The sequence below is a fragment of the Mchenga conophoros genome, linkage group LG3, assembly GCF_057382185.1.
Source record: "Mchenga conophoros isolate Kocher_MC1m ecotype Shallow Benthic linkage group LG3, M_conophoros_male_GT1.1, whole genome shotgun sequence".
In the NCBI taxonomy this organism is placed as follows: Eukaryota; Metazoa; Chordata; class Actinopteri; order Cichliformes; family Cichlidae; genus Mchenga; species Mchenga conophoros.
In genome coordinates, this window is record NC_140528.1 from 9,860,097 (window position 1) to 9,932,185 (window position 72,089).

Consider the following 72,089-nt stretch of genomic DNA (forward strand, 5'->3'; position numbering starts at 1 on the left):
GTTCACTAACCAGGCTCAGGGGAATAACTGGGATATTTCCCCAACAGAGACGTCCTGCTGGGATCGTTTTCCTGCTCTACACTCTGGTGTTTCTGCTCAAAAAAACAACAAAATGAATTTCCATGAGCCTACAGATCGTGGACTTCTTTGAGAAACTTAAAGAAGACGCTTTTCTTTCCTTAGATTGAACTTAAACAAAGGATTTGAGGAGCAGAAAAGTTTTTAAAGAGAAATTAAACATATTAATAAATATTCTGTTTATTTTACGTTATTTAGGTGTTTAGGTTATTTTTCTGTTTTCTGTCACACGTCTGCTCTCGAGTCGTTATCAACAGTGTATCAATGCATTCCTGTGGGTGGAGACAGAAACACACACCCAAAAAGAGCTCAGAGCAAGAATAAAAGAGGAGGAGACAGGATCAGAGTGGGACAGTGGAGCTTGTTGTTGGTGTCTCTGTGTGAAGAAACTGTAAGTTTGCTTTGTTTCCTCCTTTAACAGTTTGTTTGTTTCTGTGATGTTTGGACCTGATGTCCTCCATCACACCGACACTCTCTCTCCCCTCTGTTCCATATGTGACAGAGGGGAGAGAGTCTCTCACTCAGAGAACCAAGGTTACAATGTAACCACACGTTCAGCTCTTGTGTTTGAATCCTCATGATTATAGATTATTGATCGGCTGGAATCAAACAGTTTGAAGAACATTTATTCGTGTGGCAGTTTCAGCTGCTGCTCACAAATCTGATAACAGGAACAAGTTAGTTCCACGAGGAAGACGTTCGTCTGGGCGCGTTGGCCTCGTCGGTCATGTGACCGTGTTACTGTTCGGGCTCAAACTGATACGAGTGGTTTAGCAGGTGTGACAGGACGATGCTGCACAGCCTCATTGTTCAGGTGTGAGTCAGACTCTGAGTCTTTATACAGTCCTGTTTAACAACATGTTGTTCCTGTTGATGTGTCACAGAGATCAGCTGTGCTAAACTCTGCTGCGTGCAGCTACTAGTTTCTCTAGTTTGGTGATGGAAACGTCGATGAGACTGTTTCCATCACCAAACATCACGAGGAACACCTCTGAGTCTGATTCTGACTCTGTGCATAAAACCACAAATATCCCTTCATGTCTGTTCATCTGATTCTGTAATGTGAGAAACTTTGATGTCTGAATTTTGTTCTATCATTAAAGGATGTTGGCTGCTGTGTTTGCACATGCTCAGTGTGACAGGATGTTGGCTGCTCTATTTGCACATGCTCAGTGTGACAGGATGTTGGCTGCTGTGTTTGCACATGCTCAGTGTGACAGGATGTTGGCTGCTCTATTTGCACATGCTCAGTGTGACAGGATGTTGGCTGCTCTGTTTGCACATGCTCAGTGTGACAGGATGTTGGCTGCTCTATTTGCACATGCTCAGTGTGACAGGATGGTGGCTGCTGTGTTTGCACATGCTCAGTGTGACAGGATGGTGGCTGCTGTGCTTGCACATGCTCAGTTTGACAGGATGTTGGCTGCTGTGTTTGCACATGCTCAGTGTGACAGGTTGTTGGCTGCTGTGTTTGCACATGCTCAGTGTGACAGGATGTTGGCTGCTGTGTTTGCACATGCTCAGTGTGACAGGATGTTGGCTGCTGTGTTTGCACATGCTCAGTGTGACAGGATGTTGGCTGCTGTGTTTGCACATGCTCAGTGTGACAGGATAGTGGCTGCTGTGTTTGCACATGCTCAGTGTGACAGGATGGTGGCTGCTGTGCTTGCACATGCTCAGTTTGACAGGATGTTGGCTGCTCTGTTTGCACATGCTCAGTGTGACAGGATGTTGGCTGCTCTGTTTGCACATGCTCAGTGTGACAGGATGTTGGCTGCTGTGTTTGCACATGCTCAGTGTGACAGGTTGTTGGCTGCTGTGTTTGCACATGCTCAGTGTGACAGGATGTTGGCTGCTGTGTTTGCACATGCTCAGTGTGACAGGATGTTGGCTGCTGTGAAAGCTGAATGCTCTGTGGTTAGAAGTGATGTCACACATTAGGATAACTGTGCTCGCTCTCTGTCAGAGTAACAGAGAGCGAGCAATTTGACCACATGACCCTCAGTACACAGCATGATGTGCGCTGTAAACAGGAAGTAGAGGAGCAGGACTGAGGTAAACCTCTGAGGGATCAAACTGAGACTGAGCTCCAGATGTTTCCACATGTTTCTGCTCTGCGTGTGTTTGATGATTATTTCAGGTATAGATGATGGAATATGGCCAGTCTGATGTGAGCCTGCTTCTCTGACAGCGCCTCTCTGTGCTGCCCCCTGCTGGCTCTGATCATTACTGACTGAGTCCTTGCTGCCACTTTATTAGGTACAGCTTGCTAACACAGGCTCAGACCTGCTTTGCCTTCAGAGCTGCATTAAATCTTCATGGCTCAGATTCAGCGAAGTGCTGGAAACATCCCTCAGAGTCATGTGATCAGTGACGTCTGCTTTCAGCACTGACAGATAGACAGGATATATAATAATAATAATCAAATGCTGATTTTTTTTCAGCCCTTTGTCTGAATGCTAATCCAGCTGTGTGTGTTTGTAATGACAGTAAATAAATGTCAGACTTACAGCTCCTGCTTTACTGCATTAAAGTGATCAGATGAGTTCAGCACTTTGACATGGATGGTAGTGAAAGCAGGAAATGACAAATGTAGCACAGCAGCAGCGTTTAACAGAAACTCTGGGATGAACATCATTCATAGAACAGCTTCCAGCTTCTTTTGCTCGGCTACAGTTTGGATGGATTTGCATTTAAAGATGCAACAAGACTAAAATGGTTAGGGTCAGGAGGTCAAAGGTCAGAGCTCCTGTGGGTCTGAGGGCGGCCTCACGCTGGAGAAGGATGAAGGAGTCTGACCTGAGCCAGTGTTTGACATGAACACATCAGCACTGCTGTCAGTGAGCCTAACGACAGCCGTTAGCATCATTTCAGTGTTTCAGTCATAAAAACACTTCCTGTCTCTGTGGTGGTTACAGTGACATCATGCAGTTTGTGCTTTGACCTCCAGAGGGCGACAAATCAGCACAGACAGAGAGCTCCATTCAAACTTTGCTGCCATCAGGAATAATTCTTCAAATATAATCATCAGTGTTTGAGCAGTTATGATATCAGGGACAATCTAGACATGTGTGACAATACTGAACATGTCACATGACACACCTCAAACATCATGTGATCCACTCTCAGTCTGCACTTTCATTCATGACTTCAACAGGTTGAAATGAGCTTTGAAGAAACATTCAGTGAAATAAATCTTTCATGGATTCATGTGAGCAGCAGATGAACTTTGTACCAACAACATCTTCAATAACAGAGTCTGAATGAAGCTCAGGTGTTGATGCTGCTCACTGATTGGACGCTTGCTTTCAGCTCTGCTCTCAGTCTTTACTGCACAGGTGAAGGTAGAAAGTGTGACTGGATCTATAGACTGGAAACAGAGAAACATGCTGAACATTTGAAGCTTTGCAGCAGAAATGTTCATGTTACAAATACAGCAGAGCTGATCTGGGATCAGTGTGTTCACACCTGCAGCTACAACAAGGTTTCATGTCTCCACACGTCAGCATGTGAACTTTACTCTGACTCAGTCTGAGCAGTCAGACGGCATATTTTTAAAGTTAACACATCAGCACACACAGAGCTGAGCCCCTCCCACCTGTGTTGAGTTTCAGGTGGAGCCCCGCCTCCTTCCAGGAAGCAGCTCACCTGTGTGTCCGTGTTTAGTGTCCAGGGCCCTATTTCAGGAAGCCGGTTTAGAAAACTCAGAGTGAAAAACGACACTCACGGTTGAGTAACCCCGAACTGTCCAACTCGGAATATTCCGTTTCAGAAAGGCTGATAACAATTAGTTCAGTCAACGCGGAGTTGCTTTAACCCCAAGTGAAGCGCGCGGACGAGGATACATAAAGCCCTGATAAGCGGAGCACAGATTAAGCGAGTCACCATGGAGACGGAGGGAAAGAAGGCGCGGTCAATGCATCTTACAGCGCTTGAGGCCGAAATTCTGATGGCAGCATATGCCGATAACATGCAAATTCCGCGGAAAAAAGTAACACAGCCTCAGCTGCAAAAGCATGCATGGCAAAACATAGCCGACAGAGTCAATGCGTGAGTGTTAATATAAACATTGATCTAGGGATTTCCACCCATTTAACACGTTATTTTATCATATGTTATTTTATTTGTTATGTTATACATTTTATTTTGTGATGTGATGTGAGCGCAGGTGCAACCCAACAGGCCCCAAACGTGCCTGGCAGCAAGTAAAAATGAAATATAAAAATATAGTCCAAACAGGTAAGGTGTAATTGTATTATGAGCCATAGTGCTTGGTCTGTTTGTCCGATGTAAATCAATTGCAGTTAGAGGCTACATTAATTTCCCCTCTGTAAGCACTTATTGAAATTATCTGAGCACATTACAAGTACATATTTGCTTACTCTGTATGCTCAAATGTGGCCCGTTATAGCCAACAGAAAAAAAGCGGAGGCCCGAAAAACAGGTGGGGGTCCTCCACCACCACCACTCACAGAGGCTGAGCAGTTGGCCCTCAGCCAAAACAGTGGGCGCCCTGTGGCCGAAGGCATCTCTGCGGGGACATCCTCTGAGTCAATAACCCCACAAGACACAAGTGCCTACATAGGGGGTAAATTCAAAATAATACATGATGTGCATACATCCTTTCTTCACAGTCACCTTTGCAGTGCGACACATTCATTTGATAAACTCTTTACCATAATGAATTATTTTGTAGTGAAGTTATTTTCCTACTGATTTTGCCTTCCCTCAGTCTTGGTTGTCTTTGAGAGCATAATGACAATGAAGTGTAAGGTGCTTGGTATGTTTGTTAATTGCCATTTGGTCCCTTGTAAGTTATAAGTGACCTGTATAAACCTCATATTCTATCAGTTGATGGTGATGGTGTACTGCATCTGGTGCAGCCTCCTGTTGAGCCAGACCAACATGCAGTTGTGAGTAATACTCCACAGATTATATGAGTTTACAGTAGAACAGCAATGTTGTTTATTTCTTTACTACAGGAAAATAATGAAGAAACATTGACAGCTGTTACAGAGGAGGAAGCAACAGAGACACTTTATGAGGTTTACATCTTTTAATACTTTGTGTACAGGAAACACAGGTGACCAATAAAGCCAGTTGAACAAAAAATCTGTTTATTCTTCTTTCAACATGTTGAGGTGATGGGTCAAAAGAAATGATTGTGACATATGGTGTCTCTGACTGCGCTTCCATCTTGTATGTCCGTGGGAGGGTCAGGATGTTCATGGTTTGGATCACTGCTGATGTTTGGTTCAGAAGGACAGTGTTCTCCTCTAATTGTGGCAATGTTGTGAAGAATCACACATGCCACAATAATGTCACATGCCCTTTCTGGGGTGACCCTGAGTCTTTGCAGGCACTGGAACCGGGCCTTAAGCATTCCGATAGTCATTTCAACTCTGGCTCTTGTCCTGCAATTAGCCAGATTATATCGCTGCTGTGGGCCCGGTTCAGGGTCAGAGTAAGGGGTAAGCAAATAGGGTAAACATGGATACCCCCTATCACCAAGCAAGTAGCCAGTGAACTCTCCTAAGACAGAAGGGTACACTTCAGTTCAAATGTCCCTGAAGCAATTGGTCTTTATATATTTTAAAGTATTCTCAACTCACCATGTCCAAATTTTGTGCTCAGTGTACATTCACGGAATATTTGTGAGTCATGGACAGAGCCTGGCCACTTGGCTTCCACATTTGTGATAATGTTGGCAGCATCACATATGATCTCCACAGTGCAGAGAACACAAATTAGCATCCATTACTATAATGAAATAATTTGTTAGTTTGAAATGCTACAGGGAACTATGTACCTGTACATTAATGCTGTGGAAAGACTTCCTGTTCACATAGTCTCCTTCATTTACTAAAGGAGCAATGACTGGAATGTGAGTGCCATCTATACACGCCTGGGAATCCTGAAAATAAATGTAAAATTTAAGTAGTAGTCCAAGTATCACCACATCATAAATTAAGTTTTGGTCATCCTGATACCTGCAATTTTGTGGCATCCCTCTTTGATAAATCTTGTGGGTCTGTGACCGGGGAACACCACAAACGAGTACAGGAGACGTTTCAGTGCAACTGTAACATTCCTGACTGCCCGACAGACGGTAGCCTTGGAAACGTGCTCAGCGTCACCAATATTATACAGAAAGCTCCCGTTTGCAAGAAACCGAAGTGCAATACAAATAATATGTACAGAACTGAGAGAATGTCCGCGATGTGTCACATGCGTAATATATGGCCTGAGGATGTTATCCAAATAACTTATAGATTGTGCTGAGAAACGGTAACGTTCGCACAGAAAATCATCAGGAAATGATAAAATGTCCAAACGCGCTCTAATCACTCTCTCCCGGCGGAGAGCTCTGCGGAGAATTTGGGCTTCACGATCTACTGGCTCTTCAAGGAAGGGACACGCCATGTCCGACACTTCCTACTGTCAGGTTTCCGACAAAGGGGCGGAGACAGTCAGGGTTAGTTGTAGTAAACCTGCTAGGGGGCAGGTTAGCTTCACGGCGTGTGTCGTCATAGTGACTCACTCAGGCTGCAGCTGAACTCGCTTTGTGAAACCGAAAACCCAGAGTTTTCGTTAACTCAGGGTATACTTACTCAGTTTTTCCACTAAACCGGCTTCCTGAAACAGGGCCCAGGGGCCCGTTCTTCGTACGTCGCTTACTACATCCAAGATCAAATGACACATCCAAGATCAAATCATCGCGCTAACCGTGAGCTCGCTAATCCGGTTCCCCGAACACACCTGCTGTTGACGATTACTACAGCTGGACGCAGGAATGTGACATCACTGGGTGTCGTAAAAGGGGCTACGCATCGATAGTAGAAACATTGATCGGCAACCCGCTGATTGGTCGGCGAAAATGTCCAAGGGGCGTGCTCGGTATTTTCCGGCAGCAGAGCAAGAACTCATGAGTGAGGGATTTCAGGAGTTTCAGAGTTTAATTAAAACGCAAGAGAACACTGCAAAGGCTGCAAAAGCAAGGAGAGAGGGCTGGCAGAAAGTTGCTGACAAATCAAACTCGTAGGTAATTTAATAATAATAATAATAATGGATTGGGTTTATATAGCGCTTTCCAAGGCACCCAAAGCGCTTTACGATACCACTATTCATTCACTCCCACATTCACACACTGGTGGAGGCAGCTACGGTTGTAGCCAGGCTGCCATATCGCGCCATCGGCCCCTCTGGCCAACACCAGTAGGCGGTAGGGTAGATCTATCATATGACACTATATTGTCCAATATCATATGGCATTATATTATATTATAATATGTTATATTATATCCCCTTTCACATTAGGGCCACAACAGGACCCACAAGAACATGGGAACAAGTAAAAGTGGAATACAGGAGTATTCTACAGAATGGTAATATTTATCTCTTAGATTGCTTTGCGTCTCTTGGCAAGGTAATACTGGCCTGTAATACTCTGTTAGTTTGTTCATAACAGCAACCAAGAAAAGGGCAGAGGAAAAAAAGACAGGTGGTGGTCCTGCACCCCCTCGTCAACAAGTTGGTTAAGTAAATAATACCCTCACGGGAATATCGATATCTCTCTATGAGCACACTGTCGCGCTGAGCTAAAGGATCCTGTCTGTCCCGCAATATACGCTGAATTCTGAGGACTCTCCTTATCAATCTTGCACCTTCCGCAATGGGTTGGTCGCGTATACGGACAGGACATGGCTGCGACAGGCTTCCCAAATCCACCTTCGCTTTTATAGCCGTGGTCTCTCATCTTGATTACATGAAGTAATTTACAATTACTACTCTGAAATATGAATTACATCTGTAATAATCACATACATGTAATAGAATGTTAATAGTACATTTCCCTTTTTTAGGAAATGACCTGTATGTATCTGTGTGACATCAATAAAAGGATCAAGTGCTGCATTACCTTTAGTTACATTGATAATATTTATTTATGGTGAAACAGTGGAAAAATATCGCTGTTGCTTTCGTATAAATGAAGCGGACATACCTGCGTGGCCGCGATCTAATCCTGTTTACATAAAGTAAACCTGCTCCCGAGCAGGTTTACGCTTACGGCTCTGTTGCTATGACAGCAAGTCCCGGATGAGCTTCGGGGAACCGACTGATCCAGGATCACGCGAAATCGTCAACAATCTAATCCGGCTAACCTACTTAGCGAGGTACGAAGAACGGGCCCCAGGTGTGGAGTGGAGCTTGTTGTTGGTGTGTGAAGAAACTGTAAGTTTGCTTTGTTTCCTCCTTTAACAGTTTGTCTTTAGGAACTTTACTGTTTGTTCAGCTCGTGTTTGATTTCTTCACACAACAAACTGTGTGTGTTTGTATTTCCGGTCTCTCCATTAAAGTCAGTGTGTAATGTTTCCTGGCTAACATCAGCTGTGTGCAGCTTAGTTCAGCACAAATCTGCCGCTCCATAGTTCACGGTAACGGACTCACAGCTGGACCAACGAGGCCGAGTGTGTCCGCCACTCTGAGCTACGTTCGTGTTTGTGTACTTGTAGTTTGTACTTTGAGTTCACTCAGAGCCCACAGAGGACGCAGCGTACGTGATGACGTCACAGCCCTTTACCTCCTTTACTGTCACTGTGATTAATGTTTACACACGAGACACCTGCAGAGCTCTGACGCTAAGCTAGCACACAGCATGCTAACGCTAAGCTAACACTAAGCTAGCCAAGAACCCAGAGTGACGTAAAGCTGAGTAAACACTGACCCCAGACCAGCACCGTGATAAAGTGAGCTGCTGCTGCTGAACTTGAACAGGTAACAAAGTGATGAGCAGTCAGGCTGCAGGTTTCTACCTGTTCATGTTTCTACAGTAGAATCACTTTGAAGTGTCTTTGTGCTGTTTCATCTTTGATTTGTGTTCATAAACACTCAGAGAAACATCACGTGACCTCATCAGGATCTGTGTTGGTGTGTGGGGCTGTACCTCAGCTTTATGTTGTTACATGCTCATTTGTTCATTTTAACATCAAAGTAATGTTATGAGGAGTAATGAAGTAACGTACTCCATTACTTTTAATCAAAGTGTTCTGTGTAATATGTGTAATAATGACTGTTTTGAGTAATGACCAACACTGATCACAACAAAGAGGAAATGCCTCCAACATGCACAAACATTTGAGCCACAACATGCAGTTAATGTGCACAAATGTCTTTGATATGCTGCTCAGTGATGGTGGTGACTGTCAGAGCAGAGCTACTGAGAATCAATAAGTAATATCAATGATGGGATCAGAATCACTAAATTCTTCTCATCCCTGTCAGTATCATACATGTGCTGTATAATGTGATAAATGTAGAGGTGCTGGCTGTTCTCTCACTCTGCTGTTTAGCTGTAAAGGACGCCTCCCTGCCTTTGTCTCATTCATGACCTTTAATAGTCTCTTCTAACATGCAGAGATCTGTATGATCTGTTTCATAGAGTCTAACCAGCCTGTACAGGTAACAACAACAGTCACTGCATCACTGACACACAAACGTCATCTCTGTCAATAACAACATTCATACATGGAATAAAAACACATCAGTGGATCATTGCTGGAGCTGATGTTAGTGCTCCTGGTGCAAAGGCTCTCAGTTTCCTCCTTGAAATAACATCAGTGGTGGGTCAGCGACATGCTTTCTTTCCCTCTCAGGTTTAAATATCTGGGACTCTCCACCGTTTGGTTTTAGAGCTGAAGAAGCTTCTCAGATGAAACGTCTTCCAGAAACTTAAAGACGTCTCTTTTCTCTCCAAGCTCCTTAGATCACATGACCTGGATGACTGAACCTACAGACATATTGACCTGGTTTCATGGTCACATGACAGGTCAGAGGTCAGCGACTGTAACTCAGTTCCTCCTGTTAATGTGAACTCACTGAGTGTTTGTGGTTTACCTCTCAGACTGACTGAAGATGATGATGGAGGAAGAGGAGGACAGAGCAGAGTCTGCAGGGTCCAGCTGTCCGTCTGTGAGGAGTGACCGGTCCAAACCTCTAAATCCAAACTTCAGTGGTGAACCTGGAGCAACGAGGTCAGAGAGCTGAACTCACTGAGTAACAGAAATAATTCTGCACTGACATTATAATCAGTGTTGACTCTGGTTGATTGTCTGACTGTGTTTGTGAGCTGAGAGGAAATGAAAATGAGTTTGTAACAAAAATCAGTTTTGTCCAGTTTTCCTGTAAAAAGCTGAACTCTAATCTAAGAGGATGTTACTGACAGGAAACAGCTGCATTATCTGCAGTCTGTGTGATCACAGCTGCTTCAATCATGTTTGTGTCTGCAGAGGTCAGAGGTCACAGTCTGCAGGGTCCAGCTGTCCGTCTGTGAGGAGTGACCGGTCCAAAACTCCACCCCCATGCTTCAGTGGTGAACCTGGAGCAACGAGGTCAGAGAGCTGTGATGACTCCTTTACATGTTTGTGTTTCCTGGATAAATATGACCTGAAACATCCTCAGATTGTTACAAAGATTCATTAAAAAGAAAACAATGAAAGAGAAAAGATCCAAATGTTCGACTTGGTCATTTGCTGTTTGAGGACAGTGATGCTCATATCTGTGGGGAAAGTGTGACCTGAGTGGGTTCATGTTTGTCTTTAAAGAACAGAGCTGCTCTGATTCTCTTTGTGTCTGATCTGTTAAACAGTCTGAGAGGTCACACAGAGACCCAGCAGCTAAAGCCTGGATCATACTGGCTGCTGTTACTCCATCAGGACAACACTGAACCACAGTGGTGTGGATGTAGTGGATAAATCCCACCATACTGATGCTCAGAGTTAACCACAGGGAACAAAACCAGATGTTACCTTCAGATTGTGACCTTTGGAGTGGACGATGCAGATTTCAATAGAGAATAAATGTTGTTGTTTTTCAGCTGTGAAGAAAGAATCTAATTTTCTGAACTTAAGAATTTATGATGCTGGAAACAACATGGAGACTATAACACAACATTTCCACTGTGTTCATAGAATGAATGTAAAACTGTCAGACATTCATTAAATATGCAAAATGTCTACAGAAGCATCAGAGGGTCAGACGTGAAGCACTCAGTGATTTTGATCAAATGACTCATCAGTTATTGATCTGTACTACACTGATCTACCACGTTAGTAAAGCTGGTGTTCTGGTGGTGGAGGGAGACTCGGATCATGTTCTGGTTTTGGAGCAGTGATCTGCTGATGGTTCAGTTTGATGAGCTTCTTCAAAATCATCCCTGACATCACCACTGAAAGGACGTCCATGAAAACAGACTGAAAATTACTGATATGTTCACAATCTGAGAGTTTAAAACTTGACAGACTTGATTCAGATGAAGTTATTTGAGCAGAAACTCCTGGATCTTTATCCTGTGTTGATCTAATCCTTCATGGTTCCTCCACAGAGTGGAGCAGCAGAGCTCAGAGGTTCCCAGTGGTCAGTCTGCCCAGCAGCATCAAACACAGCTGGACTCCATATTTATGGTCTGTACATGTACAACAACTACTTTATTATTAATATTAATAATGATGCATTTATTTATAGGTCCCTTTCAGAACACCAAGGACTCTGTGGACTAAATGACCAAAAGAAACAAACTTTGAAATCAGACGGTGCAAATGTGATCACAGGGAAACGTTTTAAACATCGAGGCTTTAAACAAAAACCAAAGTGAAACAGTTTGTAGTCGAGATCAGTGGGAATGAAGCTGAATAACTGTTTCTTCAAAAACTTTGAGCAATAAATGACAAATATGATGGAAATTAGCAGCATTAGCACTTACTAATGATGTGAGCTGACACTCGGCTGTATTGAGACGACCACATTAGGTGGTCCTCAACTGTAATGGAAACCAGTGGATCCAGTCCAGTCGTGGTGACCTGTGGTGAGTCGATGTGAGCAGCTACTAATGGAAACAGGGCTATAGATGTGTTTGTGCTTAATAACAGTGAATCACATGAGTTTTACATTACAGTTAAAATCTCATGTTGTTTGTTAAAGTGTGCAGTTCAGGGTGTGTTACTAAAACACTTTACAAAGACCCTGCCCCCATAAAAAGCAGCCAAACAGCTTCTAAGAGTTACACACCCACACATATCTATCAGGTTAACTCTGGTCTAACACACTTGGATTTAACTTGAAGAATGTTCCTGTACGAGGACTGAAAATGATTTAAAAAGCAGCCAATGTCCAAAGAACAACTTTGACACACCTTCATAAAACCTGCAGAGCAAAGAAAAACTAGCTGAAAGTCTGGCTGCTCTTATGAAAAGTACAGAGAAATTATGGGTCGCTCAACGCTTGTGCACAATATAAGAGTTTAAATAAATCTAAAGAATAACTCAAAGTCCTACAATCATACTGATAAAGTCATCTACAGCTAACTATCCAAGTGGATTTGTTTAAGACAGCTCCATCTGCTGGTGGCCCTCTGCAGGTGCATGAAAGGGGCGTGTTTATAGTGAAAGTAGTAGAGAAAGTAAACCCCACGGGAAGGAGGAGGACTCTCAGCAGCTTCCAGCTCATATTCAGACATTTGACTTCTCACTGAAAGCAGCAAGTTTGAGTGTCTGTACCTTAGTTAGAAGAGATAACATGTCAGTAGTAATTAGAGTTGATTGAGCAATGCTGTCCTTGTAATGTAGTTTATGATTTTTATGGACAAGTCCAGTTTTTCTGTAGAGCCTCTCAAGTTGGTGACAGCAGCAGTGGAAGTTCACGTGTAAACCAGAGCAGCAAATCAGGTCCAAATGTGTTGTTCACAGTGAGTGGGATCATCATTGGCTGCTATGTTAACCTCCTGCAGCAGGATGTCTTTGGTCAGAGAATGGATAGATCACTAAGTCATTGTTGAGTTTAGGGAGACAGTAGACAGTTGGAGGAGGTTCAGCCAGTTGACACACAGTAGATAAAATAACTGAAGGCAGGAGCAGACACCTGTATGACTTTCCACCTCTCACATAGATTATTGTCCCTGGGCAGCGCCACAGGGCTGGTAGATGTAAACAAAGCTGGAGGAGAGGATTTATTCATCTGAGAAAAGTCACAGAGTTGTGTCTTGATGCTCAATCATCCAGGTACGTAAATCCCAAAAAGCTTGATTCTGTTCATCTGGATGTTTTCAGTGGGAGAAACGTTTCATCATCATCAGGTGACTTCTTCAGTCTCAGCTGACTGCAGGTTTCAATCTCATAAACAGGACATTTGTATGACTGAAACCAGCCCACTGAAGGAACAATGGGCTGGGAGGTCAGTTCATTGATCATTGGTACGCATATTGTCAGGACCATTGATCAATGGTTGTTGATCAATGGTCATGAGTCCAGTTCACAGAGAGCTGGGGAATGGCTGCAATCACAGCATGTAAGATGGTGACAAATGTACCCTTAGGCCCCTCCTCCATTCAGAGATGGTCTTTTCACATAAATGGCCTCCTTGACTCCGCCCTCAAACCAGCGTTCACATTTACTCAGGACCTTCTTGATGTGAAGTTCTTCTGCTTCGCTGGCTGCTGTGTCTGTGGGGATGGTGTTTGTTCTGTGTTGTAGTGTCCTGATGACGCCCAGTTTGTGCCCCAGTGGATGATGAGAGTCAAACCTTAAATACTGATCTGTATGTGTAAACAGAGTGAACCTTTAAGACCAGTTGTCTGTACGATCAACTCAGTCACCTGAAACATCTCCAAGTTTCTGGCTTTGATCATCAACCTGTTGGTAGTTCAGCTCTGAACACCAGTGAAATGTTTCTCCCACTGAAATCGCTGCATTCATATGAACAGAATCAACGCTTTGGGATCATGGAGTTGTGGACAAAGTCTCAGTTAATCAGATAAAGTCAAACCTATAATTGGTAAAGAGTTCGTGGATGATATGCCCCTTGATGGTAAAGAAGTGGATGTTGTGTGGACTAAAGTTCAGAGTGGTGGGTCATTCATAAATATTCTGTTCCAGCTGCTGGAGGACAACATCATCACTTTTGTGAAGAACGAGCTGAAGAAGATCCAGAAGGCTCTGAATCCAAATAAGCCCCAGTGCTTGGAGTTTCAGAGGGAGGATGATGAGCAGAGGAGAAACAGCAGAGAGGCATTTGTGAAGATCACAGTGGACTTCCTGAGGAGAATGAAGCAGGAGGAGCTGGCTGACCGTCTGCAGAGACGTAAGAGGATTTATCTAAAGATTTAAGCTGCTGGATAAATGAGACACTTGTGACACCAGTGTGTTCAGTCATTTCTCAGTGGGTCAGAAATTGTCATCAGCATTTTGTAAAATGTGATTGTTAAAGTTGTATTTTTATTATTATTATTCAGAACTTCCAGCTGCTGTTTGTCATCGTAACCTTAAATCCACCCTGAAGAAGAAGTTCCAGTGTGTGTTTGAGGGCATCGCTAAAGCAGGAAACCCAACCCTCCTGAATCAGATCTACACAGAGCTCTACATCACAGAGGGAGGGACTGCAGAGGTCAATGATGAACATGAGGTCAGACAGATTGAAACAGCATCCAGGAAACCACACAGACCAGAAACAACCATCAGACAAGAAGACATCTTTAAAGCCTCACCTGGAAGAGATGAACCAATCAGAACAGTGCTGACAAAGGGAGTGGCTGGCATTGGGAAAACAGTCTTAACACAGAAATACAGCCTGGACTGGGCTGAAGACAAAGCCAACCAGGACATCCAGTTCATATTTCCATTCACTTTCAGAGAGCTGAATGTGCTGAAAGAGGAAAAGTTCAGCTTGGTGGGACTTGTTCATCACTTCTTTACTGAAACCAAAGAAGCAGGAATCTGCAGCTTTGAAGACTTCCAGGTTGTGTTCATCTTTGATGGTCTGGATGAGTGTCGACTTCCTCTGGACTTCCACAAAACTACAATCCTAACTGACCCTAGAAAGTCCACCTCAGTGGATGTGCTGCTGATAAACCTCATCAGGGGGAAACTGCTTCCCTCTGCTCGCCTCTGGATAACCACACGACCTGCAGCAGCCAATCAGATCCCTCCTGTCTGTGTTGGCATGGTGACAGAGGTCAGAGGGTTCACTGACCCACAGAAGGAGGAGTACTTCAGGAAGAGATTCAGAGATGAGGAGCAGGCCAGCAGGATCATCTCCCACATCAAGACATCACGAAGCCTCCACATCATGTGTCACATCCCAGTCTTCTGCTGGATCACTGCTACAGTTCTGGAGGATGTGCTGGAAACCAGAGAGGGAGGACAGCTGCCCAACACCCTAACTGAGATGTACATCCACTTCCTGGTGGTTCAGGCCAAAGTGAAGAAGGTCAAGTATGATGGAGGAGCTGAGACAGATCCACACTGGAGTCCAGAGAGCAGGAAGATGATGGAGTCTCTGGGAAAACTGGCTTTTGATCAGCTGCAGAAAGGAAACCTGATCTTCTATGAATCAGACCTGACAGAGTGTGGCATCGATATCAGAGCAGCCTCAGTGTACTCAGGAGTGTTCACACAGATCTTTAAAGAGGAGAGAGGACTGTACCAGGACAAGGTGTTCTGCTTCATCCATCTGAGTGTTCAGGAGTTTCTGGCTGCTCTTCATGTCCATCTGACCTTCATCAACTCTGGACTCAATCTGCTGGAACAACAACAAACAACCTCCAAGAAATCTAAACTATTTAACAAACTAAAACTTCAATCTCTCCACCAGAGTGCTGTGAACAAGGCCTTACAGAGTCCAAATGGACACCTGGACTTGTTCCTCCGCTTCCTCCTGGGTCTTTCACTGCAGACCAATCAGACTCTCCTACGAGGTCTGCTGACACAGACAGGAAGTGGCTCACAGACCAATCAGGAAACAGTCCAGTACATCAAGAAGAAGCTCAGTGAGAATCTGTCTGCAGAGAAAAGCATCAATCTGTTCCACTGTCTGAATGAACTGAATGATTGTTCTCTAGTGGAGGAGATCCAACGGTACATAACATTAGGACTTGTCTCCAATGGCAATCTGTCTCCTGCTCAGTGGTCAGCTCTGGTCTTCATCTTACTGTCATCAGAAGAAGATCTGGATGAGTTTGACCTGCAGAAATACTCTGCTTCAGAGGAGGCTCTTCTGAGGCTGCTGCCAGTGGTCAAAGCCTCCAACAAAGCTCTGTGAGTAAACATGTGATCAGGCTTTTATCTATAACATAAATAGTGTAATGTGTGATGGACCCTTAAAAACTTAAACATATTTATTTACATGATCATCAGCACTAAATACTAGGGGTGCAACGATACACAAAATTCACGGTTCGGTTCGATACTTTGGTGTCACGGTTCGATATTTTTTCGATACAAAAAAAATGTTCATGCCTTTTTAATTTGTCATTTATTAAAATTATAAATATATATTTTAACTCAAAAGTACAGTTTTTAAATTTAACCCTAACCCTTGTGCGTGTTTTTTATTTTGACAGCGAATGCGCACCTGCGGACCACTTATGTGCAGCCCTGGTTATTTAGCTCGTCATATTGCAGCCACAGAAATTATTTTGTCCATGAAACCATAAAGCTGCACTTTCTTTTTGCCTTATAGTCTGATTTATCATAACTTCTCCTGCTGCTTTTACACACGCACTCACATAAGCTCAGCGATTCTCTGCGCGATCAACCTCTCACATGTTTAAGCTGCAGGAGATTTCACTTGTCATGTTTGCATAGTAAGCTAACGATTAATAAGACGATGTCAGAGGAATTGGTGCACAAATTATCATCACTCACCAATCAGTACTGTCGCTCTCTATACACAGTTCGCACGATTGCAAAGTGAAAGCAAAAAAACAAGCGCAAATTCAAACGCGACTTCAATATGTCACATATTGACAGTGGCTCACCGATGCCAATGACATAATTACCCAGCTACATTTCTGAAAGAATGCAAAAGCATTGACATTTTTCCTACGATAGCCCGACGGGCAGGGAAGAGATAGATTTTGGTAGCCCGACTGAAAAAATCGCTAGCTCCGGGACGTCGGGCTAGCGATTTTGCGAGCCCTGTATCTGATTGAGGAATCACTCATATTTGGAAAAGAGAGTTTATTACAGAGAGATGGCTCTTTCCAAAATAAAAGCTATACTATCCGCTTCTTCTGGGCTATATTCTCAGCAGCATAAGGAGAATCCTGTGCTAACAGCTGTCTAAATGACTCGGCTAAAGTTAGTAGCATGCTTGTTGTTTTTGTCTTTGCACTAGGATGATGTCGGCGTAAATGTGCAGTCATATTCGTTGTGTTCCCACTAGTGCTTTCAGGTTAATCTCGTTGAAATGACCTTAACGCCACAACACGGCAAATCTCCGTTAACGAGCTACCGCCGATCGCTCCGTGCATGGGGCTAGACGGCCAACACGTTAACGAGCTAACTGCGCTAACACACTAGTTCACACCAATGTAATTGAGCATTGCATGGCACATCCAACATACTGTTTTACTTTAGTCCATGACTCGCTTACCTTCAGGGTCATACGTCACATGAAAACCAAAATAATTCCAAAACCAGATCTGAATGAGAGTGGGGGAGGTCCATGTTAAAAGGAGAGCTTAACTTCTGTCTCGCTAGCTTGCCCTGTGCTCTTCCTCCTGACTATGCTGTCTGTGTTGAGCGCTCAGTGGATCTGCGCTCGACAGTACAGCCTAGGCGAAGTAGTCGAACAAAGATTCACTGAGCGCTCAACACAGACAGCATCGTCAGAAGGAAAATTGATAAAATAAATTACAAATGTTGTATTGTTCGATACATATGCGTACCGAACCGAAAGCACTGTATCGAACGGTTCAATATCGATACGAATATCGTTGCACCCCTACTAAATACAGTATATTATAGTTAATGTTTGATAGCAGCAGTAAATGTCAGTGTCTTAGACATATATGGGTGTCAGCTTTTATCAAAGTCATATCCAGAATCATCCTGTAAGTAAACTTTATTTATACAGCAGCTTTCACAGGTCAAAAATCACAAAGTGCTTTACAATAGAAACAGGCAACAAAAACATTAAACAGCAAACACTGAACATCATACAGCCTAAAACTAGTTAAAGGCCACTCTGAATACTAGAGTCTGAATAAATGAGTTAGTGGGACCAGTAACAGCCTTTAACTGGAAGATCTCAGATGTGAGAAGAGCTGTAGGATTGTAGAAAGTCAGAAATATAGACTGGGACTAAAAGTAAGGACTAAAACTTTAAATAAAGCCTAAAATGAACTGGTTACCAGTGTGAAGAGATTAAACTGGAGTAATGTCCAGTCTGTTTCATGTGCTGGTTAAAAGCCTCGCAGCATCATTCTGTACTGACTGAAGACGTTCAAAGACTGTGATGGAGCCATAGGTGATCAACTCCCTCATTCCTCCTCTGGTCTTATTGCTCAGCTGAAGAGGAGTTCACTTCTATATGTTACAATCAGCATCACCAGTACAGCTCCAAGGATCTGCAGCTGCTGGCAGATTCAGTCATGCATGCTTGATTGTTTTTCAGTCTCTCAGGTCAGATGAAGTCATATTCTTTATGAATCAGCATAAGAAGTCAATAAAAATTCAAAGCAAATCAAGATGAGCGTTTATTCTTGTTTTAACAAATATATGAGCGAGAGGGACCTTTTTAGTCTAAAGTTATAATCATCTGCCACATTTCTAATCTCTTTACTACGTGGACTTTTAAAATATTTTCTGTTCCCCCAGACTGAGTCTCTGTAACTGGTCAGAGAGTTCATTTAACTTGTCATTTGATAACAGTTTGTTATTAAATTACAGTTTTTCAAATTGTGTTTTTATTTTGTTTTTTAGCCTGAGTGTCCCTGACCTCTCAGACAGAGGCTGTGAAGCTCTGTCCTCAGCTCTCAGCTCCCAGTCTTCTACACTGAGAGAGCTGGACTTAAGTAACAACAACCTGCAGGATCCAGCAGTGGAGTTTCTTTCTGCAGGACTGAGAAGTCCACACTGCAAACTGAATACTCTGAGGTGAGATCAAGTTATGTTGTGCTTTTCATCAATTGACAGAATTAACCAATAAGAATCCACTAAATGGGAAAAAAGTCAGTTAAACTTCTGTAATAGTTTTATGATAATTTAATGAGCAGAGTTATTGATCAATATGTCAGCTACTTTGGTGCTAATGCACTGCCCGGCACATGGAGCCCAATTGGCATTTGCAATAGAATACCAGAATTGATTGACCATTGTCAGTTAACAAATGTCAGCGTCATCCATTTGTTGACTCTCAGTAAAAACACAGGATTAATTGCTAAATCTAAAACCTCTTTAGTGCACCCTCATTGCAACTTAACAACAGTGTTTGTTTAATGTTTATCTGTCATTTTTCAGACTGAGTCACTGTAAGCTCTCTGAGAGAGGCTATGAAGCTCTGTCCTCAGCTCTCAGCTCCCAGTCCTCTAGTCTGAGACAGCTGGACCTGAGTAACTCTGACCTGCAGGATTCAGGAGTGAAGCTTCTGTCTGCTGGAGTGAAGAGTCCACACTGTAAAATGGAAACTCTCAGGTCAGGATTTAAAAATTTCCAATGATGATCACGTTAAACCTGATTTCTATTACTGCATAAACAGGAAATTGATTTTTAAAAAAGTCTTAATGTAGAAATTAGTGTCTGGGGTTTTTAGTGATATTTGTTCACTTTCTGTCTTTCATTTGCAATGAAATGTCCCATCTGCTCCTGAGTCCAAAATCTTTATTTTAGCAGTGCTTCATCCACCAAACCTTCTAGTTCGATTCCTGTATGCTGAAGGTTTTTACAGAGCTGTTTGTTCAGATATCAGAATTTGATTTTCAGAAACATTTAGTAATAAAAATATGATCAATTGATTATTTCTGACTGAAAAGATGAAATATACAGGGAGTGCAGAATTATTAGGCAAATGAGTATTTTGTCCACATCATCCTCTTCATGCATGTTGTCTTACTCCAAGCTGTATAGGCTCTAAAGCCTACTACCAATTAAGCATATTAGGTGATGTGCATCTCTGTAATGAGAAGGGGTGTGGTCTAATGACATCAACACCCTATATCAGGTGTGCATAATTATTAGGTAACGTCCTTTCCTTTGGCAAAATGGGTCAAAAGAAGGACTTGACAGGCTCAGAAAAGTCAAAAACAGTGAGATATCTTGCAGAGGGATGCAGCAGTCTCAAAATTGCAAAGCTTCTGAAGCGTGATCATCGAACAATCAAGCGTTTCATTCAAAATAGTCAACAGGGTCGCAAGAAGCGTGTGGAAAAACCAAGGCACAAAATAACTGCCCATGAACTGAGAAAAGTCAAGCGTGCAGCTGCCAAGATGCCACTTGCCACCAGTTTGGCCATATTTTGGAGCTGCAACATCACTGGAGTGCCCAAGAGCACAAGGTGTGCAATACTCAGAGACATGGCCAAGGTAAGAAAGGCTGAAAGACGACCACCACTGAACAAGACACACAAGCTGAAACGTCAAGACTGGGCCAAGAAATATCTCAAGACTGGTTTTTCTAAGGTTTTATGGACTGATGAAATGAGAGTGAGTCTTGATGGGCCAGATGGATGGGCCCGTGGCTGGATTGGTAAAGGGCAGAGAGCTCCAGTCCCACTCAGACGCCAGCAAGGTGGAGGTGGAGTACTGGTTTGGGCTGGTATCATCAAAGATGAGCTTGTGGGGCCTTTTTGGGTTGAGGATGGAGTCAAGCTCATCTCCCAGTCCTACTGCCAGTTTCTGGAAGACACCTTCTTCAAGCAGTGGTACAGGAAGAAGTCTGCATCCTTCAAGAAAAACATGATTTTCATGCAGGACAATGCTCCATCACACGCGTCCAAGTACTCCACAGCGTGGCTGGCAAGAAAGGGTATAAAAGAAGAAAAACTAATGACATGGCCTCCTTGTTCACCTGATCTGAACCCCATTGAGAACCTGTGGTCCATCATCAAATGTGAGATTTACAAGGAGGGAAAACAGTACACCTCTCTGAACAGTGTCTGGGAGGCTGTGGTTGCTGCTGCACGCAATGTTGATGGTGAACAGATCAAAACACTGACAGAATCCATGGATGGCAGGCTTTTGAGTGTCCTTGCAAAGAAAGGTGGCTATATTGGTCGCTGATTTGTTTTGTTTTTGAATGTCAGAAATGTATATTTGTGAATGTGGAGATGTTATATTGGTGTCACTGGTAAAAATAAATAAATGAAATGGGTATATATTTGTTTTTTGTTAAGTTGCCTAATAATTCTGCACAGTAATAGTCACCTGCACACACAGATATCCCCCTAAAATAGCTAAAACTAAAAACAAACTAAAAACTACTTCCAAAAACATTCAGCTTTGATATTAATGAGTTTTTTGGGTTCATTGAGAACATGGTTGTTGTTCAATAATAAAATTATTCCTCAGAAATACAACTTGCCTAATAATTCTGCACTCCCTGTATATTTGGTCAGTGATATGACTCATTGCCTCACTTAAATATAAAATGTAAACAAAAATTCAAAACAATAGATTAATACAAAACAGAGTTTGACTGTTGAGCTTAAAGTGAGCTTGAATGTTATTCACTTCCTGTTTTATTTTGGTAGTTATCGTCTCTGATTTTTACCCCAACATTGTCTACATTAGTTTCAGCTGTAGAAGGTTTTATTGACTGTTTGATTTGTCACTTTTTTTAACTATAATTGTTGACTTATAAACTATTGCTTAAAATGTATTTTCATTAAAATACCAAATAATTTATTACTTTATCATCTAATTAGATTATAATTCTGTAAATAAGAGTGATAGTGTGGCCTGTGTGGGTTGTCTTCAGGTTCTCTGCTTCCTCCCACAGTCCAAAAACATGCATGCTGGGTTAACTGGAGATGTGTGATTGTGAGCATAAATGTTTGTCTGTCTAGCTCTGTTTCTACCTGGCTACATCACCGTGGTTACTGATGCTGAACCAATAACCTGGTCTGGATCAGGTTATGTTCAGAGTTTTTGTTTAAAATCAGCTGAAGTGCCTCATTTTCACTGATTCTTTCATTTACAGAAAGCTTTAAGTGAGATATAGATTCAGTCATATGTTACTAATATTACTTTTAACCTGAGTAGCGAAAGTCCGCGGTGATCTGAAAATGATGTGCCGGGAGTTGTGCCGTTCTCTGCGGCTTCAGTGACCCTCGAGCTCTCGACTAGCTGGGTAACAGACGTCGCCGAAAACGTCGAAGCACTTTTGCACTTTTGCACTTTTGCAAATATGCGATATCTTCATAAACCGAGCAGATATTTGAAGTTTACACACCCACATTCTCCCCTGAAAATATGTTAAAAGTTTATTTTGTGACCCAGGAAGATTAATAAGAGTAATTTTAAAACTTAGTAGCGGTCGCCATTACTGGAAGCTGGAGTTTGGCTGGGCCGCACAATGAATTCTGGGATATGGTGGGCCACGAAGGACACACCCGACCCATCCTTCAAATTCGGGGAAAGGAGGACGCATTTGTCGGCTGCATTCGGAGGAATTTGGACAGCCTTCGGTGCGTCGCTGTGACGTAATCTGTCTACAAATGTGTCCTCAGGAGGATGCAGCCCATGAATTTGTACACACCGAGCCTGCGTGCTGGTAGCACCTTAGCCACAGCTCGGGTGTGGAGGAGAAGCTGAAAAAGAAGGTTTTCTAGTTTGTAAACGTCCTGGAATGCATTTAAATAAATAAATCATAGTTCTGTCTGTAACTATTACAACACTCTCACCACATTTGTTAACAATTCTCTCAACAAATGTGTTTTTCCTCGTTCTTTGTTATCCAGCTGCGACTTTAGGTATAAATGTGTCATAAACAGGATAAAGCAGTGCAGGTTCAATGTAATCAAACCTCAGACTGAGTTCAAAATCATCACCTGTCCCTGATACCACGTCAGCACCAGAACCATGATGTGTTTACTCACATTTAAAAAGGTGGAGGTCAGTGTGAATGGACTGTTGTCATTGGTCTGAATATGCTTCTATAAACATGTGCTCTTCATTATTGATGTTTTCCTAATGAACAGAAAATGAGACTTAACAAAATCCTTCTGACTGTTGTTGGAGCAGGTTGGGTCCTGGGTTTGAGTCCCCCACTGAACCACAGGGGCTTCTAGCTTTGTTTCACAGTGTATAGAACAACAAATAAAACCAAATCACAAAAAAACACATCAGACTTTGAGGGTTGAACCAAGGATGAGGAAGCAGACTCGGCCCCAAACAGCTGGATATATGGATGGTTACCAGAGCAACCACAGCAGTGTGCTCTCAGTATATTTAGTTGTATAAAGGTGTTTGTGGTGTGTTGCAGCTGAAGCATGTATGTTGACACAGGGAGAAAATAGTGTGAGGACACTGTTCACAGCAGTCACAGCTCGCTGCCTTCAACAGTCTCTTCCTTCCTTGTTTGGATGTCACTGATATCATCTTCTGCTCTCACACTGACCACCTGTTGAAGCTAACATGCTAACATGGAAGCAGCAGGTATGCCACCTGTGGCAGCTGAGGTCACGTGACCTGAGTGTTTGAACCACACGTTGGAGCAGCGTTTCCAAACATCTGCACTTCAGAAGCTCCAAAGTGTGGAAATGTCACTGTGGAGCGTCTCATCACTATCTAAGAGATTTTCTTGCCTCTGCAAAGCGAAGCTTGCAAACAGCACCATAGTTTGTCAATCCCAACCAATCAGAGCGCTCCTTATGTCACGTCACATGACTCGTGTGTTTTCCTCTTTGATTAGCACCCAAAGAACTAAAGAAAGGCTAAAAGGACGTTCAGCCAATCAAATCCCTCCTAGCAACAGGAAGTCTAGAGAGGAAATGGAGCAGAGAAGGAGAATCACCAGTTTAAATGTCTGAGTTTTAAACTGGTGACCCTCTAAAGAGGCTTTTATTGACTCTTTCTGTTTTCTTTACAGCTTTTTTTCACCATTTAAACTGTTTAATATCAGATTTAGAAATAACTTTTGGACAGTTTTTCTACATTTGCACTAAAATGTGACATAAATAATGACTTTCTGACTTTACGTGGAACTAATCTAACGACTCAGCCTGGCTATGTTGGACTGGGTGTGGCAGCAGCTCCCAGTTTGAGTTCAGGAGACAGACACTCTCTCTACTTTGAAGATCAGCTTCAAACTTTCCTTTTTGATAAAGCTTATAGTTCGAGCTGGATCAGGTGACCCTGAACCATCCCTTAGTTATGCTGCTATAGGCTCAGGCTGTTGGTGGACTTCCCATGATGCTCTGCTTTCTTCTCCCCTCTTTTCACTCCTGATGCTTTTATATGTCACTACTGCATGTCCTTAACTTTTGTCTCTCTGTTTTGTTCTTGTCTCTCTGAGCTCATCTCTTCTCTTTCCCCTCACCCTGCAACCAGTCATGGTAGATGCTCCTCCTGGAGCCTGTTTTCACTGGGAGGATCTTTGTGTCAAAGGGAGTTCTTCTTCCCACCATCACCAAGTGCTGCTCACAGTGGATTGTGTTGCGAAATCTATCAATGTAGAGCAGTGAGACAAACCACGGAGGCCCCAGAGAAGTGCAATCAACTCAAAATAAGCACAAATATGCAATGTGTATGAAATACTTCTGACCGTACTTGTAATAAAAGTTAACATAATTGAAGGATCCTCAAATGAACATGTTCAATAGACAACTTTAATGCAATATCAATACTGTGAGAAATATTATTAGATGGAATAATGCTGTAAAGAACATTATTAATGCAGTTATAATGATGCAGATTATATGGCAGCAATAAAAGAATTTCTGTATCTCCACAATTGTCTGATGTTTGGGGCTTTCTCTCTAATATTGGAGGCGGTTACCTTACACTGTTAAACAGCTTCAGATGACTGTTGTTGTCCGTTGGGTATTGTCACTTTTAAATAAAGTTACATTGAATGGATGTAAATGGATAGATGTTATTGTGACAAAGAGAAAACGGTTGTTGACAGATTGATTGTTGTTTTGTGTGTCTGCAGTCTGTCAGGCTGTCTGATCACAGAGGAAGGCTGTACTTCTCTGGCCTCAGCTCTGAGCTCCAACCCCTCCCATCTGAGACAGCTGGACCTGAGCTACAATCATCCAGGTCCCTCAGGAATGAAGCTGCTGTCGGCTGGACTGAAGGATCCAGGCTGGAGACTGGACACTCTCAGGTATGGAGAGAATGTCTGATAGAGGAGGAAGAGCTGGAAACATTTCCTGTGTCCTTCACTCACTTCCTGTTTGTTTCCTGCAGATGACACATGAACAATCACACATGCAGGAATATTTTCAGGGACAGACACACTAGTCTAGCTGGATTCATGGATATTTATGTAGGGGGTCTCCAAGGAGTCTGTTTGCAGGAACATCTAGGTCACAGGTGTACCTGAGATAGATACCAGTGTACCTAATAAAGTGTCAGCTAACATTTGGAAATGGAAGCTTAAATAATGACAAACTGTACATTCACAGCTGAATTCACAATAAATTTGTTCTCAAGTGCACATTTTTCTGTTATTGTTCTCAAACAACAGAATGAGAATGAAATATTGATTCTAACAGGGCCCATAAACTTTACTAACTAAACATTACTGTGAGCAGCTCCTCCATCACTTCAAAACTGTCATCAACACCACGGACATACATTGGGAGCTGGGCAGTGTCGGTGATGTCTGTGGTCTCATCAAGAGCGACTGAGTATACACTGAAACATTTGGCTTTCTCACACAGTTGGTCATAAATGTCACTTGACAGGTCAGAAATGCGATCTGCTGCGGTGTTGGCAGAAAGGCTGATGTTGCTAAACTGACCTTTCTTTCCCGGACAGACTATATTTGCAGCCTGCAATATGCACTTTTAGACAAATGCACCTTCTGTGAATGGCTTCCCTGCTTTAGCAATCATCTCACTAACCACGTGGCTCCGACTGCTGCATTATTCTCTTTGGTTGCTTTCTTGGAGAAATCTTGCTGCCTCAGTAGATCTGTTTTAAGACTGGCAACCCGGTTCGCTCTCTCGTCTCCCTGGTATTTTGCATCCAGCTCAGCATGTCTAGTTGTGTAATGACGTTTCAAATTGTATTCCTTGTGCAGCGCAACTTTCTCTGTGCAAATAAGACAGGTCGGGGTGCCCCTGTGCTCAACAAAGAAATATTGCATTGCCCACTTTTCCTGAAATTGTCGGTGCTCATCACCAACCTTTCTCTTCACCGCAGGCTTTGAAAAAGACATGTTTGGGGCTATGTGACATTTATAATTCTACTTGGTGTCACTGTCGCATTGAAGTTTCAATCAAGCGTTTAGCCGACGGACGGGGAACGTCTCAACGCGTAGAGAACGTCATTTCTGCTTCTTTTTCTTGCAACCGTAGCACGGCGATCGGCAGATAAAAAGCCGGTAGCAGTCTCCTTTGTTTTTACGCTCGATGTTCATGTCTTTCATGACGACACGAACACCGTGGCGTTTGCAGATGGTAGAAAGTGCAGGGATAGCGAGCGCAAAAATGGCGACTGCTCACGGCGCCGGGCTGTTGTTACAGGAGAAAGAAGCGGAAATGACACCGTGACATATAACAAATAACATCAGCTGTTTCTGATGTTAGTTGTTTTGACTGCTTTTACATTATATTGAAATATATGTAATGTTCATGTTTGCTGCAATGCAAACGCAGTGATGCAAATAAAAACATGGAGCCACAAATTACGGTGCGACCCTATAATTAGTCCGGGTTACCGGGGACTGTTGTTGCCGATGAACAGGTGTCGCTATGTGACTGCAGACTAAATTGGGCTGCATTGAGTTCATGACTTTTCTTTTATCCCGCCGCCTACGCATCACTGTGAGAGTTAATATGAGATCTCTCTCTGTGGAAAAATAACTTTAAATCCCACTGACGTGTGTATAAATCTATATACGTATAATGTCCCGCTGGGCAGCAACTTAAAAAAACAACTTTTTTTGAAGTGTTGTGAACGCAGCGCGCTGGGGCGAATGTCGGCGTTTGCCCAATAGAAAGGAGGAAGCCAGCCAGGCACAGGAAAGAAAGAAACACTCCAGGGCAACGCTGCTGGAACTTTGACTCATTGAGAAATGTTTCCCTGCTTGCATCAAGCCCGGCTGGTGTCCCCTGAGATCCATATCCCACCCTGATTGGTGGGTTAATTCAGCTCCGCCCACAACACTGTAAAGTGTCATACATTATCAAACTAACATTACATTTTCATATTAAGGTGGGGCCAAAAACTATCGTCCTGCGGGCCGCAATTGGCCCGCGGGCCACGAGTTTGAGACCCCTGGTGTAGGAGGACACCTGCTCTGTGTCTGGTTAAGTATAAGAGCCCTTTGTTAGGGGGACCGCTGGACTCTTAGCACCAGCTTTGGGGTCACAGGGTCACATCTGGAACACAAACCTACACACACACACACAGACACACACAGACACACACACAGACACACACACACACACAGACACACACACACACAGACACACACACAGACACACAGACACACACACACACACACACACACCTACACTATGCACAGACTGGTACTCTTTGTTCATACCTGTGTAAGACGTCATAATGAACTTGTGCATATTCATGTAAGCTCAATAAAGAGCAGTGTTACGAGGGAGCAGACGAGAGCGACTGAGGTCAAGTGAAGGAACGGCGCTGTCACAGTTCTCTCCCTCATCAATTGTCTGGTTCCAGCGGTGGGTCTGTGCTAGACGACCCATCAGCAGCTTTTTCCACTGGTTACCAGTACGTGGTAGAATCCACTTCCAGATCTGGTTGTCTTTAAATCTGTGAATGGATTGGCTCCATCTTATCTCTCTTTAACAAAAGAATCCAAGTGGAGCCCTCAGGTCTGCAGATAAGCAGCTTCTGACCAGAACTAGACGTAAAAACAGAGGTGAGCTTTATCGATGGCTGCAGCCAAACTCTGGAACAGTCGCCCTTCACATCAGGTCGTCACCAACACTGGACATTTTTAAAAGCCGGTTGGAAACACATTTGTACTCTGTAGCTTTCAATCCTGACCAGTCTTTATAGTCATTACTGTGTATGTTTCCTATTTTCTCTCTACTCTGTGCAGCACTTTGGCTCAAGCTGTTTTTAAATGTGCTGATAAATAAATGTAGATTTCTTTGAATAAAACAGTGGAGCCGAGCTTTGAGCTCAGTGTGTAACAGTGTGTGTGTGAGAGCCATGTAATGTCCATGTGTGCATGCTGACTGTGCTGCTCTGACCCCCCTCCTCCTTTCAGGGTGGAGCCTGCTGGAGTCCGATGGTTGAGACCAGGTCTGAGGAAGTGTAAGTGTGTTTTTAATGGGATTCATGAAAACAAAGCAGCACACATTCAACCATCTTCATCATGTCAGGAGTCATCATCAAAGTGTCAATCAATGAACAGATGATGGATCAATAACTGCAGCTGGATTGTGTTTGTTCTCTCCATCAGATTCCTGTCAACTCACAATCGACACAAACACAGTGAACACAAACCTCCAACTGTCTGACAACAACAGGAAGGTGACACGTGTGGAGGAGGTTCAGTCATATCCTGATCATCCAGACAGATTTGATGTTCATCAGCTGCTGTGTAGAAATGGTCTGACTGGTTGCTGTTACTGGGAGGTCGAGTGGAGAGGAGGCGTTTATATATCAGTGAGTTACAGAAGCATCAGAAGGAAAGGAGGCAGTGATGACTGTGAGTTTGGATACAATGATCAGTCCTGGAGTCTGAGCTGCACTGATAATGGTCCTCATTCTGTCTGGCACAATAACAGCTACACATCCATCTCCTCCTCCTCCTCCTCCTCCTCTGTCTCTAACAGAGCAGCAGTGTATGTGGACTGTCCTGCTGGCACTCTGTCCTTCTACAGAGTCTCCTCTGACACTCTGATCCACCTCCACACCTTCAACACCACATTCACTCAAACTCTTTATCCTGGGTTTAGGTTAGACTGGTATACTGGTGACTCAGTGTCCCTGTGCTGAGTGGAGTGTAAAGAGTGTCTCCTGTTACAGAAACACTCTGACTGTTGAACAGATAGTTCAGTCTGTACATGTCTGTCTCTTTCACTCACAAACACGTTTTCAGATTCATGGATTCAATCAGTTGATGTTTGAAACTCTTCTAAATGATTCCTTGTAAACTTCTTCCTCTTCAGTCACAAACAAACAGGAAGTGATGTCACATGTGTTCCTGTCCACACAGCAGAATGAGTCTATTGCTGACAGTGATGTACAAACAGAGTGAGCATTTCTGAGGCCCAAAATAAACTGAGTAGTTCACTGAATGAACAATGGACTGTGAGCTCAGTTCCTTCATCATTAGTATGGATTATATATGTATATGTATTATATTAGTATCATATATATCAGGTGCTGCTGCTTTCAGTCATTGTGCAAATGTGCTGTTTGTAAGCTTGTAAAGCTGCAGTCAGCTGAGACTGAAGAAGTCACCTGATCAGTGAGCAAACGTTTCTGAAAACGTCCAGATGAACAGAATCAACCTTTTGGGATCAGCCAGCAATGCAGCATCATTGTTGTTCAGCTTCAGAGGTTTGCAGGAATGAACTGATGACCAGAAACAGCTGCAAAGTCCAAGAAAATACCAGCTGGAGTTCAGCTGCATTTGAAGAAGTCAAAGAAAAGTAAGGATGGCAAAGGGCGACGTTTTCTTCCAAAGAGCTGCAAACATGGTCGACGCCTCATTAGAAGAATCATCTGGACATTTGTGAGGAACTCTAACCAAGAAAGCAACGTCACACAGATCCAACAGACAGTTTCCATGACTGCAAGTGTTGAGTGGAAAAATGCTACATTGCATTATTGCATCCTCTCACCACAGGAGGCGCTGTTGGCACCACTGATTGCTGATCAGCTGTTCTCTGATGATCTGATTGATACTGTGAATAACGGGACTCACTGAACTCTGTGACACAGTGAAGATTACAGAGTTTAACTTCAACATCTGACTGACGTCACACAGACAGAAGGATGAACCAGTGAGGCACAGAACACAGTTACTGGAGATACTGGATCAGCTCCATGTGAACCTCTGATGGAGAAGCTGCTGAGCCAGAGAAACATCAGGACATGACAGCAGCTGCACTTATCTAACAACATGTAGCAGAGCTGATCTATGTTAGAGGATCTATCACAGCAGCTGAAGCCAAAGTCCAACACTGGATACCAGCTGAGCCTGTGCTGAGTGTAGTGTTACAGGAAAAGGGCAGAAACACTGGTAGCTCCCAGTGATGCTGACTGGGGCACAGAGCTGAATGATGCAGCATCAGGACACTGTTTCAGTCTGACTGACAGAGAAACCTGTAGCTGTATCTACATGTGAGGCAGAGGCCACACAAGCAGCTTTCTATGTTTCACAGTGACTGAGATCTTCAGTGGGGGTGGACATGCTCCTGTACAGACCTCTGAGGAGAACCAAGGTGCAGTCAAAGAGTCCAGTCTGTCCTCACAGATGTGAACATGTGCTTTCATCAGGTCTGCTGTCAGCTAGCAGGCTCACATCAGAATCACTGTTCCTGAAAAACACAGTCTGTGTGACATCATCAGTCAGCTGATGGTCCCAGATCTGAATGGTTTCTGTCTCTACTGAGGAAGTCAGAGAATATCACTGAGGTGTGGATCAGGTCTGAGTGAGCTGTGGAGGGACAGCTTTAAACAGTCCACAGGTCTCACGTCCTGCTCAGTCTGGTAGCAGATACCTCGTATTGTTCCAGATGTGCTGACATCAGCAGCAGCACAGCTGTGTGATACCATGAATCTCAGTTATTGATCCAACACACAGTAAATACAAAGATCAGGATTTCTGAGAGTAATCATTATGAGTCTGAACACATGATCACTGAATGTTAGTCTCCACAATAATAAGCTAACACAAGCAAACACAGCTTTCAGCTCTTATTTTGAAACTGGCTTATTTAGAGAGCTGTGATGTGAGCGTGCCTGGCTCTGAGGCACTTGGGTCAGCCTCTGTTGTTTAGAAGTCTTACAGACTGTGAATGACACAGACCTGTCAGTTTCCATGTTTGTCTGTAACACAGCTCAGGGGCTCCATGCTGAACGCATCCATCCAGTGTTATTGATCCAGGACTGATACCAGCATTGGGATCAATACTACAACACACAATCACATGTGTCCACGTGATGTGTTTGACCAGCTTTATTCATTAATGATCAATCAGCTTATTTACTGCATCTGAGTCCAGCTTCATTTAAATGATCCAACCATGAAAATGACATCAGTCCTACAGAAGCACTTCATGCTAACAGGAAGTCATTGATTAAGGTGGAATAACACAGAGACACAACCACTCACAGCTAACCTGACCCCACTAACTGCATGTGTTTGGACTGTGGGAGGAAGCCGGAGTACCGGAGAGGACGCACACAAACACGGGAGAACATGAAGCTCTGAAACAAAGATGGTGGATTTGACCTCAGGACCAGGCGGGGTTACGGGGGTCATGACCCCCCAATAATAGATCCAGCTACACTGAAACTGTCAATTTCACTTACTTTTACTGTTTTAAAGCTATCAGGCTGCTTTGTGGCTCACTCAATACTAAACTAAGATACTTTCAGTGTGAATCATTTGCAGGAACACAGGCAGGATTTAAAGTGCAGAACTTTACAGTCTCTGTCTCAAAGTTGGTCTGAACATGCTAACAGCTCTTTGTTTTTCTCAGTTTTCACTGGTTTGATGTAATGAAAGAAATTTTAAAGAAGCAGGCGATTGTTGTTATTTTAGTTCTATAGTTTCATAAATCGTGGTGTGGATCTAAGTCAACATTCAGAATAAATAAGATAATACAGCACTTTGATGGTTGCCTTTGTATTTTCCCAGCAGTGCTCAGGTTGGTTCTCGGCTACATTTACATACAGATGTTAATGTGTTCAGCAGCTGGACTCATCTGAGGAAGGAACATTGGAAAGGTGCTCAGTGCACAACTGCATCACTAATTTTATGTAAGACCCTGTGTTTTATTGTATTTATATATTTGTAACATTTGACTCAAACACTTTTGGGAAGGATGAAAATGTTTTCAGGAGGAAGTTTTTCCTTCTGTCCGACTGCAGTACACACAACACTGCGTCTCCCCCCATTATCACACTTCCTCAGGCTGCTGATGAGCGCCCCCTGGTGTCAGTGTTGATGACGTCATGCACAGTGAAACATAAACGGTGTCTGTTAATAAAAAATCATGTGTCCATTTTCATGTTTGCATCATGTTTCTGTAAAATCATCAGCTGTTTCTGAACCTTCTTCATTGTTTGACTCATTCCAACAGCTGTGAGCTGTGATGGAGTCAGAGCAGCTTCATCACTGATGTTCAGGTGAAGCTGAACTTAATAAACTGTAGAAATGATCAGGATTCAGGCTGGATGTGTAAAACACTTCTGTGTGAGGTCGCAGTGCTTCATATGTGTGTGTGGGCTGAAGCACACACGTGTGAGTCCTCAGAGGTTTCACACACATCACTGCACACACTTATAATCCTAGTTTAAGCTTGTGGATCATATCGGACACATCAGCAGCTCTTTGGAGACAAAGATTTGAGATTTAAGATGAGTCGTAGTCTTTCTATCCATGGTAGCTTCCACTGCTGAGGCTCGGGAAACATGAAGAGGACAATTAAGAGCAAGCATCAGCTCTGTCTCATCTAACTACACAGTATTATGATCATGCACTTATGTCTCAAACTAAGACACAATGAGTTCTGTGAGTCTTTAGATTATCAGTAAATTCTGATGATAGTTTGACGCTCAGTGGAGCCATTTTTGGTTTGTGATGAGTGTTTTGTGAGCTTCTGTTTTGTGAATCGCTCTTTGTAATTTAGAAGATGGTGCAGAAATGTGCGCGCCCTTATCTGAGAGGACACGGAGAGAGTGTCGCAGACTCGAGGTGAGGAGATAAACCTCGGAGCTGGACGGCCTGCACGTTACCCATGTGCATCTTTTCAGTGACATCAAGTGAACCCATAATAAGCATTTCTATGTCTTAGACATCATGTCCATTTCTAATGAGAGATTATTTTTAAATGAGGGAAACCTGGTCTAACAACACGCTTACAACAGAGCTAAAGGTTCACCACAGTGAGACGGTGGGACTCTGATAAGAACTGAAACACTGTGTATGAACAGCTGAGACAAAACTATATATAAACACTCATTTATTCCAGTTTAGTTTACAATGATTTTAAAGTAATGTGGAACGATTCATGTTCATGAGCTGTTACAAACACAACTATTGATTTGTCTATATATGGTCGGACTACAAGGCTCGTGTTGAGGCTCTTGGAATAATGTGTGAATTACAGCAAGAAATGATGGTTTTCCATTTTACCAAAGTGGAATAAAATCACCACAGCAAAGAAATCATGTTATTGTCTGCAGCTAAAATATATGGTGAACATGGTTTTATAATAATGTGCAAACACAACCTCACTCTGCTCTATACGAGGAGCCAACCACAGCTGTCCGGGTCTTCATCCACCACCTCCACCATCTTTGCTCATCATCATTCACTTAATTGCTGATTGGTTTAAATCAAACTCCATTACAGGTTCAACTCCATTATATAACAGCATGTTGACTTTGGATCTGGTGTGCAGTGCCACCTTAAAAGATGAGGAAACTAAGAGATTACAAAAAAGAAGTGGAGGAGTTAAAGAGCTGCAGCAGATTAACAGTTTCTGACAGTCATGTGTTAGAAATAGGACGATTAGATGAGCTGAGGGATCCATCTACTGCTCAGTGAAGCCTCATCAGAAACAGTCTCAGTGGAAGGATGGCTCTATTGTTAAGGAAGGACACAGGCAGAAAGACTGGCGTCTGTCACACAGGAACTGGACTGAAAATCAGCTGCACATATTCATCAGTATGTGCAAACATATTATAGGTGTGGAATTCAGGACAGTACCATCAGAAGTTGATCCACTGTGCAAATGTCTGATTGGCAGTGGCTTCATTTTTCACTATGAACAAACTGCTAATGCAGCATCACAGGACGTCAGCCATGGATTGGCCTCCCCAGACCTCAACATTACTGAAACATCTTAACAGAGGATGGAAACAAAGGGAACCAACATCCAAGAAAAGAGCTGCTGCTGAAAACTTCCTCACAGAAAACACAAACAAGCTTGACTAAGAGACTCCAGGCTGTGCTGAATTATAAAGGTGGACTGACCTCCAGGGTCCTTAGTATCATATAAGCTCAGTTTGTGTCTTATATACTTTCCATTTATATAACAAAATATATAGAAAGGAGGGTGGTTTAAGATGTGTGTAGAGTTTTATTCATTATCTTTAGACAAACAAAGAAAGCACCATCCATTCGTCTCCAGTCTGTATGAAAAACAGGGGAAAGGTCAAATTAAACCTTTGAAATTCCTTTCACAATAAATCCATAAATAAACAAAATAAAACATAGAAAAGTGTTTAAACCCACTTTTCCATAAAGCTGTCAATAGGAAATGTTCCAGTAAACATGTCTGTGTTTCTGCTGTTTTCCTTTCATGCGTCCACAGCTGACAGGTAACCCTATTGGAGTCGCCATAGTGACGGGTGGCGTCTCAGCTTCAGCGTGTTGATGGGCACAGCCATGGTTACCACAGCTGGAGTTGGTGTACGGCGAGCTGTGAGAGGACAGAGATGGAGAACGCACATTTAACTCTTTAACAGGAGATACGTTACGACTAACAGACGACTGCTGTCTACATGATGTCTTTGCAGCCCTTATGCTACATGTTACACAACTTTTCTTCATGCCAACAAGACTGAGGTGCCACATAGTCGACACATACAGCTGATTATGATGCATGTTTTACTATTGCTATGTTCACATCATCTGCTTGGCTTTATTACTGAAAGCCTGGAGATCCTCTGACGTGTGCATGGCTGATGTGAAGTATGATTAGTCCTACATGACATCAACAGCAGAGGCAATGAAAGCTTTGTTGTTAACAGGTTGTAGGTAAAGTCAAATGTCTACTTCTACACTTGTGTTGGGTAAAGTTCTTCTCACTGCAGCAGATTTATATCTGTGCTTTCACAGGGCGTGATGTGGAGCTCAGCGCTGAGGTGTAGGTCTCCTTGGAGACGGCATCCTGGCTGAAATATTATCATGCTTCCAAAACATTTCAGCTTTTATTTTGAAAGAAACAAGACTTGAAAACGAATCCCCTTCTTCCTCTTTGTCTTTGTTCTTCAGAGGAGTGTCACCTGGACAAACTCAGGGCTGTTCTAGAGCCTTTCTTATTATTTGACTCCATAGAAATAAAACTGAATGGAATCAAACAAAAACTCCCAAACAGCTAAAACACTTTGCTTTATTCTCTTTTTTAACAAATACGTTGAAGTCCATCCACAACAACACAGCTGAGATCTCCTTTGTAATCAAGTGTTTCCATCCTTTGTACAGATCTGCATACAAAACAATCATTTACGTCCCACAGAAGTCTAGTTACACGTAACTATACAAGAACTGGTGAATGACAGAAACATGAGACACATGATCACAGGTGATAACAAAAAGAGAAAGAATTCATGTGTTAGTGATGTTTTTCAGCCCTGATGGCTCATGTTGGAGAAACAAGCTGAGGTACGTGGAAAGTTCACACACACAAGTGGGCGTGAGCGCACACACAGAGAGAAACACAACTGAAGCATCTGTTTGCTGTTTCTGCTTTCATCATCTCTGCTGCTGTGTCAGGCTGGGGTCTCTCAGTGACGTGGTTGAGGTGAAGTATGACGAGTATCCCTGATTCAGTCCATCGAGACAAAGGGCAAAGAAAGCTGTTGTTAACAAACTCTATGGTGATGTGGCATTTAGCTCTGACTCTACGCTCTGCTGAATCCTTTGAACCTGCTGATCAGTAAAGCTCTACGTGCTGCAGCAGATTGACCTCATCTGTGTTCACAGGTGTGGACCTCAGCGCTGAGGTGCAGGAGACTTTCATTCAGTTCTCCCTGCAAACAGCATCCAGCCTGGAAATACTGTCATCTTTCCCACAAATGGTGCTCTTATCTCAGAGAAGAAGTCTGATGTAAATAACTGCAATCAACAGTGATGTTCTGCACAGATCACTTTTCCATTTTGCTCTCTAGATGAGTCCCAGCTGCCTGACCTTGTGTCCAGGTGATCGTCTCACTGAGGAGCTTTTGTTCTGAAAATCTCACGTCCATCACCTGTTTCCTTTTTACTATCTCTGCTCTTTCTTTATTCACAATGCTCATAATATCACACAATTATATTCATCACCTGCATGTTTTTATCCACCTGCTGTTAGAACCAAACAAATAAAAAGGATGAAAAGCCTGAAATCCTTTGATTTATTACATTTGAAACAAATATGAGAGCATCCCTAACAGCACAGCTGAGACCTTTGTTTTAATCAAGCCTTTGTATCGACACACTTGTAAAGATTCATATACAAAACATAATAGAATAAATCAATATAAAATACACATAATCACAAAAATGCAGCCATGTTGTGAGTTTGCATCTAAAACATGCATGTTTCCCTTTGTACAGGCAGATTTACAGCAGACAAAGCAACACGCTGATCGACTTTGACCGCTGCAAAAACAAAATACCCACCAAGTCTGAAGTCGATCAGAGGAACTGTTGACAGACTGACAGACAAACAGATGCTTGATTCATTAGTGCGATTAAATGTTCTTCTTTAGCAGCATCACTTCATGTGTTTGTGTTCCAGGAATAAAGGTCTGTTTAAACTGGACGTCTCCTCAGCATCACTCGTGCTGTCATGGTTTCAAAGCTGTGCAGAAAGAATCTGAGGGATGATACAGAGGTGACCAAAGTTACAAACATCCAGCTGTGCTGCAAATGTTTGCAGAGCTCCAAACTCTTTGGCTTTCTGCAGAGCAAGTATGGAAGAAGCACCTGAGCTAACTTCAGTTTAGACGATATGAGGAAAAATGCTGCTTCCCAAAGTTTCCTACAAGTATCCAGTTTATATTTAGAGAAGCGAAAGCTCTTTATCCTGACAACTACTCCCTGGTGGATCCCTGTCCTGTGACAGCAGCAAAGACTGTGTATCAGTATCATCAAAGCCACTTCAATAACCAGTGTTTAAAGCTCTCTAGCAGATGGACTTCAGTGGCAGCAGCCTCTGTCTGCTGTGTACAGAAGGTTCTCTGATGAAGCACACAGCAGATGCTGCACTACAACAGCAGCAGCAGCTCAGCTTCAGTTTGCTTCGACGCCCTTTTTGACCTGTGAAACAGCAGAAAATGAAACATTTCAACACCCGTTTGTTAGCATGAGCTATTCTGCTGTTTTTCATCATTTCACAGGTGAAATAAAATCACATTTACTTCCTGTAGGAGTGATCGTGTCCAGCCTGACTGAGACCATGTGCTCCATCCTGCACAGGTAATAAACCTCTGACATGAAGGGCTGTCAAGTAGTTTTAGACAAATGGGGGTAAAAGAGACGTTAAAAGCTTAAAGAGAAACTACATTTTCTAAGAACTGTCTGACGTTCACCTCTCACACAGTGGATACGATTCTGCTGCTGCAGGAATAATCTTTGTGGTTATGAAACTGTCCATGTGTTTGCAGAAAATGTCACATGTTCAAAGCCATCCCAGCACCTGGGGTTTGTATAAGTGCAGCTGCTGGTGGGGAGATAGTCTCACTCTTCTATATAAAGAGTCAGCAGGCAGCAGATCTTCATCTGTGATCTCCTCCATCATCACGTCTTCACTCTTCAGCAGCTATGGCTTCACTTCGTCCCCTTCTGCGAGTGGTGCTGTGCTCCTCATGGTTTCTGCTTCTGCCTCAGGCCGACTTTGATTTACAGAGTCATCCATAATATTTTTTATTTTTTATTTTACTGCCCATCTATTTTCATACAAATGTCTCCGTCTTATGGAAAAGGGGTGGAGCTTATCCAACGAGGACAGGCAGGGCCCCCCCAGACAGTTTAGCAGTCTATACAGGAGGCTGACCTTTGCAACATGTACTTCTATAATGACTTCACCATTTAGGTTATTTGGTTATGTTTCACCCTGGATTTTGTGTGATAATATTTATTTTGTCCACTGATTTAAAAACAACAAACTATATGAATATAAAACAGAGTGAACAACAAAACATCAGCTTTGGAAACTTTGATGTAAAATTCTGCAGTTGTTTTCTCAGATATAGCATAAATCAAACTAACATACATCAGTGTGTTATTAATGTGCACACACACACACACACACACACACACACACACACACACACACACACACACACACAGACACACACACACACACACACACACACACACACACACACACACACACACACACACACACGTGTTACAATAAACAGCTCTTATGCTTCTGTATGATTCTCAGTGCTTTCCATTTGCGTGTCCACAGGTTGCTGTAAGTGGTGCTTGACTGCAGTTTGCTCTCATTTCAAGTGGTTTGCTGTCACAAAGCCAACAGGAAGTCCGGCCATGGTTGAGCCAACTGAAGATGGGTTGAAGGTGGCGTCCTCGTTTCCTCTGTGAGCGCGAGAGGACAGACAAAGCAAACACAGTTTGGACAGCATTAAAATATTTACACTGATGATTAATGTTGTGTCTTTGCACCTGTAGCGATACATGTTGGAAAATGGAGACTTTAGCCACCAAGACTGACGTGCCTGGAAACTTCCCTGTGAGTACGCCCACAAAGACAGGAAACAGTTTAGCCACCGCGGTTAATCCTCCATCATCATCATCCAGTATTTTTCACATCTTTTCTTCTGCTGTTTCCCTTGTTGTCAGTCACGGGGTTTGTGACTGAAATGCGTGTGGTCGATGGGAAGCCTGACGAGTACGGCCTGAATCATTCCATCAACACCGGACGGAGTGAAACCTTTGTTGAAAACAGATTATATGGTAACGTTGCATTTAGCTTCAGTAAACTGTGAAGTTACAGCAGCAGATTTACATCACGTGGCTTCACAGGAAGTAGTCTGGACCTCAGCGCTGAGGTTCAAGCAGCTCTGCTTGCAGACGGCATCCTTCCTGAAAATGTTCTTCATCTTCCTAAAACCAGAACTTTTACATTGGTGCTGAAGTTCTATATAAAAACAGCCTGAAATACAAAGTGATGTTGTGCACTGATTACCTCACACTCTCCATGTTTCCTTCTACAGAGGAGTGTCCGCCTGAGTGTTTTGTCTGATCTGTTGTTGATCGTCTCATTGACACTGCATGCAGATCTGACACCAGGGCTGGACTGGGACAAAAAATGGTCCCGGGCATTTTGACTGGAGACCGGCCCCCCAGGTATTAAAGGAAAAACCATGAAGCCTTTGAATGAAAACAAACGCTTTTGTCACAGTGATGGACGCTGTCTTGTTGGTATACATGCATCAGTCTAATAAACTTAAACCTGCACCATCCTCCCTGTCCTGGTATTCTAAACAGGAAGTAGACTGTTGGTCGAGTTAACCTCCTGAACATCTACAACACACGGTGGAAACCTGACATTAAGACAGAGACTAGAGGTGAGATATGATCATTGCTGATTACTGATGACAGATTTAGATATATTTTCATAAACCTTTCATTTGCCACATCAATAAACAGCACGGCAGGGCAAAATATGTTTTCTAACATGGCAACCTTTAAAAAGTGAAAGGAGACAGAAAGACAGGTGAGAAAGAATCAAACGGACTTTTTGATGCATTTTACACACAGTACTGGTGCAGAATCTAGAAAATGTGGGAAACACTGGCATCATATGCAGTACTTACTTCTGAAGAAATTATGATGGGACCCTAAAAAATGACTATGTACAATAATGGATTTCTATACATTTTACATCAGATGGAAACGTTTGTTGTAAGATTCAGATAATTATTTATTAAAAGTGAGACATTTTAAATGAGAATAAGAAAGAAAAGTATGTCTTTGTGCCCTCCTCTCCCTGTTAATGCCCTACCTGCCCCCCTGGCAACACTTTGCTAGACCCGCCCCTGCACAGTTACCAGCTGTCAGCTACACAAAAAGGATCCTGGTGTTATTTGTCTCTCAGAAACAGTTCATAACTTCAACTCATTTTTGTTTTGTCATGTTTTGTTCTTTACATTGTCTTTCTTCTATATAATTGTTAAACATTTAATAAATATGTCTACAAAAAGATTTTAAAAATCAGACATTTCACACAGACACCCAAATGATTTCTGACTGATGAAGGGGGCTGAAGGTGCCCTGCTCTTGCCCAGCTTCTGCTGCTCTCTCCCTGCTCACTGTCAGCAGCTGGCAGCCTCGGTCCTGCCTGAGACTCTTCATCTATCAGTGCCAAAGAATATGGGAAATAGCAACGCACAACATGCACATTACAAAACAAGCACATGAATCAGCATTACATTCATTAGTGAAGTGCTGACGTTCGTTCCTAAACTTTGGGCCTTAATTAACATCACTGTGAACTAATGTTTGCTTTGCTTCTTAACCAGTGAAGCAGCGAGGGGCTTTCTGAGGTTCCTGCTCGTAAATGCCCAAAATGAGTCGAGTATTTCTCTGCAACTACAAACTCTGTTTTCATCAGAGGTGTAAATATTACAGCACTGTGTCAGAGTCACTGAGGCTGGAACACAGAAAAAGGAAGTAGATGTATTTATTTTTAGACTTTATTGCCTGGAACCACTTTAAAAATACGCTTTGGGTCACAATTAACTGCAGAAAACCAGGAATCCACATATGAACATTATCTGTGCAGAGATTTATGCTTCTGAAGGTAAACAGTGAAAACTTGCAGCACTAAATGCACAGATAGCCAGGCGTTTCACATTTTGGGACCATCTGCCAGTTTTCATTTCTTAGGTATTGAAGAGCAGAAATGATTGAATTTTATTTACATGCTTAAAAATGTTTGCTTTTGAATATTATTTGAAGAATTACCCACACACTCAGGCACTGTGGGCCTGTTTCCCTTTGCACAACCGAGTGTTGGAAACGGGCCTTTTCTCTTTAAACTCTGAGGGGCTGTAACTTTGGCTTCTATTGGCAGATTTGCATGATTGACCCTCTTTTTAAAATAGTTTTAGCCAAGAGAATCAAGCTAACATCACTGTTTTTACGTCAGCTCACGTCACACGAGCTGTTTCAAGAAAAGTCCTCCTGTCACACAGCAATGCCTACATGAATCACACCACTCTGCTTAAATAATAATAATAATGTTTAGTGAAGCAGGTGAAGCAAAGGGCTGCTTTTAATAGGCTGGGAGACCCAGGTGTGCTGCTTTAGCTGCTGAGCCTCTCATGCTAGCCTCCATCTATAAGCTGGGATCACAGGAGCACTGCAGTCCTGACTAGATCAAGGATTGTTATTCATGCAGGTGACAAAAGTTTACATTCACAGAGTCATAGGATTGAGCCTGGTTTGAAAAGCAGCTGTTTAATGCAGCTGCTTAGAGTTCACACACAGTAGAAGAATCAGACTTGAGTCACATTTCAAACACTGGAAAAATACTCAGCAAGTAACAATGAAAACAGCACAGACTCAGTATATCCTGTTCAGTCCTGTGTTTGATATGAATGTGCTGTTCAGAGAGGATCTCATGTCCTCTTTTACAAAGCCTTTGTTTCATGATGTTTGTGTATAAATGAATGTAGGTGTGTTTCTAAGTGTGAAGGAGCCCTGGGAGAAAAGACTGAAGCTTGTGCCAAAGAACAAACAGGAAAGAAAGATCAGCATTAATGAAGACGAGCACAGAAGGAGCCCAAGCACGTGTTGCTTTTTCAGATTTCTCTAAAAGTGTGTGTTCATTTGTTCCATCCTTCACAACAAACAACAGCTGACAGACACACATGCACTCTGTGTCACTTCACAGGGGCTGATGAAAGTGGACACAGTAAAGGGAGAGCTGGACCTGCTCTACACATCCTGCACTCTGTTAACAGACTTTATTCTGCAGCATCAACAGATAAAAATATATGAAGATATAGAAACGTTTAACATTGTGACTGTTCACATTAGTGAAGCTGTTACTTTGCTGCCAGGTGGGAAAAGAAGCCTAAAGCTGAGTCTGATTAAACATCTGCTGCACCAGAGAGTTTCATGGCCCTGCTTTATCCTGTGCTTGCTGACCACCTCGTCCTGAAACCTCTTCATCATCCTCACAGTCGTGTGAAGAAAGAGGGAAGCAGGTGGAAACCATCTGTGCTGCTGTGTTCACTTGTGTGTGTGCGTCTATGGTCATATCTAATGTGTACCTACAGACAAACACAAACACCTGGCATTGCACAAGAGTCTCTATGGAGCAACCTGCAGATGTCAGAGATGTGATTAGAGGGTAAAGTGGACTAGTGAGAGCATCTATGTTGTTGTTGTCTGCTGGGGGACAGCATCAGCTGCAGAGATGCATCAGGATCAGCAAACTAATCTGCAAGGCTGCAAGTGTCACTGAAGGAGTTTGAGTCAGTGAGGGACTCAAACTCACACAGCTGGTCAAGAAGGCTCAGCAGCTGCTGTATTTCCTGAGGAGGCTGAGGAAATTTGGTATGTTGGCCAAGATCCTCAGCAGGTTCTACAGCTGCACTGTGGAGAGCAGCCTGACAGCTGCATCACTGCATGGTACGGCAGCACTACTGCAAACCGCAAACGCCTGCAGAGAGTGATAACAACTGTGGAGAAGATCATCAGGACCCCGCTGCCCTCTCTGCAGAGCAGCTACCATCACAGAGTCCAGAGCAGAGACACACCTCTGCCCTCGAGACGAAGGTTCAGAAGTGTGAAATGTAGAACATCCAGACTCAACAACTCCATCTTCCCCACTGCTATCAGACTCCTGAACAGCTGACCGACCTCAAACTGCAGTTTGCACATCAGGTCACTTTGCACACTAAGTTCATTTTGCACATTAAACTCCATGTACATCCATGTACATCGACATCTGCAGACCACACGTGTCTTCAGTTACTTATTTGTACTTATTTGCAGTTATTTATCTTTTTATTTTATTTTTTAAGTTATTTTTTATCCTTATTTTATCTTTTTATTTATTCTTATCTTGTTCTTTTAACCATTATCTAACTTGGCATTGTGCACGGTGTGTTTAGATTCAGTTTAAATTCAGGGACACGGAGCCCCTGTTGATCCTCTACCTAATCACACGAGCCACGGTGTGAGAACGGGTGTGGGTCTCAATCAGCCAAGGTTTTGGGTGAACCCATTGTGAGATCTAGCCCCACGCTATCATGTGATTTCCTGTGATCAAATGTCCCAGGATGTGAGTGGGCGTTAAGACGTCCATGTCCCTCTTCAAGCAACTTAAAGAAGTCCAGACGCTTTTCTTTCCAAGCTCCTTCAACAACATCATTCATAGAACAACTTCCAGCTTCTTTTGCTCGGCTACAGTTTGGATGGATTTGCAGATGCAACAAGACTAAAATGGTTAGGGTCAGGAGGTCAAAGGTCAGAGCTCCTGTGGGTCTGAGGGCGGCCTCACGCTGGAGAAGGATGAAGGAGTCTGACCTGAGCCAGTGTTTGACATGAACACATCAGCACTGCTGTCAGTGAGCCTAACGACAGCCGTTAGCATCATTTCAGTGTTTCAGTCATAAAAACACTTCCTGTCTCTGTGGTGGTTACAGTGACATCATGCAGTTTGTGCTTTGACCTCCAGAGGGCGACAAATCAGCACAGACAGAGAGCTCCATTCAAACTTTGCTGCCATCAGGAATAATTCTTCAAATATAATCATCAGTGTTTGAGCAGTTATGATATCAGGGACAATCTAGACATGTGTGACAATACTGAACATGTCACATGACACACCTCAAACATCATGTGATCCACTCTCAGTCTGCACTTTCATTCATGACTTCAACAGGTTGAAATGAGCTTTGAAGAAACATTCAGTGAAATAAATCTTTCATGGATTCATGTGAGCAGCAGATGAACTTTGTACCAACAACATCTTCAATAACAGAGTCTGAATGAAGCTCAGGTGTTGATGCTGCTCACTGATTGGACGCTTGCTTTCAGCTCTGCTCTCAGTCTTTACTGCACAGGTGAAGGTAGAAAGTGTGACTGGATCTATAGACTGGAAACAGAGAAACATGCTGAACATTTGAAGCTTTGCAGCAGAAATGTTCATGTTACAAATACAGCAGAGCTGATCTGGGATCAGTGTGTTCACACCTGCAGCTACAACAAGGTTTCATGTCTCCACACGTCAGCATGTGAACTTTACTCTGACTCAGTCTGAGCAGTCAGACGGCATATTTTTAAAGTTAACACATCAGCACACACAGAGCTGAGCCCCTCCCACCTGTGCTGAGTTTCAGGTGGAGCCCCGCCTCCTTCCAGGAAGCAGCTCACCTGTGTGTCCGTGTTTAGTGTCCAGGTGTGGAGTGGAGCTTGTTGTTGGTGTGTGAAGAAACTGTAAGTTTGCTTTGTTTCCTCCTTTAACAGTTTGTCTTTAGGAACTTTACTGTTTGTTCAGCTCGTGTTTGATTTCTTCACACAACAAACTGTGTGTGTTTGTATTTCCGGTCTCTCCATTAAAGTCAGTGTGTAATGTTTCCTGGCTAACATCAGCTGTGTGCAGCTTAGTTCAGCACAAATCTGCCGCTCCATAGTTCACGGTAACGGACTCACAGCTGGACCAAGGAGGCCGAGTGTGTCCGCCACTCTGAGCTACGTTCGTGTTTGTGTACTTGTAGTTTGTACTTTGAGTTCACTCAGAGCCCACAGAGGACGCAGCGTACGTGATGACGTCACAGCCCTTTACCTCCTTTACTGTCACTGTGATTAATATTTACACATGAGACACCTGCAGAGCTCTGACGCTAAGCTAGCACACAGCATGCTAACACTAAGCTAACGCTAAGCTAGCACTAAGCTAACACTAAGCTAACACTAAGAGTTCTTACAGACACGAGTTAAAAAGCTGCTTTTAGTGTGTGATCAGAGTCCAGGACTGAGAGCAGCAGCAGAGCTGATGGATGATGAATTACTGGATGGAAGAAGCTTCTCATTAGCAGTGAGTCAGTGTGTGTGCAGTTCTCTGCAAACTCAGCAGCAAGAATTAGTGTGAAGCTTTAACTCTGCTGATCCTCTTTGAATCCTGGATCAGCTGAAATGTTTAAAATGTTGTTCACACGTGTTGGACTGACTGAAGCTTCCAGTCACAGTGAATCAGTGTGTGTCAGTGAATGCATCGTGTGTGCTTCAGGCTCCATCTAGTGGACTGATAGCAGAGCAGCTGATGGCAGCTTCCTCTGCCTCACACTGCTGTCTGACTGCATCCAGCTGACACTGAGATGAAGCAGGAAAGAAGCAGCTGATATTTGGACAGCACACATGATGAAAGGAGGATTTCAGCTGATGTGCACATGAATGATTTGTGTTTCCTCTGCAGGTAGAAAGTGTGTGTGAGCTGAATTGAGCAGCATGGATCAGTGTGAGGACAGAGAGGAGGGAGCCCCTCCCTCTAAAAGCACTCTGTGTGGGGAACATGAGAGCCAGACCAAAGCTCAGAGGTGAGATGACCATCTCTAACTGTCCATGACTCTTCTCCATGTCACAGCTCAGCACTCACATCACTGCTGCATCATTATTCACAGGAACCAGCCTGGACCTCCACCCAGCTCTGTGTCCTCTAAGAGCAAGCGGGTGAAGCATTTCTTTCGTAATTTAGGGCAAAAAAAGTCATCTGACGAAAAGTAAGTTCATGTCAGTATTAAAATGTTTGAAATTTTAATCAGCTTTTACTATTTAACAATTTATACTTTATTTATACTTTTTATGTAATGTATTGGACACATTGGATGTGACACATGTTTCATGTTCACTTACTTTTAGCGTCAATCAGAAACCACCCAGCTCTGTGTCCTTACAGAGTGACGCGTCTTTTGGTCATCTCATTGATTTTAAAGTCCAGCCTGTGTCTGCTGCAGAGAGGTGAGCTGTTAGTAACATGAACTCTTTGATTAAACTGCTCGATGTTGTTGGATATAAACTACAAACACGTCGTTCCCTCAGTCCCATTTAAACTGTCTTTTAAAACAAGCCTTTGGTTTCTAAACAACTGAAAACCCACTTCAGCAAACAGGAAGTGATCAGAGCGTCCGTCCACTTCCTGTCAGGCCCTGCAAACATTTCATATTGAAGAAAAGTAGCTGACATCTCACATTTTTACTCCACCACATTCAACCATTTTGACATTTTACAGCATGAAACTCTTGTCACATGACTCCTGTTATGTTATAGAGTCATGTGACCACCAGGGAGGGATTTGTATGGATGAAACACATTCAAATCAATCTGATTCATCAATGGAAACATTTTTGGTGTAAATGCAGCAACACTGAAAACGCTGAAGATAAAAACACAACAGATGAAATATGAACAAATCGAGGCTTTGAATACACGTGTGTGTGTTTGAGACAGAGATAAATGGATTGTGTGTCTGTCCTATTGCTGCGTGAGGGTTTTATTGTAGATTTTGTGCGTGTACACTTTTGACCACGAAGGTGTTGAAAGGGCGTAAAACAGTTGGAGGCACCAGAGTGAACACTAGTGCTGTCAGTAGATTAAAACATGACTAATTAATGACACAATCTTCTGTCATTAATCCTGATTAATCACAATTACTTGATCAATAGCTGCAGTTACATTTTTCCAACTTTATATTTAAGCCTGTAACAGACGTTTACACCATATAATGAAGTCAATGCAGAATAAACACAAAGAATGTTAAACGCTTCAATTCAAAGAGACTTTGAATAGTTTTCAGTCTTTAACTCAGCTTCTCTGCTGTAAATACAACTTTGTAACAAACATATATACTAAAAGCTAAGTGTGCACTAATATATAATAATATATAATCTATGTTACTGCTGTTAATGAAAATGTTTAATCAGACTCATCACAGGGTTACTGTGGATTCATTTGGATTAATCACCATTAAACATCATTTTTAATGTAAACGAATCAAAGTTCATTTCATGAGCAAACAGACTCGAGAGAAAAGGGCAAATTTACACACTTAACATGTTTATTGAACATGTAAACATTGATTAACCTCCTGAATGAGCCGACCCCCCCCAGGGACAGTCCTGCATGCTAATGATGGGCTCTGCTCTGTACCTGCAGGATTCTGTCAGCCACAAACTCCTCAGCTGATCCTGAATCTGAGCCCATCTGTCAAACAATCATTTTCTTCACAGGTCTGTGGAGGTGGCACTGATCCTGCAGCAGTCTAACACTCTCTGTCACTCTTCTTCAAGTCTTTGACACGAGGAACCAAAACTATGTCATTAACAACACTAACAGGTCTGCAGTTTGTCCACTTGGCATCAGTGCTTTGCATTGTTGTGATATTTTAAGCTGGAAGTGCTTCGGTGAAAAGAAAATTCCTTCTGTCACGATGTGCAGAATCCTTCATGTTGGTCGGCTGGTCCGTCTTGTTATTTTTTTAATACTCAAACTTTCCATCGAGAGGTCAGTGTGTGTTTGTCATCTTCCATATTGAGCTGATTGGTTCAGCTGCCGTCACTAACAGATGTGCTGCACATCTGCACGTGTGCAAAGGTAACTCTACTCGGACAAACTGCCCGAAGTGCGTTGATAGAAACATTTCAGGGATTTTGAGTCGTTCTGCTCTCCAGATGTGTCGTGTTAAAGGTTTTTATCATGTTAATCATGATAACAGATGAACCCCTAACCCTACATGTTAATTTTGACAGCACTGCTAAATCCTTTTTAATGTTCTTCTGTCAGATCATTGATTAGACTCGACTCCAAATACGAGACTCAGAAAACTCAAATGAAAACTCAAATCAAAGCAATGAGAAAAGGACTTCTTATGTTAGAATGAAAACATATGGAAGTGGTCAGGTTTCAAACACTCGATGAATCTACTGCACAGTTACATTCAGGGACCTTTGGCCTCCTGAGAGCATTAGTTGATGGTTCATCACAGTTTTCTCAAAGTTTCCTCTGAGCTTCTGCAACATCATCACTTCCATCACTGATGAAAGAAAGTTCATAGAAAACAGAAAATATATCTTCAGAATCTGAGAGTCTAAAACTTGACAGACTTGATTCAGATGAAGTTATTTGAGCAGAAACTCCTGGATCGTTATCCTGTGTTGATCTAATCCTTCATGGTTCCTCCACAGAGTGGACCAGCAGAGCTCAGAGGTTCCCAGTGGTCAGTCTGCCCAGCAGCATCAAACACAGCTGGACTCCATATTTATGGTCTGTACATGTACAACAACTACTTTATTATTAATAATGATGCATTTATTTATAGGTCCCTTTCAGAACACCAAGGACTCTGTGGACTAAATGACCAAAAGAAACAAACTTTGAAATCAGACGGTGCAAATGTGATCACAGGGAAACGTTTTAAACATCGAGGCTTTAAACAGAAACCAAAGTGAAACAGTTTGTAGTCGAGATCAGTGGGAATGAAGCTGAATAACTGTTTCTTCAATAACTTTGAGCTCTTAAAAAACAAAAACTAGCTGAAAGTCTGGCTGCTCTTATGAAAAGTACAGAGAAATTATGGGTCGCTCAACACTTGTGCACAATATAAGAGTTTAAATAAATCTAAAGAATAACTCAAAATCCTACAATCATACTGAGAAAATCATCTACAGCTAACTATCCAAGTGGATTTGTTTAAGACAGCTCCATCTGCTGGTGGCCCTCTGCAGGTGCATGAAAGGGGCGTGTTTATAGTGAAAGTAGTAGAGAAAGTAAACCCCACGGGAAGGAGGAGGACTCTCAGCAGCTTCCAGCTCATATTCAGACATTTGACTTCTCACTGAAAGCAGCAAGTTTGAGTGTCTGTACCTTAGTTAGAAGAGATAACATGTCAGTAGTAATTAGAGTTGATTGAGCAATGCTGTCCTTGTAATGTAGTTTATGATTTTTATGGACAAGTCCAGTTTTTCTGTAGAGCCTCTCAAGTTGGTGACAGCAGCAGTGGAAGTTCACGTGTAAACCAGAGCAGCAAATCAGGTCCAAATGTGTTGTTCACAGTGAGTGGGATCATCATTGGCTGCTATGTTAACCTCCTGCAGCAGGATGTCTTTGGTCAGAGAATGGATAGATCACTAAGTCATTGTTGAGTTTAGGGAGACAGTAGACAGTTGGAGGAGGTTCAGCCAGTTGACACACAGTAGATAAAATAACTGAAGGCAGGAGCAGACACCTGTATGACTTTCCACCTCTCACATAGATTATTGTCCCTGGGCAGCGCCACAGGGCTGGTAGATGTAAACAAAGCTGGAGGAGAGGATTTATTCATCTGAGAAAAGTCACAGAGTTGTGTCTTGATGCTCAATCATCCAGGTACGTAAATCCCAAAAAGCTTGATTCTGTTCATCTGGATGTTTTCAGTGGGAGAAACGTTTCATCATCATCAGGTGACTTCTTCAGTCTCAGCTGACTGCAGGTTTCAATCTCATAAACAGGACATTTGTATGACTGAAACCAGCCCACTGAAGGAACAATGGGCTGGGAGGTCAGTTCATTGATCATTGGTACGCATATTGTCAGGACCATTGATCAATGGTTGTTGATCAATGGTCATGAGTCCAGTTCACAGAGAGCTGGGGAATGGCTGCAATCACAGCATGTAAGATGGTGACAGTTGTACCCTTGGGCCCCTCCTCCATTCAGAGATGGTCTTTCCTTTTCACATAAATGGCCTCCTTGACTCCGCCCTCAAACCAGCGTTCACATTTACTCAGGACCTTCTTGATGTGAAGTTCTTCTGCTTCGCTGGCTGCTGTGTCTGTGGGGATGGTGTTTGTTCTGTGTTGTAGTGTCCTGATGACGCCCAGTTTGTGCCCCAGTGGATGATGAGAGTCAAACCTTAAATACTGATCTGTATGTGTAAACAGAGTGAACCTTTAAGACCAGTTGTCTGTACGATCAACTCAGTCACCTGAAACATCTCCAAGTTTCTGGCTTTGATCATCAACCTGTTGGTAGTTCAGCTCTGAACACCAGTGAAATGTTTCTCCCACTGAAATCGCTGCATTCATATGAACAGCATCAACGCTTTGGGATCATGGAGTTGTGGACAAAGTCTCAGTTAATCAGATAAAGTCAAACCTATAATTGGTAAAGAGTTCGTGGATGATATGCCCCTTGATCGTAAAGAAGTGGATGTTGTGTGGACTAAAGTTCAGAGTGGTGGCTCATTCATAAAGTATTCTGTTCCAGCTGCTGGAGGACAACATCATCACTTTTGTGAAGAACGAGCTGAAGAAGATCCAGAAGGCTCTGAATCCAAATAAGCCCCAGTGCTTGGAGTTTCAGAGGGAGGATGATGAGCAGAGGAGAAACAGCAGAGAGGCATTTGTGAAGATCACAGTGGACTTCCTGAGGAGAATGAAGCAGGAGGAGCTGGCTGACCGTCTGCAGAGACGTAAGAGGATTTATCTAAAGATTTAAGCTGCTGGATAAATGAGACACTTGTGACACCAGTGTGTTCAGTCATTTCTCAGTGGGTCAGAAATTGTCATCAGCATTTTGTAAAATATGATTGTTAAAGTTGTATTTTTATTATTATTATTCAGAACTTCCAGCTGCTGTTTGTCATCGTAACCTTAAGTCTAAGCTGAAGAAGAAGTTCCAGTGTGTGTTTGAGGGCATCGCTAAAGCAGGAAACCCAACCCTCCTGAATCAGATCTACACAGAGCTCTACATCACAGAGGGAGGGACTGCAGAGGTCAATGATGAACATGAGGTCAGACAGATTGAAACAGCATCCAGGAAACCAGACAGACCAGAAACAACCATCAGACAAGAAGACATCTTTAAAGCCTCACCTGGAAGAGATGAACCAATCAGAACAGTGCTGACAAAGGGAGTGGCTGGCATTGGGAAAACAGTCTTAACACAGAAATACAGCCTGGACTGGGCTGAAGACAAAGCCAACCAGGACATCCAGTTCATATTTCCATTCACTTTCAGAGAGCTGAATGTGCTGAAAGAGGAAAAGTTCAGCTTGGTGGGACTTGTTCATCACTTCTTTACTGAAACCAAAGAAGCAGGAATCTGCAGCTTTGAAGACTTCCAGGTTGTGTTCATCTTTGATGGTCTGGATGAGTGTCGACTTCCTCTGGACTTCCACAAAACTACAATCCTAACTGACCCTAGAAAGTCCACCTCAGTGGATGTGCTGCTGATAAACCTCATCAGGGGGAAACTGCTTCCCTCTGCTCACCTCTGGATAACCACACGACCTGCAGCAGCCAATCAGATCCCTCCTGACTGTGTCGGCATGGTGACAGAGGTCAGAGGGTTCACTGACCCACAGAAGGAGGAGTACTTCAGGAAGAGGTTCAGAGATAAGAAGCAGGCCAGCAGGATCATCTCCCACATCAAGACATCACGAAGCCTCCACATCATGTGTCACATCCCAGTCTTCTGCTGGATCACTGCTACAGTTCTGGAGGATGTGCTGGAAACCAGAGAGGGAGGAGAGCTGCCCAAGACCCTGACTGAGATGTACATCCACTTCCTGGTGGTTCAGGCCAAAGTGAAGAAGGTCAAGTATGATGGAGGAGCTGAGACAGATCCACACTGGAGTCCAGAGAGCAGGAAGATGATGGAGTCTCTGGGAAAACTGGCTTTTGATCAGCTGCAGAAAGGAAACCTGATCTTCTATGAATCAGACCTGACAGAGTGTGGCATCGATATCACAGCAGCCTCAGTGTACTCAGGAGTGTTCACACAGATCTTTAAAGAGGAGAGAGGACTGTACCAGGACAAGGTGTTCTGCTTCATCCATCTGAGTGTTCAGGAGTTTCTGGCTGCTCTTCATGTCCATCTGACCTTCATCAACTCTGGACTCAATCTGCTGGAACAACAAACAACCTCCAAGAAATCTAAATTATTTAACAAACCAAACCTACAATCTCTCCACCAGAGTGCTGTGAACAAGGCCTTGCAGAGTCCAAACGGACACCTGGACTTGTTCCTCCGCTTCCTCCTGGGTCTTTCACTGCAGACCAATCAGACTCTCCTACGAGGTCTGCTGACACAGACAGGAAGTAGCTGGCAGACCAATCAGGAAACAGTCCAGTACATCAAGAAGAAGCTCAATGAGAATCTGTCTGCAGAGAAAAGCATCAATCTGTTCCACTGTCTGAATGAACTGAATGATCGTTCTCTAGTGGAGGAGATCCAACAGTCCCTGAGATCAGGAAGTCTCTCCACAGATAAACTGTCTCCTGCTCAGTGGTCAGCTCTGGTCTTCATCTTACTGTCATCAGAAGAAGATCTGGATGTGTTTGACCTGAAGAAATACTCTGCTTCAGAGGAGGCTCTTCTGAGGCTGCTGCCAGTGGTCAAAGCCTCCAACAAAGCTCTGTAAGTAAACATGTGATCAGGCTTTTATCTATAACATAAACAGTGTAATGTGTGATGGACCCTTAAAAACTTAAACATATTTATTTGAATGGTCATCAGCACTAAATACAGTATATTATAGTTAATGTTTGATAGCAGCAGTAAATGTCAGAGTGTCTTAAACATATCTGGGTGTCAGCTTTAATCAAAGTCATATCCAGAATCATCCTGTAAGTAAACTTTATTTATACAGCAGCTTTCACAGGTGAAAAACCACAAAGTGCTTTACAATAGAAACAGGCAATAAAAACACAGAAGATAAAAACATTAAACAGCAAACACCGAACATCATACAGCCTAAAACTAATTAAAGGCCACTCTGAATACTAGAGTCTGAATAAATGAGTTAGTGGGACCAGTAACAGCCTTTAACTGGAAGATCTCAGATGTGAGAAGAGCTGTAGGATTGTAGAAAGTCAGAAATATAGACTGGGACTTAAAGTAAGGACTAAAACTTTAAATAAAGCCTAAAATGAACTGGTTACCAGTGTGAAGAGATTAAACTGGAGTAATGTCCAGTCTGTTTCATGTGCTGGTTAAAGCCTCGCAGCATCATTCTGTACTGACTGAAGATGTTCAAAGACTGTGATGGAGCCATAGGTGATCAACTCCCTCATTCCTCCTCTGGTCTTATTGCTCAGCTGAAGAGGAGTTCACTTCTATATGTTACAATCAGCATCACCAGTACAGCTCCAAGGATCTGCAGCTGCTGGCAGATTCAGTCATGCATGCTTGATTGTTTTTCAGTCTCTCAGGTCAGATGAAGTCATATTCTTTATGAATCAGCATAAGAAGTCAATAAAAATTCAAAGCAAATCAAGATGAGCGTTTATTCTTGTTTTAATAAATATATGAGCGAGAGGAACCTTTTTGGTCTAAAGTTATAATCATCTGCCACATTTCTAATCTCTTTACTACGTGGACTTTTAAAATATTTTCTGTTCCCCCAGACTGAGTCTCTGTAACTGGTCAGAGAGTTCATTTAACTTGTCATTTGATAACAGTTTGTTATCAAATTACAGTTTTTCAAATTGTGTTTTTATTTTGTTTTTTAGCCTGAGTGTCCCTGATCTCTCAGACAGAGGCTGTGAAGCTCTGTCCTCAGCTCTCAGCTCCCAGTCTTCTACACTGAGAGAGCTGGATTTAAGTAACAACAACCTGCAGGATCCAGCAGTGAAGTTTCTTTCTGCAGGACTGAGAAGTCCACACTGCAAACTGAATACTCTGAGGTGAGATCAAGTTATGTTGTGCTTTTCATCAATTGACAGAATTAACCAATAAGAATCTACTAAATGGGAAAAAAGTCAGTTAAACTTCTGTAATAGTTTTATGATAATTTAATGAGCAGAGAGTTATTGATCAATATGTCAGCTACTTTGGTGCTAATGCACTGCCCGGCACATGGAGCCCAATTGGCATTTGCAATAGAATACCAGAATTGATTGACCATTGTCAGTTAACAAATGTCAGCGTCATCCATTTGTTGACTCTCAGTAAAAACACAGGATTAATTGCTAAATCTAATAACTCTTTAGTGCACCCTCATTGCAACTTAACAACAGTGTTTGTTTAATGTTTATCTGTCATTTTTCAGACTGAGTCACTGTAAGCTCTCTGAGAGAGGCTATGAAGCTCTGTCCTCAGCTCTCAGCTCCCAGTCCTCTAGTCTGAGACAGCTGGACCTGAGTAACTCTGACCTGCAGGATTCAGGAGTGAAGCTTCTGTCTGCTGGAGTGAAGAGTCCACACTGTAAAATGGAAACTCTCAGGTCAGGATTTAAAATTTTCCAATGATGATCACGTTAAACCTGATTTCTATTACTGCATAAACAGGAAATTGATTTTTAAAAAAGTCTTAATGTAGAAATTAGTGTCTGGGGTTTTTAGTGATATTTGTTTACTTTCTGTCTTTCATTTGCAATGAAATGTCCCATCTGCTCCTCTGAGTCCAAAATCTTTATTTTAGCAGTGCTTCGTCCACCAAAACTTCTAGTTTGATTCCTGTATTCTGAAGGTTTTTACAGAGCTGTTTGTTCAGATATTAGAAATTTATTTTCAGAAACATTTAGTAATAAAAATATGATCAATTGATTATTTCTGACTGAAAAGATGAAATATATATTTGGTCATAGTGATATGACTCATTACCTCACTTAAACATAAAATGTAAACAAAAATTCAAAACAATAGATTAATACAAAACAGAATTTGACTGTTGAGCTTAAAGTGAGCTTCAATGTTATCCACTTCCTGTTTTATTTTGGTAGTTATCGTCTCTGATTTTTACCCCAACATTGTCTACATTAGTTTCAGCTGTAGAAGGTTTTATTGACTGTTTGATTTGTCACTTTATTTAACTATAATTGTTGACTTATAAACTATTGCTTAAAATGTATTTTCATTAAAATACCAAACAATTTATTACTTTATCATCTAATTAGATTATAATTCTGTAAATAAGAGTGATAGTGTGGCCTGTGTGGGTTGTCTTCAGGTTCTCTGCTTCCTCCCACAGTCCAAAAACATGCATGCTGGGTTAACTGGAGATGTGTGATTGTGAGCATAAATGTTTGTCTGTCTAGCTCTGTTTCTACCTGGCTACATCACCGTTACTGATGCTGAACCAATAACCTGGTCTGGATCAAGTTATGTTCAGTGTTTTTGTTTAAAATCAGCTGAAGCGCCTCATTTTCACTGATTCTTTCATTTACAGAAAGCTTTAAGTGAGATATAGATTCAGTCATATGTTACTAATATTACTTTTAACCTGAGTAGCGAAAGTCCGCGGTGATCTGAAAATGATGTGCCGGGAGTTGTGCCGTTCTCTGCGGCTTCAGTGACCCTCGAGCTCTCGACTAGCTATCGAGTTGGTGGGTAACAGACGTCTCCGAAAACGTCGAAGCACTTTTGCAAATATGCGATATCTTGATAAACCGAGCAGATATTTGAAGTTTACACACCCACATTCTCCCCTGAAAATATGTTAAAAGTTTATTTTGTGACCCAGGAAGATTAATAAGAGTAATTTTAAAACTTAGTAGCGGTCACCATTACTGGAAGCTGGAGTTTGGCTGGGCCGCACTATGAATTCTGGGATATGGTGGGCCACGAAGGACACACCCGACCCATCCTTCAAATTCGGGGAAAGGAGGACGCATTTGTCGGCTGCATTCGGAGGAATTTGGACAGCCTTCGGTGCGTCGCTGTGACGTAATCGGTCTACAAATGTGTCCTCAGGAGGATGCAGCCCATGAATTTGTACACACTGAGCCTGCGTGCTGGTAGCACCTTAGCCACAGCTCGGGTGTGGAGGAGAAGCTGAAAAAGAAGGTTTTCTAGTTTTTAAGGAGGAAAAAACTGAGAGGACTAAGTGAAAGAGAGGCTGGAGAGTAACACAGAGCAGCAATGAATGCTGCTCACACAGTTTAGACAGTTTAGCATCAAATGTTCGAGTGAGTTAGCTCCCAGCTAACTAGCAGAGCAGCTAACTAGCAGAGCAGCTAACTAGCAAACCAGCTAACTGCACCCACAAGCTGAGACTGCGTCTTTCTAACAAGAGCGTCAGACACGCAGACTGGTTTTCTTTGTGGATGATGATGTATTCTCACACTGATCCTTCATGATGATGCTGTCATCCACCCACTGCTCCTGGTGTTGCCAATTCCTCAGTAAGGAAAATTGCTATTGGCTGTCCTAAAAGTCGCTGGAAGTCGCTAAATGATGTCATCGCCTAATTTGGATAAATGGTCATGTAATTGTAATTGTAACGTACGTTGTAGGAGAGAAAAATAACATCGTGGAAGAGACATAGCGTGAGTAAAAAACGTCCTGGAATGCATTTAAATAAATAAATCATAGTTCTGTCTGTAACTATTACAACACTCTCACCACATTTGTTAACAATTCTCTCAACAAATGTGTTTTTCCTCGTTCTTTGTTATCCAGCTGCGACTTTGAGTATAAATGTGTCATAAACAGGATAAAGCAGTGCAGGTTCAATGTAATCAAACCTCAGACTGAGTTCAAAATCATCACCTGTCCCTGATACCACGTCAGCACCAGAACCATGATGTGTTTACTCACATTTAAAAAGGTGGAGGGCAGTGTGAATGGACTGTTGTCATTGGTCTGAATGTGCCTCTATAAACATGTGCTCTTCATTATTGATGTTTTCCTAATGAACAGAAAATGAGACTTAACAAAATCCTTCTGACTGTTGTTGGAGCAGGTTGGGTCCTGGGTTTGAGTCCCCCACTGAACCACAGGGGCTTCTAGCTTTGTTTCACAGTGTATAGAACAACAAATAAAACCAAATCACAAAAAAAACACATCAGACTTTGAGGGTTGAACCAAGGATGAGGAAGCAGACTCGGCCCCAAACAGCTGGATATATGGATGGTTACCAGAGCAACCACAGCAGTGTGCTCTCAGTATATTTAGTTGTATAAAGGTGTTTGTGGTGTGTTGCAGCTGAAGCATGTATGTTGACACAGGGAGAAAATAGTGTGAGGACACTGTTCACAGCAGTCACAGCTCGCTGCCTTCAACAGTCTCTTCCTTCCTTGTTTGGATGTCACTGATATCATCTTCTGCTCGCACACTGACCACCTGTTGAAGCTAACATGGAAGCAGCAGGTATGCCACCTGTGGCAGCTGAGGTCACGTGACCTGAGTGTTTGAACCACACGTTGGAGCAGCATTTCCAAACATCTGCACTTCAGAAGCTCCAAAGTGTGGAAATGTCACTGTGGAGCGTCTCATCACTATCTAAGAGATTTTCTTGCCTCTGCAAAGCGAAGCTTGCAAACAGCACCATAGTTTGTCAATCCCAACCAATCAGAGCGCTCCTTATGTCACGTCACATGACTCATGTGTTTTCCTCTTTGATTAGCACCCAAAGAACTAAAGAAAGGCTAAAAGGATGTTCAGCCAATCAAATCCCTCCTAGGAACAGGAAGTCTAGAGAGGAAATGGAGCAGAGAAGGAGAATCACCAGTTTAAATGTCTGAGTTTTAAACTGGTGACCCTCTAAAGAGGCTTTTATTGACTCTTTCTGTTTTCTTTACAGCTTTTTTCACCATTTAAACTGTTTAATATCAGATTTAGAAATAACTTTTGGACAGTTTTTCTACATTTGCACTAAAATATGACATCAGTAATGACTTTCTGACTTTACGTTGGACTAATCTAACGACTCAGCCTGGCTATGTTGGACTGGGTGTGGCAGCAGCTCCCAGTTTGAGTTCAGGAGACAGACACCCTCTCTACTTTGAAGATCAGCTTCAAACTTTCCTTTTTGATAAAGCTTATAGTTCGAGCTGGATCAGGTGACCCTGAACCATCCCTTAGTTATGCTGCTATAGGCTCAGGCTGTTGGTGGACTTCCCATGATGCTCTGCTTTCTTCTCCCCTCTTTTCACTCCTGATGCTTTTATATGTCACTACTGCATGTCCTTAACTTTTGTCTCTCTGTTTTGTTCTTGTCTCTCTGAGCTCATCTCTTCTCTTTCCCCTCACCCTGCAACCAGTCATGGTAGATGCTCCTCCTGGAGCCTGTTTTCACTGGGAGGATCTTTGTGTCAAAGGGAGTTCTTCTTCCCACCATCACCAAGTGCTGCTCACAGTGGATTGTGTCGCGAAATCTATCAATGTAGAGCAGTGAGACAAACCACGGAGGCCCCAGAGAAGTGCAATCAAACGATGAGTTTATTAACACACAGGAGAAAACATCAGCCTATGTCTTCTGACAAAAATACATGTTGTGGACACTTACAAAGCAGTGGGGTACACGCCCCCCCTTGGCGTCAATAAAAATAGTCAGAGTAAAATATGTTCCAGACATTAGTCACAGTTAATGGTACATCTTGTACATGTTTAATGGCTATAAACAGACACAGAACTTCTCTTTTCTGTAACACCTTCCATACAAGGTAATAAACTTCAAGCCCTCAGGGTCTCTGGGGCTAATTATTGACTCTGGTCATCTGTTGCCAAGTAGAGTAAATATAGTGAGACACCAAATGAGTTAAGGCCTCAGGCCTGACACATTCCTAGATTATATGTATTGTAAGCATGCATGCAATCATCCTGTTCTAGTTTCCCTCAGCATGGATCACCTGGACAGTCACGCCAGTGAAGCTTAAGACCCTTAATGAACCGAACATCAACTCGACATAAGCACAAATATGCAATGTGTATGAAATACTTCTGACCGTACTTGTAATAAAAGTTAACATAATTGAAGGATCCTCAAATGAACATGTTCAATAGACAACTTTAATGCAATATCAATAGTGTGAGAAATATTATTAGATGGAATAATGCTGTAAAGAACATTATTAATGCAGTTATAATGATGCAGATTATATGGCAGCAATAAAAGAATTTCTGTATCTCCACAATTGTCTGATGTTTGGGGCTTTCTCTCTAATATTGGAGGCGGTTACCTTACACTGTTAAACAGCTTCAGATGACTGTTGTTGTCCATTGGGAATTGTCACTTTTAAATAAAGTTACATTGAATGGATGTAAATGGATAGATGTTATTGTGACAAAGAGAAAACGATTGTTGACAGATTGATTGTTGTTTTGTGTGTCTGCAGTCTGTCAGGCTGTCTGATCACAGAGGAAGGCTGTACTTCTCTGGCCTCAGCTCTGAGCTCCAACCCCTCCCATCTGAGACAGCTGGACCTGAGCTACAATCATCCAGGTCCCTCAGGAATGAAGCTGCTGTCGGCTGGACTGAAGGATCCAGGCTGGAGACTGGACACTCTCAGGTATGGAGAGAATGTCTGATATAGGAGAAAGAGCTGGAAACATTTCCTGTGTCCTTCACTCACTTCCTGTTTGTTTCCTGCAGATGACACATGAACAATCACACATGCAGGAATATTTTCAGGGACAGACACACTAGTCTAGCTGGATAGAACATGGATATTTATGTAGGGGTCTCCAAGGAGTTTGTTTGCAGGAACATTTAGGTCACAGGTGTACCTGAGATAGATACCAGTGTACCTAATAAAGTGTCAGCTAACATTTGGAAATGGAAGCTAAAATAATGACAAACTCTACATTCACAGCTGAATTCACAATAAATTTGTTCTCAAGTGCACATTTTTCTGTTATTGTTCTCAAACAACAGAATGAGAATGAAATATTGATTCTAACAGGGCCCATAAACTTTACTAACTAAACATTACTGTGAGCAGCTCCTCCATCACTTCAAAACTGTCATCAACACCACGGACATACATTGGGAGCTGGGCAGTGTCGGTGACGTCTGTGGTCTCATCAAGAGCGACTGAGTATACACTGAAACATTTGGCTTTCTCACACAGTTGGTCATAAATGTCACTTGACAGGTCAGAAATGCGATCTGCTGCGGTGTTGGCAGAAAGGCTGATGTTGCTAAACTGACCTTTCTTTCCCGGACAGACTATATTTGCAGCCTGCAATATGCACTTTTAGACAAATGCACCTTCTGTGAATGGCTTCCCTGCTTTAGCAATCATCTCACTAACCACGTGGCTCCGACTGCTGCATTATTCTCTTTGGTTGCTTTCTTGGAGAAATCTTGCTGCCTCAGTAGATCTGTTTTAAGACTGGCAACCCGGTTCGCTCTCTCGTCTCCCTGGTATTTTGCATCCAGCTCAGCATGTCTAGTTGTGTAATGACGTTTCAAATTGTATTCCTTGTGCAGCGCAACTTTCTCTGTGCAAATAAGACAGGTCGGGGTGCCCCTGTGCTCAACAAAGAAATATTGCATTTCCCACTTTTCCTGAAATTGTCGGTGCTCATCACCAACCTTTCTCTTCACCGCAGGCTTTGAAAAAGACATGTTTGGGGCTATGTGACATTTATAATTCTACTTGGTGTCACTGTCGCATTGAAGTTTCAATCAAGCGTTTAGCCGACGGACGGGGAACGTCTCAACGCGTAGAGAACGTCATTTCTGCTTCTTTTTCTTGCAACCGTAGCACGGCGATCGGCAGATAAAAAGCCGGTAGCAGTCTCCTTTGTTTTTACGCTCGATGTTCATGTCTTTCATGACGACACGAACACTGTGGCCTTTGCAGATGGTAGAAAGTGCAGGGATAGCGAGCGCAAAAAAGGCGACTGCTCACGGCGCCGGGCTGTTGTTACAGGAGAAAGAAGCGGAAACGACACCTTGACATATAACAAATAACATCAGCTGTTTCTGATGTTAGTTGTTTTGACTGCTTTTACATTATATTGAAATATATGTAATGTTCATGTTTGCTGCAATGCAAACGCAGTGATGCAAATAAAAACATGGAGCCACAAATTACGGTGCGACCCTATAATTAGTCCGGGTTACCGGGGACTGTTGTTGCCGATGAACAGGTGTCGCTATGTGACTGCAGACTAAATTGGGCTGCATTGAGTTCATGACTTTTCTTTTATCCCGCCGCCTACGCATCACTGTGAGAGTTAATATGAGATCTCTCTCTGTGGAAAAATAACTTTAAATCCCACTGACGTGTGTATAAATCTATATACGTATAATGTCCCGCTGGGCAGCAACTTAAAAAACAACTTTTTTTGAAGTGTTGTGAACGCAGCGCGCTGGGGCGAATGTCGGCGTTTGCCCAATAGAAAGGAGGAAGCCAGCCAGGCACAGGAAAGAAAGAAACACTCCAGGGCAACGCTGCTGGAACTTTGACTCATTGAGAAATGTTTCCCTGCTTGCATCAAGCCCGGCTGGTGTCCCCTGAGATCCATATCCCACCCTGATTGGTGGGTTAATTCAGCTCCGCCCACAACACTGTAAAGTGTCATACATTATCAAACTAACATTACATTTTCATATTAAGGTGGGGCCAAAAACTATCGTCCTGCGGGCCGCAATTGGCCCGCGGGCCGCGAGTTTGAGACCCCTGGTGTAGGAGGACACCTACTCTGTGTCTGGTTAAGTATAAGAGCCCTTTGTTAGGGGGACCGCTGGACTCTTAGCACCAGCTTTGGGGTCACAGGGTCACATCTGGAACACACACACACACACACAGACACACACACACAGACACACACACTATGCACAGACTGGTACTCTTTGTTCATACCTGTGTAAGACGTCATAATGAACTTGTGCATATTCATGTAAGCTCAATAAAGAGCAGTGTTACGAGGGAGCAGACGAGAGCGACTGAGGTCAAGTGAAGGAACGGCGCTGTCACAGTTCTCTCCCTCATCAATTGTCTGGTTCCAGCGGTGGGTCTGTGCTAGACGACCCATCACCAGCTTTTTCCACTGGTTACCAGTACGTGGTAGAATCCACTTCCAGATCTGGTTGTCTTTAAATCTGTGAATGGATTGGCTCCATCTTATCTCTCTTTAACAAAAGAATCCAAGTGGAGCCCTCAGGTCTGCAGATAAGCAGCTTCTGACCAGAACTAGACGTAAAAACAGAGGTGAGCTTTATCGATGGCTGCAGCCAAACTCTGGAACAGTCGCCCTTCACATCAGGTCGTCACCAACACTGGACATTTTTAAAAGCCGGTTGGAAACACATTTGTACTCTGTAGCTTTCAATCCTGACCAGTCTTTATAGTCATTACTGTGTATGTTTCCTATTTTCTCTCTACTCTGTGCAGCACTTTGGCTCAAGCTGTTTTTAAATGTGCTGATAAATAAATGTAGATTTCTTTGAATAAAACAGTGGAGCCGAGCTTTGAGCTCAGTGTGTAACAGTGTGTGTGTGAGAGCCATGTAATGTCCATGTGTGCATGCTGACTGTGCTGCTCTGACCCCCCTCCTCCTTTCAGGGTGGAGCCTGCTGGAGTCCGATGGTTGAGACCAGGTCTGAGGAAGTGTAAGTGTGTTTTTAATGGGATTCATGAAAACAAAGCAGCACACATTCAACCATCTTCATCATGTCAGGAGTCATCATCAAAGTGTCAATCAATGAACAGATGATGGATCAATAACTGCAGCTGGATTGTGTTTGTTCTCTCCATCAGATTCCTGTCAACTCACAATCGACACAAACACAGTGCACACAGAGCTCCAACTGTCTGACAACAACAGGAAGGTGACACGTGTGAAGGAGGTTCAGTCATATCCTGATCATCCAGACAGATTTGATGGTTTTTATCAGCTGCTGTGTAGAAATGGTCTGACTGGTCGCTGTTACTGGGAGGTCGAGTGGAGAGGAGACGTTTATATATCAGTGAGTTACAGAAGCATCAGAAGGAAAGGACGCAGTGATGACTGTGTGTTTGGATACAATGATCAGTCCTGGAGTCTGTACTGCTCTGATGATGGTCCTCGTTATGTCTGTCACAATAACAGACAAACATCCATCTCCTCCTCCTCCTCCTCCTCCTCTGTCTCTAACAGAGCAGCAGTGTATGTGGACTGTCCTGCTGGCACTCTGTCCTTCTACAGAGTCTCCTCTGACACTCTGATCCACCTCCACACCTTCAACACCACATTCACTCAAACTCTTTATCCTGGGTTTAGGTTTTATGGCTGCTATCCTGGTTCCTCAGTGTCCCTGTGCTGAGTGGAGTGTAAAGAGTGTCTCCTGTTACAGAAACACTCTGACTGTTGAACAGATAGTTCAGTCTGTACATGTCTGTCTCTTTCACTCACAAACACGTTTTCAGATTCATGGATTCAATCAGTTGATGTTTGAAACTCTTCTAAATGATTCCTTGTAAACTTCTTCAGTCACAAACAAACAGGAAGTGATGTCACATGTGTTCCTGTCCACACAGCAGAATGAGTCTATTGCTGACAGTGATGTACAAACAGAGTGAGCATTTCTGAGGCCCAAAATAAACTGAGTAGTTCACTGAATGAACAATGGACTGTGAGCTCAGTTCCTTCATCATTAGTATGGATTATATATGTATATGTATTATATTAGTATCATATATATCAGGTGCTGCTGCTTTCAGTCATTGTGCAAATGTGCTGTTTGTAAGCTTGTAAAGCTGCAGTCAGCTGAGACTGAAGAAGTCACCTGATCAGTGAGCAAACGTTTCTGAAAAGGTCCAGATGAACAGAATCAACCTTTTGGGATCAGCCAGCAATGCAGCATCATTGTTGTTCAGCTTCAGAGGTTTGCAGGAATGAACTGATGACCAGAAACAGCTGCAAAGTCCAAGAAAATACCAGCTGGAGTTCAGCTGCATTTGAAGAAGTCAAAGAAAAGTAAGGATGGCAAAGGGCGACGTTTTCTTCCAAAGAGCTGCAAACATGGTCGACGCCTCATTAGAAGAATCATCTGGACATTTGTGAGGAACTCTAACCAAGAAAGCAACGTCACACAGATCCAACAGACAGTTTCCATGACTGCAAGTGTTGAGTGGAAAAATGCTACATTGCATTATTGCATCCTCTCACCACAGGAGGCGCTGTTGGCACCACTGATTGCTGATCAGCTGTTCTCTGATGATCTGATTGATACTGTGAATAACGGGACTCACTGAACTCTGTGACACAGTGAAGATTACAGAGTTTAACTTCACCCTTTAAGACTGACCACAGAACCAAGTCCGCCAGAGCTTTTGTTATATTTTTACATGCTGTGGAGCCATTTGTGGGAGCATTTCAAGTTGCTATACATCAATACAACTGTTATAGCCCTAATTTTAATAATATGTATGCATTAAGTCCATAGTAACTACATAAACTGCAAAAAAACCTCTGCTCATCCATCTCTGTGTGTATCAGGATACATTTGGTTCATAATACACAGAAAAATCAGAGTTATTACCTGTAATAAATGTGAAAGATTCCTGCAGTGATAACCAGGCAGGACTGAAACACATCCAAGCTGTCACCACGGTAACAGCACCGCCCATCCACAGGTGAGGGGAGGAGCAAAAAGAGGGACTTTGACCATTTTATACTAAAAACACTCAACTAATGTTTCTAATATGAAACAAATAAGCCCACATTAATGTGAGCGTTTATTAAATAATAATAATGATGATTTCCTCCTGATCTCATTTCCACAGCAGAGAAAACTGTGGTGTATATTGAGGTGGAGGGTGTGGTCTGTGGCTCAGGTGTAGAGTGAGGGTGGGGTGCACCACAGCAGCATGCTGGGACTGCTGAGGGTGGAGGAGGGAGTGATGATGACATCAGAGCTGCAGCACAGAGACCAGTGAACACACAGTCTGTTCATCTTTGCATAGATACAATATACAGCACAATATTGAATGACAGACACGCTGTGGGAGCTTCCACAGATACACTGACGTCAGCATCCAGAGTCCTCCTGCTGCTCCCCCCTCAGAGCCCCGTGATCAGCACCAACACATTCAGTTAGATGACAGAGTCCAGCTGCAGCTAGAATCAGCTCCCCTCTGTGAACAACAGCACAGCGTCAGTGTTTCACACTCAGTGAAAGGAGGAAACAGCAGAAGAACACCATGTGTGCTACGTTTCCCAGGACACACTACAAACTGCACAAATACAGAGCAGCACGTGGAAGGACCTGGAGCTGCATTTACAGAGCTGCAGACAGCGTGATGTCCTGTATGGACAGGTGGAAGGAACCAAGTCCTCAGCTGGAACACTCGTGTTTGTCCACAGACAGGAAACACAGCAGGAAACTTCCTCACAGAAGTGCAGCTCATGGATAACACACTTCCTGTCAGTCAGAATGAGGCTGCAGCCAAACACAGAAAGGTGTTTTTGTCCAGATGAGCCCAGAGAAGAAACACGAGTGTTCACAGACATCAGAAGCTCAGAGAGGTGAAACATGAGGTTGGAGTCCTCGTCAGCATCCAGAAGAGCTGCTGTGAAACCCTGAGTACTCATGACAGACTCTGATGGCACAAACACATCATGATTCAAACAGAAAGACAAACATGGAGCTCCTGATCCTCCTGCATGAGAACAAGCTGACATGAGCGCTGTGTCTGAGAGTGTCTCCCTGTCACAGTGACAATAACACAGCTGCTGCTCACAGTCATTAAACTGACCTGAGGTCAGCTGTGCTCCTTACATATGAACCATGTGACCTCACATCAGTGCTGTGGATGACTGTAGTCATAGAAGAGTAGAGCTGTAGCAGGTGGTGTGAGGAGGAGGTGGTGTATTCTAGTTAACGCAGTACTGAAACACTCCAGCAGAGGGCGCTGTTAAGTCCTTATTGTAACACAGTTACTGTGTGCAGTTAGACTTCATACATAATCTGCACTTATTTCCATCAGACATGCTGTCAGTAAATGATTGGTTTCTATTGATTCTACTTCCTGTTGACTCGTTTGATGACAGTGAAACAATCACAGCTGATTGTGTGATGATGTAAACTGTCACTGTTACATTCAGTGTGTGTGACATAATGTTAGTGCAGGCTGATAACAGCCTGGTTCTGTTAGAAACACATGAACGTGTCCATAGATCAGTGTGTGTTTAACATGAGAGCTTCAGCCCTGCTGATGTGTTAAATAAAGACATGCAGGAAAACTGATGAGACTCTGAAATAACTCTTTATATTTATAATGTAACTCTGCATCAAAAGAACAACAAAGGATCCCAGACAGGTTTCTGTGAACAAAGACCATTCTGATGTTTCTGTGTTTCTAACACTTTGACATTATTAGTAAACAGACTGCAGTGAGCAGCATTTATAAAGAGCTTCTATATAAAGATATGACAGCTGTTTGACAAGTTTATCACTCTGTGTTTGGACCTGATCAGTCCAGCTGTTTACTTGAAACATGTTCATTTACCTGTTCTGTTATATTCATGTTCTTGTCTCTGTTGAAAACACATTTTAATGTCCCTCAGATTTTTCTCCCAGATGAATAAATATAAAAATGACACAAACTGACTGCAGCTACTTTTTGTCCTTTCTGTCAAAAACCTTCATGTGACTCATGAGAGACACGTTTCAGCTGTTTGTGACAGATCAGAGGCCAACAAGTCATTTATAACACTTTCCATCATTGTTTAAAGTTCTCAGTGTTTCTGTGTTGCTGCGTATAGGATCTCCCAGCATCATCACTGTGCTGTCCAATCATTGTGTGCGAGGTTACCCTTATAGTGCGATGTGTGTTTGCACAAAGAGAAGCATGTGTGTCAAATATAAATAAGCACAGAACAGAAACAGCTGCTCGTTTCTTCTGTTTAGAGTCAAGTTAGTGTTTTGTGTCTTTGTTTGAGGCCTGATGTCGAGCAGAGGTGTGTGTAACTGCACTGCTCTGTTATATGTGTGAAGTGTGTGCTTCTCTTCAGCATCATCTTTGTCACTGCTGATTCCTTTGTGTCATCATGTGTTGAGAAGAGAGAACAGTTATAACGGAGGAGCAAAAGGAAGCCCTGAAATCTGCATCAACAAGGAAGTGTTGGCTCACCAGTGATCCCAGCAGAGCCACTGGTTTGGCTCCAGTTGTTCTAGATTCAATGATGTTGTTGCTACAGATACATGTCAGCATCTTTATTGTAGTAAAGTCTTGTAATGTGAAGATAGAAACAAGGCAGCAAACAGCTCCATGATCTGATCTTAATGATGTTGTTTTTATTCCTGTCTGTCAGAACTGGATTGGAAACTATCAAAGGTCTAAAAACAGCCTCGACCCTCCCACAGAGCAAACTTTACACACGTCATCTTTCAGCTACAATCTTTGTTGCAGGGATCTTCTGCCAAACAAGGCTGAGAGAAGATTTCTTACAGCTGTCATGTTGATGCTGTTTCAGTCTTTGGGCAAACACACTCATATATTAGGGCTGATATCAGGGCTGCACAAGTTCTTTGTGTCTGTGATCATGAATAACAGAAGTGTGCCTGTTGAAGATCATGTTTCTACATTATTATATGTCCTGTTATTGTTCTGTGTTATATTCAGCTTTCAGCATCCTTTCCCAGCCCCCTGTTACACCATCCATACAAAGCCAATCTGACTGTGAGCCAATGTGTTTGTTTGTGTTGGATCAATAGATTTGACAGACTTGGTTCATCCAGAGGGAAACAGTCCAAATTCAGATCTAATGAAATGATGGAGGCTGTTTCCTACCACGGTGCTGATGTGTGACTAACAAGGCTCATGGTCTCCAGCAGACCAGCGCCTGGAATGAGGTGAGCTGAGTGTTGCTTTGGTGGGTCTCTGCCCACGTCATGCATCAGGATTCATGTTGGCAATAGTTCATATCTCTGTTCTTCAGCCTTCATCACAAAGCTGTGAAGGAAAAACAAACATCTAACAGGATCTGATGGATGCAAAGTCCACTGAGCTCTTTGTCATTTACAAACTTGTCCAACCAACAAGAGCACAGATGAAAAACACAGTGACAGTTAAAGGATTTTGCCATATATGAGCATAGATTACCTTCATATAGACTTTCAATGCAGGCTTTTGGTGAGCCGCTGGGTTCTGTCTAATAATCATCTCAGCATTTTACAATAGAACAGCTCTTTATTAGCTCTGCATTTATTGTTATTGGACATGAAACAAGGAAGCTGTTTCTCATTGGATGTTAGTTTCATGTTCATCAGGATCATTTTCTAAAGAGCTGATATTGAGACCATTTACTGCACTGGCTGCACATCCTGTCTACATTTCTCTGTATGTGCTGTGTTTAGACTCACAGAGAAATGACTCAACCAGCTGTGTTTGATTGACTCCTTTGACTCTATGAAAGGTCAGTGTGTGTCTGCACACAGACTGTTGTGTTGGACTGTTATTCAGTTGTCTGCTGAATGTTTTCAAATGTCTGCATCTCAGCTGTGATGAGGCTGGGGGTCATGGGAGGCCACCGTAGCAGCCTCTTCAACATCATGACATCATCATAAATGCTGCTGGACTGTCTGATGGGCTGACGGTGAAAAAGCCGTCGGGAAGGAAACAGAAGACATTTCAGAGGCTGCAGCAGATTTCTTTGATTCGGGGCCTTTTTCAGCTTTATTGGACAGAGCAGTGAAGATAAGTGACAGCAAAGCAGAGAGAAAGGGGGCGTGGCCCGGGTCAAAGCCAGGCCAGCTGCTCTCCACCTCGTGGTCACCTGCTCATCCTAGTGAGCTCCACCAGCAGCCCTTTCACACACTTTACACTGTCAAACACTGTGTGTGGACCTCAGCTAACAACAGGCTGCATTTAAGTCTGGACTACATGCTTTTATATTGTTTTTATTCCATCAGCAGCTCAACATCATGAGCAGCTTTGACATAAAGACATCAAACTCAAGCTGACTTTAAACTACTTTTAATACAGGGGCTCAAAAACAACAACATCTTTATTATATATCAGGACACAAAGTCATTTCATCTCAAAGGGAAACAGCTTTATTTGGAATAACCAGCACTATCAACTGGTTTGGGATCTCCACCAGTTTCATGTCTTTGCAGCTTCTCCAACAAAGTTCCTGTAAAATCAGCATGTTTGTCTTTATTGGTTTGATAGTGATTGATTATTCAGTCCCAATCTGCTGTCATCTAAAGAACAAAATGATGTTTCTATGAGTCACAAAGCTCCAGATGTTGTCGGCTTCACAAAGAAAACAAAGAACTTAAACACAAAGTGTTTGGAGCCAAAATGTTCCCAAGCTGCTCTTTTTGAAATGGCAGAGGTACAGTGGTGTCTAACAGCACACTGTGGAAGGCAAACATGTTATTGTTGGATGAAACTTCATGAATCCTTTGTAGATTTGAGCTGTTGGAGCCTTTCTTTTCTCTTCAGGTGTACAGATGCTGAGGAGGCAGGTGAAGCAGGTGGAGCTGTTGTGATGCTGGCAGAGGGTGTGTCTTAGTAACTCTGTGAGGCAGAACTGGATCCAACATTGTGGATGTGTTGATGTTGGAGCCATTAAGAGTCTCTGGCCACACTGTAGGATTTCCCTTTGATCCACTGTGGGGGCATTTTGGAGTCTGTCAGTGAAACTCTTCATGTTTGTATTTTAACCTGATTCAGTTTTTCCACCTCAACAGTTCATTCCTCAAATCAAACAAGATATTTGACCCTAAAAAAATGCATCAACAAATAATTTTGTAATAAAATATTTATTCTTCAACTTTTACAAGTGAAATCAAACAAGTGTGTTTAAGAGTGAAACCAGAGTGGAAGCTGCTCATATAGAGTCCAACCCAGGCTAAAGTAAGCTGAGTAGAGCAGCACCATCAAAGTGTCGGCTCTCTGAACACGGTGCAAGATCGCCATCTGCAGGACTAAACTAGTTTTTCTCGCCCTCCTCGTCAACATCAAGATGATGTCATCGTACAGCAACTGATTCCCTGTCCGTCTGGAACAAAGCATTTACATTAAAAAAGACATTTACAGAAAATACAAACACCAACAACACATCTCATCATCACATGATATTTTATTATTTATTATATTATATATTTTTATTGTACCATCAACATCAACAAATACCAGCATATTTTCTTTGAGATTGAGTAGAGTGGACCTTTCCCTTGGTTCACTTCCTGCTCGCAGCATCAGCTGACCTCTGACTTCCTGGTTAAGGTCTCTCAGTGTTGACTGGAATATCAAATCGGACTCACACCATGTTCTTGTAATGTGGTCATGTCTGTCCGCTGTTTGAAGAGCATCTCTGGCCTAAACACTAGGGGTGCAACGATATTCGTATCGATATTGAACCGTTCGATACAGTGCTTTCGGTTCGGTACGCATATGTATCGAACAATACAACATTTGTAATTTATTTTATCAACTTTCCTTCTGACGATGCTGTCTGTGTGGAGCGCTCAGTGAATCTGCGTTCGACTACTCCGCCTAGGCTGCACTGTCGAGCGCAGATCCACTGAGCGCAGGGCAAGCTAGCGAGACAGAACTGAACCTCCCCCACCCTCATTCAGATCTGGCCTTTGGAACTATTTTGGTTTTCATGTGACGTATGACCCTGAAGGTAAGCGAGTCATGGACTAAAGTAAAACAGTATGTTGGATGTGTCACGCAATGCTCAATTACATGGGTGGGAACTAGTGTGTTAGCGCAGTTAGCTCGTTAACGTGTTGGCCGTCTAGCCCCACGCACGGGGCGATCGGCGGTAGCTCGTTAACGGAGATTTGCCGTGTTGTGGCGGTAAGGTCATTTCAACGAGATTAACCTGAAAGCACTAGTGGGAACACAACGAATATGACTGCACATTTACACTGACATCATCCTAGTGCAAAGACCAAAACAACAAGCATGCTACTAACTTTAGCCGAGTCATTTAGACAGCTGTTAGCACATGATTCTCCTTATATGTTTAATATGCTGCTGAGTGTAAAAGCATTTCAGTTCTCACACACACACACACACACACACACACACACACACACACACACACGTGACGGGACATGGCCGGTCCTTCAACCATCGTATGGATGTAAGAGCCTAACACAGGTAACACAGGTCACAGCAGCAGAGCTGGTAGCAGCTTTGTGCGCTTGTAGAAAACTCAGCGGTACTGCAGAGGTTGTGTACTTTACCAGGGAAACGCATGTATTTTGTGTGTGGTTGAAGATTTCCAGGTTGTGTGTTCTCCTGTTTTATTCAGTTTATCAGAAGTCAGCAACTAAAATGTAAAAGCAGCTAAAAAGAAAAGACAATGATAGCATTGTGTGCACAGTGTGTTACAGAGCTGTTGGTGGCAGTCCAATCCAATCCAATCTTATTTATAAAGCACTTTAAAATAGCCAGCACAGGAACAAAGTGCTGCACGGAAAATAAGTTAAAACAATAGAACAACAGAAAACAGCAAAATAAATAAATAAAACACATAAAACATCAAATGAAAACAAAACAAGATAAAACAGCATCGAATCACCTAAAAACAACTGAAATAAAAACCAACATCTCACGTGGTGTCAAAGCTCAGGGTAAAGAGGCGGGTTTTCAAGACTTAAAAACAGGTAAAGAAGAGGCCTGTCTGATCTCCAAAGGAAGCTCGCTCCACAGTTTGCAGCTGCTACAGCAAAAGCAGGATCTCCTCTAAGTTTACGCCCAGTCCTGGGTACATGCAGGAGCAGCTGATCAGCTGGCCTGTATGAGGCTGTCGCAGCTCAGAGAGATGAGATGGGGCGAGGCCATGGAGAGCTTTAAAAGTAAATAAAAGAATTTTAAAATGAATCCTAAAAGAAATGGGCAGCCAGTGACGTGAAGCTAAAACAGGGGAAATGTGCTCAAACTTTCGAGTGCCAGTTAAAAGACGAGCTGCAGCATTTTGACTAATATATGATGCGCTGACCCCAACATGAAGGTCATCACAGTAATGCAGCCGAGTGCTGACAAAGGCCTGGATCACTGTCTCAAAGTGCTGCCGTGAAAGAATTGGCTTTGTTTTTGCAGCTGCCTGAGCTGAAAGAAGCTAGATTTGACCACTGCCTTGATTTGACCACTGCAGGTAGAATGAAATGCCAGCATGTTGTTCACACTTCTTACCCGAGCTGTTCTCCAGCGCATCCGTGAGTGTGGCTGTGAACAGAGGAAGCACTCGAGCAGAAAGTGCTCGTGTGAATGAGTTCAGAGTAGAGCAGCTCGATGTGGGAACAACTCGTGGCGTTCATTTAGAGAACGAATATGTTCATGGTTACTGTATCTCCTCAGCCGAGCCGCCCTTCGTGCCCCTCCCACAGCCACATGCTCCGTCAGTCTGCCTGGCAGAGAGGGAGGGGGGCGTCTGGCCTAGTGCCAGGCTCTCTCAATATTTTATGAGAGGGAGGGGAGGGAGGAGGTGCAGCGGGTTG

At 42.9% G+C, this 72,089-nt stretch overlaps 2 protein-coding genes and 2 long non-coding RNA genes across 4 annotated transcripts in view; 2 read left to right on the top strand and 2 right to left on the bottom strand.

Annotated features, from left to right (window-relative positions):
• Positions 1-5,174: 5,174 nt before the first annotated feature.
• On the bottom strand, positions 5,175-5,793 carry LOC146577203 (uncharacterized). The gene is made up of 2 exons (XR_014891634.1): positions 5,691-5,793; positions 5,175-5,610 (listed from the first exon to the last, which is right to left on the bottom strand). It is a non-coding gene; the product is annotated as an uncharacterized LOC146577203 (long non-coding RNA).
• Positions 5,794-11,898: 6,105 nt separating this feature from the next.
• LOC146577204 (protein NLRC3-like) lies at positions 11,899-28,964 on the top strand. Its single transcript, XM_085267631.1, has 7 exons — positions 11,899-11,938; positions 15,209-16,160; positions 18,831-19,004; positions 19,368-19,541; positions 24,999-25,172; positions 28,266-28,312; positions 28,960-28,964. The coding sequence occupies exons 1-7, from the start codon at positions 11,899-11,901 to the stop codon at positions 28,962-28,964; spliced, it is 1,566 nt and encodes a 521-aa protein (XP_085123757.1).
• Positions 28,965-52,996: 24,032 nt separating this feature from the next.
• Positions 52,997-63,300, top strand: LOC146577205 (stonustoxin subunit beta-like). The gene is made up of 4 exons (XM_085269719.1): positions 52,997-53,108; positions 53,503-53,653; positions 54,019-54,029; positions 62,401-63,300. Exons 1-4 carry the CDS (start codon positions 52,997-52,999, stop codon positions 62,943-62,945), a joined length of 819 nt encoding a protein of 272 aa, XP_085125845.1. The 3' UTR covers positions 62,946-63,300.
• Positions 63,301-69,697: 6,397 nt separating this feature from the next.
• Positions 69,698-72,089, bottom strand: part of LOC146577206 (uncharacterized) — a 20,807-nt gene continuing 18,415 nt past the window's right edge. The window contains exon 2 of the long non-coding RNA XR_014889240.1: positions 69,698-69,954. This is a non-coding gene — a long non-coding RNA (uncharacterized LOC146577206). The remainder of the gene's footprint in view (positions 69,955-72,089) is intronic.

Excerpts from the sequence above, each read along its gene's own strand:
- LOC146577204 (XM_085267631.1), top strand. The coding sequence starts at position 11,899 with ATGGAAACCAGTGGATCCAGTCCAGTCGTGGTGACCTGTG. Across the intron at positions 19,005-19,367 it reads TGCAAACTGAATACTCTGAG|ACTGAGTCACTGTAAGCTCT; the intron begins GTGAGATCAAGT and ends GTCATTTTTCAG. Across the intron at positions 25,173-28,265 it reads TGGAGACTGGACACTCTCAG|GGTGGAGCCTGCTGGAGTCC; the intron begins GTATGGAGAGAA and ends TCCTCCTTTCAG.
- LOC146577205 (XM_085269719.1), top strand. The coding sequence starts at position 52,997 with ATGTTCAAAGACTGTGATGGAGCCATAGGTGATCAACTCCCTCATTCC. Across the intron at positions 53,109-53,502 it reads TGTTACAATCAGCATCACCA|ACAGAGGCTGTGAAGCTCTG; the intron begins GTACAGCTCCAA and ends CTGATCTCTCAG.